General features: G+C 41.7%; 1 protein-coding gene across 2 annotated transcripts; it reads left to right on the top strand.

The window, feature by feature from the left end:
• The first annotated feature begins 16514 nt into the window (after positions 1 to 16514).
• On the top strand, positions 16515 to 53019 carry SNX10 (sorting nexin 10). 2 transcript variants are annotated; one of them, XM_061996506.1, is made up of 7 exons: positions 16515 to 16580; positions 33154 to 33209; positions 38605 to 38691; positions 41274 to 41374; positions 41904 to 42002; positions 49840 to 50055; positions 50503 to 53018. In XM_061996506.1, exons 2-7 carry the CDS (start codon positions 33186 to 33188, stop codon positions 50579 to 50581), a joined length of 606 nt encoding a protein of 201 aa, XP_061852490.1. In that variant the 5' UTR covers positions 16515 to 16580; positions 33154 to 33185; the 3' UTR covers positions 50582 to 53018. The 2 variants fall into 2 exon arrangements, with proteins under 2 accessions (XP_061852490.1, XP_061852491.1); XM_061996507.1 differs by lacking the exons at positions 16515 to 16580; positions 33154 to 33209; positions 38605 to 38691 and having other exon boundaries at positions 41287 to 41374; positions 41908 to 42002; positions 50503 to 53019.
• The last annotated feature ends 19070 nt before the right edge of the window (positions 53020 to 72089 follow it).

Below are 72089 nucleotides of genomic sequence, written 5' to 3'. Positions count from 1 at the left end.
CCAATCTTTGCCACCAGATTTCAGCACATGAGGGTAGGCTGCTCATGTGCTGTTAAGGTTTCCTTTTTGAAGAATCTCCAGTCTTTCTTGACTCCTTTACCCTTCAAGACTTTCTCCCAAGGAACTCTGTCAAGCAGGCTCCTAAGCAGGCCAAGCTCTCCCCTCTGAAGTCCAAGGTGGCAGACCTGCTGACCCCCTTCCTTCTCCAACAATCAAAAGCTATCATCCTGATCACTGTGCCCAAGGCATCTTCTAAACATCACATCACCCACAAGTCATTCTGTTCACAAACATGCCCAGTGGGGCACCTTCTCTAGTTGGCTCACTCACTGACTTGTCCAACATACAAATGCTCTGATATTCTTTCATTTTATCCAAGGACTACTTACAAAATTATCCAAAAAATAGTTCTAATTTCAAGATAGGATATGAGACTTTATACAGCATACTACCACAGGACTGTAAGTGGAGCATCATGGCCCATCCTGAGGAAAAATGAATTCTGTCTCTTTGGATGGAAGACGAGCAAATGTCCACTCTTTTCCAAACTTAAAAGTACTTCACATTCCAGAACTGAGGGTGTTTGTTTCCATGCCTAAAGGCACACGTCTGCTCCAGGAAATCATAATGAGAAGAAGATGAGGTTAGTTTGGGGGATTTTTTGTGTGTCTTAATCATCTGAAGATTTAATGATTTCAATGAGGAATGGCCTCATGCCTCTGCTGTGCACTGTGGCACTGAGACTCTACCTTTTTGTTTTCCATCACCACCTACATTTGGCTGAAGGTTTTTCTTGGTCCTGAGATCCAAAACTCGGTTTAAATTGTTAGAGCACTTATTTATTTGTATGAGGCTTTACAGACTGTAAGGTAACCTGAAAGAATTCCTCCAAGCAGGAAGAACTAATAGGGAACATTGTAAGATGGTATAAATGCCCTTATTGACATAGTGTGAACATACAGATTAATTTACAGGGATGCCCATCAGCTGTAGTTTGCTAGTTTTGGAAGCCCCTGAGTCTCCACATTGAAGGAGGAAAGGGACAGTGCTACTAGCTCTTGGGAAGAGCAACCAGCCTGTAGGAGGAGATGGCAGGACTTGCTCACATGCTGAGGGAACAGGTGATGGCCAACACTGGGTCCAGGAAGGAATTTTTCCACCAGGGCAGATTGGCACTGGTCCCTGGGGTTTGTTTGCCTTCCTCTGTAGCTCTGGGCACAACTATTGTCAGGTGTCCTCTCCCTCCCTCTTATGTGTTTTTGCTTGGTTACTGCTTGGTTCTCATGCCCCATGAAGATGGCCTCTTGAGCTCTACTGTGAGGGGAAGAAGGATTTTTTTTTTCCCCCAAAGTGGCCTAGCAAGTACTCCTGGGAATTTTTTGCCTTCCTCTGCAGCACTGAGCATGGCCCCTTGCCAGAGCTCGTTTGGGCCATCTTGGCTAGGGACACGCTGCTCGTGCTCCACGACAGTGGCCCACGTGCTCCGCATCCAAGGGAGGAAGCTTTCTGGCCTCCAAGGGTGGCCTCCAGGGGTGGCTCCTTGTCCTCTGTAGCACTGAGCGCAGCCCCTTCTCAGGGCTCCTCCAGGCCTGTTGGTGAGGTTCTGGCCAGTTGCTCGTGCGGCTCACAGACCCTGCTCTGGTCTCATGCCTCTGCTGTGTACTGTGGCACCGAGACTCTACCACTTTGTTTTCCACTGCTGCCGCCTTTCAGCTGAACGTTTTTCTTGGGCCCTGGCTCTCTCTTCCTCGGTTTTCCAGCTGCAGGGTTGTAGCAGGAGAGAGCTCTACTTCTCTCCTGCTCTGCTTGCCCTGGGGTTGTGGGATATGCAGAAGGGCTCTGATCTCTCTGCACCCTCAGGAGCTCTGACTGCACGTCAGACCAGCGTGAGGCTGTCACGAGAGCGCTGACTGGGCATTGCTGGCCCAGAAGCACTTGCGGGGGCATTTTTTGAAGGCAAAGCCTCACTGTACCACGCTGCCCCTCTTTTTGTGTGTGGTCGGTACTGATCCTCACTCTTCCAGTTCTCATTCTTCAGGAAAGGGGCTGATCAGCTGTTTACCTGTGCTATGTTCTTTTCTTTACTGGGCAGCAAGGTATGTTTTCTGGGTGTTTTTTGAAGCAAAACTGAAGCAAAGCATCATCCCATCATGCTGCTCCTGATTACTTATGTATAATGGCTTAATGCTGGTAAACTTAATTTCAGAAAGAGATATAGAAAAAAAAAGAAAACAAAAAACCCCAATAACAACAATAGTAATAATAGTATAATAAACAAGATATAAATAAAAACCAATGCAATTAAATGAAATGAAGTAACACAAAATAAACTACAAAATGATATAAAAATAAAATGAACTTAAATAAAAATGAAGACAAAATGTAGTTCTAAAATAACATTTAAAAATGAAATGAAATAAGAATAAAATAACAAAATAAAATTCAATTAAAGATAAAAAAAAAGAAATAAAATAAAAAAGCAGTAAAATGAAAATTAAACAGCTTAAAAAACCTGCAAAAAGGAAATAAATGTAAACTGAACAAAATAAAACAGAATGATAGAATATGTTAAAAATAACACAAAATATCATTATCATAAAATAAACCAAAATCACTTAAGATATAAAATGAAATTTAAAAATAAAAGATGAAATTAGAAATTAAATGCAGTGAAATGAAGTTACAAAAAACAATGAACAGAATAAAATTAAGGTCTAAAATAAAATATTGAAATTAAATAACGTTATAAGATGAAATATAAAATAAAAAGTTAAAAAGTATATATATAAATGAAATAAAATGAAATAAAATTTAAAAGACAATAGCAACAAAAAAGCAATGAAAGGAAATATAATGAGTTGGCATAAAGAAACCCTTACAAAAACTAAATAAAAATAGAATGAATGAAATTCATAAATATAACATAAAATGTATTGTAAAATAAGAAAGTAAACTAAAATGAAACAATAAAATAATAACAATATAGATAAATTATAAATAAAAAATTCTGTATTATTAAATACAAAGAAAAATAAATGAAATAACTTAAAATGCAATGACATGAAATAAAGTGAAAAAGCATTTTAAAGAATAATGAGAAAAAAATGAAGTGAATTAAAATGTAAAGTGAAATAATAAAAAATAAACCCTAAATATTATGAAATTAAATAAAGCCAGAAAAATAAATTAGAAGAAATTAATTAAGAGAAGGAAAGGAAAGGAAAGGAAAGGAAAGGAAAGGAAAGGAAAGGAAAGGAAAGGAAAGGAAAGGAAAGGAAAGGAAAGGAAAGGAAAGGAAAGGAAAGGAAAGGAAAGGAAAGGAAAGGAAAGGAAAACCCCAAAATGTTAAGAAAATAAAAAGCTAGAAAGGAGAAAAGTTTAGAAGACTAAGAAAAGAAAAGACAAAAGAAGAAAAGAAAATAGAAATCCAAAATAAATCTGAAATAAATCCTGTTTTGAATTGCAATCTTTCTGATTCATGTCTTTGAGAGTGTGTTGGGAGGTCACCTGGCTTTTCAGGCAAGTCCCAGTGTGTCAGTGTTGGACTCACAGGAAATGAGAACATACCAGGAGAGTTGTGCGATATTCTGCACACAGCTGTGTGTGACAGCTGTGACCCAGGTCTGGGGGGCTGTCCTGGGGAGCAGCTCTTGGCTGTGAGAGTCCCATTTCAATTTATTTGATTAATTGAAATAACCTGTAAAACTAGAAAGGAGAAAATTTTCACCAGGGCAAGGAAAGTAATTACAGAATCACACAGAATCACAGAATGGTAGGGGTTAGAAGGGACTCCCAGAGATCATCCAGTCCATCCCCCTGCTAAAGCAGGTGCCCCTCAATCAGGTCCAGTCAGGTTTGGAAACCTCCAGAGGAGACTCCACACCCCCTCTGGGCAGCCTGTGCCAGGGGTCCCTCACCCTCACAGTAAAGAAGTTTCTCATCGTGTTCCAGTGGATCTTCCTGTGTTCCAGCTTGTGCTCATCACTCCTTGTCCTATTTATAAGCATCGATAAGGTGCCCTTTTAGTCTTCTCCAGGCTAAACAGCCTCAGGTCTCACAGCCTTTCCTCATAACAGAGATGCTCAATATCTTGGTAACCCTCTGCCAGACTCTCTGGAAGTTCTCTGTCGCTCTTGAACTGGGGAGGTTACTGAAAAGAAACTCTCTGACACTCAATTTAGTGTTAGAAAGCAGGTTTTACTTTATCCACCATTCGATGCATGAGGGATTGCTCTTTCTAATACATGCACGCTGAGAAACGGAAGAATACTCCCTATATACTTTACAGAAAAACGAGCTATCTGCCTATCCATTATACACACAATACAAGATGATGTTCAACATCATTTGGGTGGAGAGTTGAGGAATGTATGTTTAGCATGTACTCCTTTTAGCTCATTATCATATTTAGAGATATTAAAGGGGTGTTAACAGTAATTGTTAATGAAGCAATTATTTCACTTTGGGCACTGTGGCCTTGCTGAAACTGTTTTGAAGTTGTTTGTCTGCTTGGTCCTCTGGTCTGTAGCCAGAACGTTACTGTTTTGCAGCCTCAAGGTGCCCTTATGGTTCCCTCTCTCAGCCATTTATCAGGCTGATTTCTAAGGCCTCTCAATTACAAGTGTCTGCACAACAGGTAAGTGGGCATTGGCACTTTTAATACTTTTAACCCTTTGCTTACAATTCTCTCACTATTTATCACTCAAAGTCCAAATCATGCTAATATGAAGTATATTATTAAATGAGGGGAGGAGTCTGTGAGAAGGAGTCTCTATAAGAATCCCTGGAAATATAGTAATCTAGTATCAGGGAGCCCAGACTGGACACAGGACTCCAGATGCAGCCTTACCAGGCCAGAGTAGAAGGGAAGGAGAACCTCTCTTGACCTGCTGGCCAGACTCTTCTTGATGCATCCCAGGATGCCATTGTCCTTCTTGGGCACATTGCTGGCTCATGTTCAGTTTATTATGAGCCAGCACTCCCAGGTCTCTCTGCAGAGCTGCTCTCCAGCAGGTCAATCCCCAGCCTGTACTGGTGCATGAGGTTGTTCCTCCCGAGGTGCAGGACTCTACACTCATCCTTGTAAATACAACACATAATTAAAATATATGCATGTAGCTGCTTTTATTTCAAATGCTGTGTCTAAATCTACAAACTCTAACCAAATTGCCATAAGCAACAGTGGTGATGATTCAGTAGATGGCACTCCAGGCTGCGAGCCATGCAACTGCCTGCACCCATGTAGTGGTTTCGTGTGGCCATGTTTTGGTATCGGGGGCTACAGGGGTGGCTTCTTTAAACAAAGAGCTGACAGAAGCTTCCTCTATATCTGATAGGGCCAATGCCAGTCACCTCTGAGATGAACCCACCACTGTCCAAGTCCAAACCAGTTAGCAATGGAGGTAACGCCTCTGTGATTACGTGTTTGAGAAGGGGAAGAAGGTGTTGTGCAGTTGCTAAACTGCAGCAGCAGAAGGCAGTGAGGCTGTGAGAACAACGTCTCTGCAGACACCAAGGTCAGAGGAGAAGGAGGGGAAGGAGGTGCCCAGGCTCTGGAAGAGAGATTCTCCTCTGAACTGTGATGAGGCAGCTCTCCCCCTGCAGTCCATGGAGGCCACAGGAGGACAGAGATCTACTCACAGCCTGTGGAGGACCCCACATCGGAGGAGGTGGATGCCTGAAGGAGGCTATGACTCTGTGGGAAGCCCACACTGGAGCAAGTTCCTGGCAGGACCTGGGAACCTATGCAGAGACAGGAGCCCACACCAGACCAGGTTTGCTGTCAGGACTTGTGATCCCATGGGGGACCCACATTGGAGCAGTCTGTACCTAAAGGACTGTTTTCTGTGTGGGTGACCCACATTGGGCAGTGTATGAAGAGCTGCACCCTGTGGCAAGGACCCACATCAGAAAAGCTTGTGGATGACTATCTGCCATGAAGAGGGACCCCACACTGTAGCAGTGGGAAGTGTTAGGAGTCCTTCCCCTGAGAAGAAGCAGTGGCAAAGTCCATCTGTAATGAACTGACCATAACCCCTATTCCGCATCCTCCTGCACCACTGGGCAGGGAGGAGAGACCCAGAAAGGAGTGGTAGTTGGAGGTGTTTTAAGATTTGTTTTTTATTTCTTATTTCCCTGCTCTATTTTGATTATTCATTAGCAAATCAAACCATTTCTCCCAAGTTGTGTCTGTTTTGCCTATGATGGTAATTGCTGAGTAACCTCCCTGTTCTTATCTCTCTCTCCTGTCCAGTTTATGAGTGGGAGTGATAGAATGACTTGGTGAGCACCTGGCACTCAGCCAGGGCTAAACCACCACAGCCCAGCTCTGTCAGACCTCAGCAGGTGGAGTGGATGTACCCATGTTGGCTGGGAAGCACTCACTAGGAGAAAGCAACGGGAAACAACAGGAGATCCCTGAGCATACCTAGTTGTGTGTTGTGTAAACGGCATCTTGGTCTTTCAGGGACTCGTTCATCCTTGTGTCATCATCCTCTTGGCTCTTCCAAGAGTTTCATGGCTAAAGATGCCCTGGGTTGCTGTGCTTTAACAGCAGATTGCCACAGTCTCTTCCTTCCTTTCTGGGATGTCAACGATACCTGGAGGGTGACGCTTGATTTTTCCCACATAACTGCAAAGAATTCATAGCTAGTGTGCTATGCTGTCATGGTACATCTTTGGACTGCCGCATAGAATGCTACCAGAATACTTAGGATTGGGGTCAAATTAACAATGTGACATTTTCCCATGTTCAGTGCTCTACAGCAAATTTGCTGCTAACACTCTAGGTGCCATTTTCAACGTACTGTGCACCATCTTCCTGAAAACCACTAATACTGAATAGTTCTTCAGGTGTATTGTCCCTCACTTTAAAGCATTGGAAGGTTCTACCAGCCTTGACACTGTGACATAATGTGGACAGCACTGGAGAGGAAGGATCATGAAAGCACCTGTCCTTGTATGGCCATCTCCTTGTGATGTTCCGCTTGGGATGACCTAGTCCCAATTATGGAAAATTGAGCAGTGGCCAAAGAATTTCAGAGGTGAATGGCAGCTTCCCTTGAGATGGTTCCAGGCATTGACATCTCTGGGAAATCTAACTGTGCTCGTTGCTTTCTAGTGACTAATCAATTTGCTGCTAGTAGATCAGCAGTCAGAGCTGTTGTTATGAAGATTAGTGCCTCTATTAAGAGGATGTTGTTTTCATTTAGAGGGAAGAAAGTAGGTCTAGAGAATAAAGATAGTAATGTAAGTCTTCAGTTTTAACAGCTTAAATATGGTTCAAGGTTTGAATAAAGAGACTTTGGTTTTCTTTATCCCACAGCAGACATGTAAGATCCATGCTGAAGTTTGCAAATGTATTCTTAGGATGAACAACTAAATTATGAAGGTTTAAAATTAAATTGAATAGATATGAAAGATAGCATTAATTAGACTATTAAAATCCCTTACCAAAAGTATTGTAAAGGGCTTTCTTAACCTGTCAATAGTTCTAATGAAAAGGAATGGCTTCTCAAGCTGATTTTGGGGTTGTCATGGTTACCCTCCTGCTTGTGATTTCATAGCTGCTAGTCACATTGATGGTGATGTGACGTCCTAAAGATCCAACTTACTGTTTGCTTCCTTGGCTCCAAATGGTTCTACTGAACATTTAGATAGGAGGCAGAAGCTGTTTAACTACATCCAGGACAGCTGTGGAGTAGCAGTAGTGAGCAGATGTGGATGACTGCAGACTAGCTGTACACGGTGATGTACACAGTTTGCTTGCTGTGCATATGTGCAAGAGCAACAGAAAAAACACTGCAAATGCTGACAAACATAGATTTTGGGAGCTTTCTCACCAGGTGGACATGTTGCCTCTGCAAAATGCAAATATTTCAAATTGGTTAAAAGATTACACATTGATAAATCCCTGTCTTTCCAGGAAAGTTATACTAAAACAGCCCTTGAAGCAGCACCTACTGAAATGTTCCTGTTCCTTTTGCAGTAACGCCAGTAAAAGCTAGACTAGGCTTACAAAGCTGACCTGCTGATGACAGTTACAAACTTAAGAGATACTCTCTGTTAGTGAATAACTAAAGGTCAATCAACTGAAAGCCTCCTGCTTTTCCTTATCATCCTCCATATACTTGCCATCTGAAGCTGCTCAATTACAGCTGCTACAGGCTACTCACTGCCCATGTCTTTATTGAATAAGCATAAAAATGGAGCCAACTTCATCTTTTTCTGTCTGATTCATTCATATCTCACTATTAAGACAACTCACCAGGCTCACACTTTGAATTTCCATGACTCTGTCCTGTACTTAGTGAGAAATGAATTCTGTACTTGCTGTGACTGATATGAGTGGAGATCAGCATATCAAGGCCTGGACTCTTGCAGATATGAAAGACGACATGCTCTGAAAAGGCAGCTGGGAGCTACAGGTAAGGGAGAATTGCTCATATAGTCCCTTGAAATCTCAATTCTAACTGTTCCCTAGATATTACATAACATATATCAAAGATAATCAGTATTACTGCACCAGCAAGCTCTACTACCATGCTCTCAATGCAAGGGGCAAAAGGCTTTTAAAAACTGTTTTCTTTTATGTAAGTAATAAAAAAGCTTTTGGATAAAATAAATCAATAAAATGTTGCAAAAAGACTTTTGGTTTCTTGCTTAACTGTGATAATGAAGTGAGGGAGTGCAGCACAGTACAGCATGGAGATCCTTCTTTGAAATCACAGCAAGTGCATTGTAAAGTCCACATCACAAACTGAGCTAAGACAGGGGGCATTACAAACCTCCTTAGGAATATTGCTATGCCAACAAACCCTAAGGTCAGATCAATGAGTTTTGTAAAAATGTAACTAAGAAAGTCTTACCGCTCTTTCCACTACAGAACTTACACTAGTGTCCAACACTGGTGATTATAAGGTACCAAAAAAATAAACTCAAATATTTTAGAATTTGGAGTCAGAAAGAGGAAATTGAACTACAGGCAGGAACCGAAGTATCATTTGAATGTCTGAAAGCATATCTGAGTAAGTAACACACACTTCAGAGAGTCTTTGAACTTAACTTTCTTGGCCACATAATATAATGAAGAAACCTCACATGAAGTCATTAAGGGCAGAGAAATCAATGATCTACACTTACCTCCATGGGAAAGAGCTCAGAACAGCTACTGCAGAGTACCTGTTCTGCAACGGTTCCCTGAGAGGACACTCTTTTGCAGTAAGTATGAATTTGCATTGTTAAGCTTAATACACATGAAAAGTGAACTATGTTAAAAGCACACAAAGGCATTCATCACGGAAAATGAGAGCATCTACTTGAGGAACTGGTACACCACAGCTGAGCTGCTGGGCTTTGAATTTCACACTTCAGATTGTGTGTAAGCTAACCACCTTATGTAGATTGATCCAAAGTGCACTACTCCTTCATTGCAAATATACAAAATGAAGGAAATAGATTGCATGGCTTCATGATGAGGTAATAGTCAGAAGATGCTTGTGGTGCTGAGCTATTGCTGCAACTCACACACGTAGGCTCACAAAGTCCAGGCTGCCAACTGCAAAGAAGCAACAATAGTCTAGCACTCCTCACACCCTACAATGTGTTTCTGTGGTCATAAATGGCCTTGCACATGTTTATGAGACAATTAAGAAGCTGTTTCAAATATACTAATGCATATGATGTAATTTGTATCGTAACCTCAAAATTATACGGACGTGACTGCATATTCCATGTAGACTTTAGAATGAGTCTGGAACAAATAGCACATTTTTTTTCTGTAATGCCCATCAGAGGATACACTCCTAAGAAGGAACAGAATACATGAGCAACAGGGAGGGCAAAGCCTGTCTGACTGTAGCTGTACCAGGCAGTAGGAGCTATCTGATCCATTTGACTTACCATTGAAAGACCTAAGCAAGACTCCCTGAAATACAGTGCCAAGAAGGAGTTCTGAAAAACACACAGCTTTACTAGCCCATCTCCTCTGTTTAACAAGCTATCTCCTTCAGTGGATTTCATACAAGTACTTTAAAAATTTATTCTCAGCAACGAGGTACCAATGTAATTAAAACTGACAGCATTGACATGTTAAATGCTTTACTAGAGGTTGTCTACTATTCTAACTATTCAGGTGTGTCTAAAATAATAAAGCCTGTCAGAAAGGTCATTAAATTGACATTAGGAGGGTATACAGATAAGCTTATGCCTATGCTAAGGAAGAGAGTGAATTGGAATGCTTGATCGCTTTAAACCAGTATATTAGTACTAGGGATTGTACCAGTGTAATTATTCTGGTAAAAGATTATAACAAGCACAAACCCTGCATGTAACTAGGGCAGAGGGCCAAAGGGGAGTAATGGCAGGAGAAGCCCTGCAAGGGACCAATCTTCCATCATTATTTGGCTTGGTGAGAGATGCCCACAGACTCTTACGGTGATAATGTCTAGCTTAAATCTTTCTTGTTTCCTGCTAAATGAGCCTGTATGATACAGCATTTACATGCATCAATAGCAGAGGCAGTGAAACTCGGCTGATACACAATAACTCGTTCAGCTGCCACATCTTTGGCACAGGTGTAAGCCCTGTCTCTTTGCTATCAAAATAATAGTGGGAAATGGTAATTTAGTGTGTAACTAGAGTAAGCTCAGGCTCTCCATCTGTTAGGAAAAGGGATCCCTCCCCTACTAACATAGCCTCGGTCAGTAAAGCCAGACCCTCTAAGTCCTGGTCTTTCCAAGCCTGCATCTCCTAATTGTCTTGGCTGGTCTTGATCTTCTGACTTCATTGGTAGTCACTCTGCTGCAGCTTCTTTCAAAATTTTAACCACCAACTTCTACCCTCTCATCTGTACTGATCTCAGATAAAAAGGATCAGTCTAAATGCTTTCCTAAAGGACTAATTCCTCCCAGCCTCTTTATCATCCCCTCCAGTTCCCATTGTTGATACTCTAACTTCCCTCTGCCCGAGTACAACAAAAAGTCACCTTAACAAGTCATTGCACAGACACTGTCCAGAGGTCAATGGCAGAAGTCACCTCACTGGGTCAGAGCCACCAGTCCCTTTGACTCGGAGTACTGTCAGCAGAGGAGGTAAGTTCCTGAGGCTTCAGGAGCTTGGTGAGAACTGTGGAGTAATCTGCCAAAGGAAACAGATGCTTCTTTGGAGATACAGATGTACAACCTGCATAAAGCAGGGCTTCCTCTAAAGTTTATAAAGAATGGCTCATCTTTTCTTCTGGTTTTTTTTTTCTCCAGATGTGGAATAAATGGCACATGAGAATTTATCGTGGGTTTCTTTCATCAAAAGAAAAAGGTATTTATTAACTGAGAACATCATGAGCCTTTTCTTATTCCACCTCTTTTAGTGAATGTAGCAGGACAATGGTGGGAAATAGACCATAGTCTACTTAGACAGTGCCTTTTGTATGATGTGCACATTTTCTGTGCTAACCAAATGCCAGCTTGCAGCCAAGCCTCTGCAACTCAAGAGAAAAAACCTAGTTTTATAGCCAGTTTGACCCAGATGTTTTCCACTTGAGGTATAGAATTTGCCCTTGTCTGCCTTTCCAGACACTGGAGGTACAGGTGTTTTCAGAGGACAAATTAAATCCAAGGCAATTTGAATTGTCTGAAGGAGGTATTTGTATCAACCTCAACTATAGAGAGCTGAGGGACAATTAAGTCCCCAGTGTAGGCGAGGAAAATAGGGCAACTAGCTCCTTGGCCTTTGTGCCTTGCATCCCAGTTCAAAGAGACAGAAATAGGAAGGGAAACTGAGAGATATAAAAATAATCATCCAGCTGGAATCCCCTGCAAGAACAATCTTGTTCTGGTCTAATATTTTGCAAGGAATAACCAGTAAGAAACTAGAGACAGAAAAACAGCATCCAAGGCTCTTCCAGACAATCAGTGCCTCACACTGTTGTTGTCTTCTCTGAAATAGTTGCACATATCAAGCCAAATTTGAGGGCTGTATATTTGGTAACTCCATCATTTGTCCTGGATACTGATTTTAATTGGTCAGTCTGGTGGATCCATGGAAATAAACATAGTGACGATATTATTTTATTAAACTTGACTTAAAGGAACAAAACTAAACAGAACAGAAATTGCCCAGAAATAAAGGGAGAAAAATTACAAAGACTTTGTAAGAACCCAAGTTTGATGGAAGAAAGGAAATAAAATCTGTATTTCTTTGCCTCTGTCAAATGTGTAAAGGAGGAGTCCCTTTAAAAATATTCCTGTATATTTCATCCTTGCTTATTTTTGCTGCACCATAGCATGCAAGGTTGGGCAGACAACTGTCTGCAACACTGAGTGTGTGGTGATTTATCATACCTCTTTCTGATGGTTTTCAGTTTTTAATAAGGCATTTAGCTTTTGCTGGAGTTGAAAAGATGACATAGGGATTTCATTAATAGTTCATTTCTTCTCAGTTGATCATTTTCTTCTTCTTTGTGCTAGAAACACCAAGGCTTTCCATTTTAACTTCTTTTCATATCACACATAATGCAGAAACCCAGGATTACTTAAAGGTAAAAAAGAAAATAACCAAACCAACCCTCCCCAAATAAACAATTGTTTTTCATATTACATGTAACTCCAAAGAATCCTCTCACTCCTACTGTCTGACCCACTTTTGTTTGGGCAGACTTTGTTTTTCTAAGCCAGGTACCTTTGAGGCTGCAAACTTAGCAGACACTATCGAATATGAGAGCACAGCAATTGCAAAATCAAGTTTAAAGCTACTACATTCATGACATGAAAATCCACAGTGTACTGCCAATTTGCCTGTTCTAACCAAAACTCCACCCTTAACCATACTCACTTAAACAGACAAGTCAAAGCCAAGAGTTTTCTTTTTTTCAGTAATTTTATATATCAGAATATGCATCCAGGGTGCTTGAAGGAAGGTTCTACTTGTATTTAATTATGTTCAATGGTACATTGTTACGCCTACTTGGAAAAGGGATAAAAATTATCAGCAGGACATCAGCAAAGAAGTTGCAAAGAAATGACTACTTGCCAAATAGAATGTGACAACATGTTTGAGGGACAATTGTTTTCCACTACAGAACATCAATTAGTAAAGGGAAATATTTGTAGAGTTCTTTCCTTTCTTCTTTGCACACTTTTCTTAATCCTTATGTGTTCTGCAACATGAAAACTCTAAACATCTTTCAGAACTGCATGATTTCCTCCCCTCTTTAGCTGCAGATAGGAAACTTAAAGAATTTCTTAAAGAAATTTCTTAACAAAATTATTAAAGAAGAAATGAAAGTCTTAAAAACTTTGATTTTTATTTTGCATCCACAATACACTATGTGTGTTTGTTATTTAATGCTAGTTGTCTAATTCAAAGAAGCATGTCTTGGAAATTCTACAAATCTAATTCTAAAAAGATTCTTAAGTCTTCCTTTGTATGTGAAATTTTTCATAATGTGATCAAGCAGTCAGATAGTTCTGGGGTATTTTCTGGACTCTTGCTCCCAGTCTAGTGAAACAGTTAAAGGGTTACAAACATGCAGTAACAGAACCAGCATTTCAATTACTGCAACTTGGGCTATGTCTATGTTAGCAAGCAGCGGGATGCAACAGGAAAAGTTCTGCAGTGCAAACCAGCTTGTGCAGAGTATCTGACATTCACCCTCTGTGAGCGCTGGAGGGTTTCTTCCAGGCTTTGGTTACATTCCAGGTGAAACCTTTCCCCTGTGTTTTCTAGGTCTCCTCCACAAAATAAATCGAAAAGCAGGAAGTGAGGGCCACCAGACATTTGCTTCAAAAAATACATACCTTGTTTGAAACAAAATGCTAATGCAGATGAACGCACTTAAGTTTGCCCTTCTGAGTAAATAGATGGCCACAACTGGCAGATTTAATCTGAAATGTCAAACTGGTAGCAGATTTAATCTGTTTCAGTGGATATTGAATAAAGTTCACCTTTTTTTTTTTTTGGCTGAAACATGGAGAAAACACCATATTCTTCAATAACTTCTTGAAACACAATTAGTTGATCACAGCATTGATAAGGAAGTTCTCAAAGAAGAGGAAGGAGTTCCCTCAGGCTGATGAGTCAGTCAGTGCCAACAGCAGTCTCCTGTTGTTCATACCTACTGCTGCACTCTGAGGAAGGCTCACAAAAAACTTGATGCAAATGTGTTCTTGGGCATCATATCAGGATACAGTACTGCTGATGTCAAAAAAGAGAGACAAAAATAACATGAGAACTTAACAGAAATGCACAGGAATTTCCTTTATGCAAATTCTCAACTGGCAACAAACCTAAATTGGCCACACCGATTTTAGAAAACCCCCTTACCTCTGATTTCTATCCCTTTCCCCAATATTTTAATCCCCCTTTTTCAATCCTTCTGTCTTTTTCCTCTCCTTATTTCCCTTCTGCTTCCTCAGCCTTTCCTGTTGTTTTCCCAGGATGGTATTTTTACGTATTTATTTATTTATTTATTTGGCACCTGCGATTATCCAGAATTTTGTTGTTGGACACATCTTTCACTTCAGAATCACAAAGTTTAGATATTGTGATGGTTGGTATCCAGTCCTTTTGATGCAAGCTTTCCTACAAAAATAGGAAGAAAAAAGAGTTCTGTAGGAGTACCATTGACGTGTTCATTCTGCTGCCCACTACAGTCATCTTGGTAAGGTTTGATGTCTTCTAATCTCCATTCTTTCCTGGAATATATCTGCACACCGTATGAAAGATGCTAATTCAGTGTGACACTGAAGTGAGATAAACAAAACAAAACAAAACAAACTGGAAAAGGAATTCAGGATTAAAATCCTACAAATAAGCAGTTTGGAAGTTTGAACAGACTTTATCCAAAAGGAAAAATTGTTTCCTGTCATTGTTTCCTTTTCCTTTAAGAACGTTTACCTGCACAGACTCTGTTTACTACATTTAACTATAATTATTATTTTTTTTCTGGAAAAAATGTGTGGCTTAGAGATAGTACTGTTTCACATATATGCAGAGATAATGAAGGTTGCTAAATCTCAGTGATAATAATTTTTATTATGTTAGTCAATTAAGATAAAATCTGATTTCTAAAAAGGAGTTTATACAAGCAATCCTGCAGAGAGCTATTTAACTGACAGACTTTCTTTTCCCTCTGGTGTTTTCCTATGCTGGCCTTCCTCTATGAATCATTTCCCAGACATGATGGTTTCTCAGAGCTGCTGCTCAGCACAGCATCTGACGGTAAGTGCAAAAAAAAAGGTGACGTCTAACCTCAGTGCTTTCACCATCCTACCACAAAAATTGTCTGTACAGGGCAAATGCCAGCAGCAGCTTTGAGTGCTGTGTGTGCTCACGCTGGGTCTCTGCTGAACTCCCATTACCAAAAGTGGCAAATATTTAGTGAAAAAGGCTGATGGGGACACCTCATGTAATATCCCCGTAATTCTCTATGCTCTGTTACTATGAATGAATAGCTGTGCATATTGATCTCTGCTCATCTCTGTAATGTTTTGCTTAAGGGCTCTTATCAGAGGAAAGTTTTGAGGCACTCAAATCCAGTTAACAATAATTTTATTTTAGAATTTTTGTTCTTGAACTTGCTTCATATTTTAATATGGGAAAAATAAGCCCACAGTTTACATAAAAAGACTAAGAAAATAGTCTAGGCTGTTTAGTATTATAAATGAAGTATGTATAATAGAATTAAAACTATTTCTCATTTTTTAAATAGAAGAAATAGGTCAGATTTTTTTGGTGATTCTTTATCATTACCTAGATAAGTAAAGATCATTCAAGCTCTTCAGAAGCAGAAATACTTATTGTTTCTTGTTGTAACAGAAAATGAACTATTTTTCTTCCACTCTTGTGGCATTTTTATTCATTCCCTTAAAAGAATTTCAGCACACAAGCACAGACTCAGCAGCAAGAGCCAAACATCCTCACAGGTAAATGGTTTTCTAGGGCTTGCTAAGCCCCTTTCCAGAAGCCAGATTCTAAATTCCAGCAATCTGACTTTCCAGAGATGTGGCAAAAAGTTACCAAAGTACTTCTAAGGTGGTCTCCAAGCACTGGTGCACGATGCTAATAACGTATTTCAAAGTTCTCTTGGAACTATCAAAGATGTGATTTAGGTAAAATGCACATACACACAAAAATAAACAAAATTTCTAGTATTTTTATTTCCTGCAAAATGGAGTAAAATGGAAAACAAACCTTCAGGAGAGATCATATTCATCCTTTAAAAATTAATTAATTCACTGGGTTTCTCAAGCTTATTTTCTTCGCGGGGGGGGAAGATTATTTTTGCCCCGTAGGTGAGATGGGGATGGGGATTGGGATGGGGATGTGGACGGAGCTGAGGATGGGGAAGGGGATGAGGATCAGGATGAGGATGAGGATGAGGAAGAGGATGAGGATGAGGAAGGGGATGAGGATGGGGAAGTGAAAGGCGGAGGCGAAAGGGAAGGGAGGGCTGGCACTGGCTCCCTCTCCCCACCCCCTAGGTGGGGCGGGGGTGAGGCACCGCCCCCTGCCGATGACACCCCGCCCCTGCCGATGACGTCCCGCCCCCCGCCGGTCCCCGGGCGGCGGCGGTAGCGGCGGTGGTGAGTGGGGTGCGTGCGGGTGGGTGTCGGTCTCTCCGGCTTCCTGAGGACCGGCGGCCCTGCCAGCGGCAGAGCCACCGGTGGGGGATGGCTCGGGCTGCGAGCCGGCGGGCGGCCGCGGCTGCACACGGCGGCGCGGTCAGGCGGGGGGAGGGCCGGCCTCCTCCGGTGCCGGCGAGGTGCTGCCGGGGGTCTTTAGCACAAGCCGGGGTTCAGGCGAAGGCTGGGAGAACCCAGGAGAGGCGGCCCTGTGCCCCGTGGCACAGCCGCGGGTGCGGCGCGGCGGGAGCCTTCCTCCCTGTCCGTTCCAAGTGTGCTTCTTCCCCTGGTCCCTGGTGTCGGACTCCGCTGTGATTTACCGCGGCGGGAATGACGCTCTCGCTAATGATTAACACCGGGCAGCACGAAACTTTGCTTTTGGTTAGATAAATTAATCTGGTTTTGAGACACTGCCTTTTGCTTTGCTAAAGCGAGTCCATCACCTGAGGCAACCGTGACCTTTGTATGGATGAGCAGAAGCTCTGCGTGCATGGATGTTATATTATTACCTATATACATCGTGCGTATTATTGTCTATAACAATACGTACATCCAGAACGTGTGTAACTTCGTGTATATAATGGCACAATTGTATGTTAAATACATCACATTTGCCCTATATTTTTTGTTAGTCACAAAGACTTCCTTATTATTGCTTCTAAATTCTGTATCTTACTTGAATTAAGAGGCCTGAGTGTTTCTTGGGTACATTTGAAGAAAGCCTCTGAAAATACAGCAGCAGTTAAACCCAGCTGATGTGTAGAGCCCCCATGATTGAGTTGCTGGGTGTGCACCCCTGTTTGCTTGTTGTCTCGCAGCTCACTCACTGTGATCACCCTGTAGAGATACACAGTCGCCACCGTCTCAGCGTGAGGGGCTGGGTGTTCCCACAGCCCATTGGAGATGTGGCAATTTTAGGTAAACATTGCCTAATTCTGCAAGTGGGGGTGGTGAAGAGGCAGAGACAGATGGAGGTGTGGAGCGAGGCCAGTGAGGATCAGAGCCTGCTACACTTTGAAGCTCCCACCAGGCATGTACCCACACCACCTGTTGCCCAAGGAAAACAGTGACTGGAGGTTTTGTTATCCATTCTGCTTCTCTTGCTGACAGGAGGTAGCCCAAGTGAAGAGGAGAGCCTTCCGATTTGTTCTACGGAAAACTGAAACCGAATTAAAAGTTACGCAAGGCAGAGCTTTCCTGAATTACACAAAATGGGACTTCCCTTAAAAGATGGAATTACCAATGTTTTCTTTGTGCAGAAGATGAAAATAATACTTGTGCCTACTTCAGCGTAGGGTATTATTTTTAAGGCTTGAATTGAAATCCAATAGTCTCTTGTTTATTGTGTGTATTTTATATTGAATCTAAGAAGTGTTTATCTTTTAATGAATTTCAATTTAAAGATCTTGCATTGATACACCATGCTTGGATTTATATAGATACATGTATTACCTTTATTATAGACAATTGTCATCACTATGGATTATATAGATTACTATGATTTTTAATTTTAAGTATTTTTAAAGGAAGAAAAATGTTTTAAAAACGTTCTTGCTAAGGTGCTAACAACATAATCTCTCCAATGCTGCCACATAGTTAGAAGACAGTAGCACATAAAAGCCTCATTCAAGTTATTTGCGGCCCATGGTAGGAGCAGTACAGGAAAAAAAGTCTTTGGTCACAGACAACTTATGAAATAGAAAACAAGATGCTATTTGTGAACATAGACAGAAGTACCTCTGAATGTTCATACAAGTGGAAAATGTTAATTATACTGGTATTGTGGTTGCTCTTTCATGTATGTCTCTACAGTTTAACTGCGGTTAACTGTTATCAACTGAGCTACTGGAATTAAGGATCTGTGCTTCTATACCATGGCAAAACAGCAGTGGTCAGCTTGCAGATGCTGTTTCCTAAAAATAGCTGATTTTGTGGTAGAATCTGCTGCAATAGTTTTTATATTTGAATATGAAAGTATTTTATTTGGTGGGTTTGTTTTGATTTTTGCTTTCCCTCCCACCCCTTTTTCTTTCAAGAAACATTTTTGGTGCAGTCAGTCAGGGATATCCCTGTGGAAAGCTGGAGTAGCATCACAGCTGCCGCGTTTCATGAAATATTGCCTAGGTCCTATTTCAACAGACTTTCAGTTTTCTATTTTTCCCTTGTTCTTGCAGGCAGCTCTGAGTAAACATTAGCCTTTTCTCTTCAAAGCCTCTCCTTTTCATCTTTTTATTTCAATTAGGAGTTGGTTTTAGCTGTGCTTTCCCCAGCCCCAGAGTACCCGCTTGAGCCCTCCCTGCACTTGCCGCACGGCCACGCCACGCTGGTGCTTGTGTCATCGAGGCAGCGCATGGGTGCTACGTGAGTGGTGCCTGGCTGTGCTGCAGGCCCGGAGCCTCCCAGGGCTTCCCTCCCCCAGCACGGTGCCATCGTACAGAGCACAAACCACCAGGGATTTGGGTCAGGTTGAGTAATTCTCAGGCACAGGAGGAGATGGAGCATTAAATCAAGCCAGCAGTGGTAAACATGTTGTGATACGGCTTCTGTGGATGAGCTGTCACCACCATCTAGCCAGAACTAGTGATGTGACTGGTGTAAGGCAGTAGTGCTGAACAGATGACGACTGGAACATAGTAAGGATGAAGGCTACATTCCTAAAAAAAATTACAGAGCTCATGCTGCTGCTGCTGCTGCTGCACATGAATCTCTTCCAAAATGGCTCAATAACCACCCACTGAGGGTCATGGCAGTCATCAGTTTGAAGCTTCCTGTTCCTGGTTAAGCAACCCTAGAGCACCACCCCTTGATGCTTCCCTCCATCCCCATTACTCTTGTGGCTGTGAAGGCCGATGGCATCCAGGGATGCATCAAGAAGAGTGTGGCCAGCAGGTCAATGGAGGTTATCCTTCTCATCTACTCTGGCCTGGTAAGATCATATGTGGAGTAATGTGTTTGGTTTTGGGCTCCCCAGTTCGAGAATGATAGAGAACTTCTGGAGAGAGTCCAGTGGAGGGCCACCAAAATGATGAGAAAAGGCTGTGGGACCCAGAGCTTAGAGAAAAGACTGAGAGGGCACCTTATCAATGCTTACAAATGCTTAAAGGGTGGGTGTTGAGAGGATGGGGTCAGTCTTTTTTCTGTAGTACCCAGTGATAGGACAAGAGGTAACAGGCACAAGCTGCAACAGAGGAAGTTCTATTTGAATATGAGGAAAACTTTCCTGTGAGAGTGAGGGAGCCCTGGCACAGGCTGCCCAGAAAGGGTGTGGAGTCTCCTTCTCTGGAAGTTTCCAAATACACCTGGACATGTTTCTGTGCAACCTGATTGAGGTGAACCTGCTTTAGCAAGAGGTTGAACTAGATGATTTCTAGAGGTCCCTTCCAACCCCTGCTGTTCTGTGATTCTGTGATCCCCTGGCTGTTTATTGCCACTGCCGTAGAACAGCATTGCCTTTGGCCTGACGACCTGTACCTGCTGGTACTAAATACATTTACTTCAGCATGGTCTTCCCCTCCACCTGCCCTTCTGTTGGTCCTTTGGTCCTATGGAGTGAAAGATACCATCAAAGATATGAAGAGAGAAGTTGGGCCCTTCTGACTGTGAAGGGTCTTATGGCTCCATTTTAGGCAAGTTTTGCTCAATACTTTTCCTCATTGCCATCATTTCAACCTTCTCTGCTTTTATCATACAGTTTTGTAATTTCTCCATATGAAAGAAAGAAACACTTCTCTGTCAGGTTGATTTTTTTTTTTTTTAAACAAACGCAAACCCAACAAATGATAAAAAAACCCCAGTAATAAATCTCACAGTAAAAAGATCGTGAACATTTGCTCAGCAGCATGGACTGCTGGAGCTGTTCCTTGCTTCCTGAGGGCAACTAGGATAGGACAGGTGACAAATTCAATGTATCATATCTCTGGTATGTATCATGTGGATCTTATTTCCGTGCATGTGGTATGTAGTATGCATAAGCTTTTGGCTTTTGTATGCAGAGAAGTAAAAGAGGTTCACCTAGGATATTGTGATTTTCTTTCTCTCTTTCTTTCTCTCTTTCTCTCTTTCTCTCTTTCGCTCTCTCTTTCTCCCTTTCTCCCTTTCTCCCTTTCTCCCTTTCTCCCTTTCTCCCTTTCTCCCTTTCTCCCTTTCTCCCTTTCTCCCTTTCTCCCTTTCTCCCTTTCTCCCTTTCTCCCTTCCTCCCTTCCTCCCTTCCTCCCTTCCTCCCTTCCTCCCTTCCTCCCTTCCTCCCTTCCTCCCTTTCTTTCCCTTTCCTGTTAAACATTTTGTGTCTTTTTATTATCTCAAAAAAACCTCAGCAACTTTTTTGTTCTTCTCATACTAAAAATAGAGGAAAGCACAGCTATCTGTTCTGTGGGAATTTGCTGACTTCTTGGCAGGGTAACTCTTGGGACAGAGAAGCAAATCACTCTACATGACTACAGGGAACTACATACACTAGTATTGTGCACCATATTTGACTCTGGATCTTTGTAGATTTCCTTGCTAAATCTCTACATGATTCTCAAGAGCAGAAACACTATTCATAAGCATTCTTATTCCTCAGCTTGGCTTAAAAAAACAAACAAAACCAAAAGAATCCTTGATTAATTAATATAGTTACACAATGTTCGTGGTTTGTTTGTATATAGATATTGAAGAATAGGGAAGCAAAATTAAAAAGCTGCTTGTGTCAGTTCAGTGACAGCTACAGGAGTGGTCACTCCATCACCAGAAACCAGACTGCTCTTATGATGTCCTTGTCAGCAGAAGTTTTAACTTAATCGCACCCTTCATTCACAGTGCTCTATTCTCTTAAAGTCATGCATCTGTGAGAGAGGAAGAACAAGTAGAAGGACTGCAAAGACAGCTTGAGGATGAAACTCCTTGCAACAGCCTTAGCACAGTCTGACCCTCATGGTGGAAGATGCTGCAGATGGAGCAGGGTCTCCTGAGCAATCTTTCCACACTGCACGGAGCACCAATGTGCTGCCCATGCAGTGCCCACCAGCTAGGGCATGGGTTGATTGCCTGGATGTGAGTGACGAGTGCCTTTCAAGGGCAAGGGGATCTAGATGCTGTCCAAGGGGACCCAAGACATCTATGTGAGGCTGGCATCCTGACACATGACCTACAGTTGATCATCATCTTCTTGGACAGCAGTTGAAGAGGAAGTAGGATGCCTTAGAATGTAGTCTAATAATGCAATCAGAAATGGTCCCCCATTTCCCACTGTGTTCCTCTAGTGGTCCTCTTTCAACTTGGAGAACTTAAAAATGGTATTTTTCTTCTTGAGATCTAATTAGTGATATGTATACACAGAAACTTTAAATACCCTCGGGGTTTCTGGTCCCAGAAACCAGTTTCCTTTTGGACTTTGCTGGGCTTATCCTCCACAGTGTGCACTCAAGGAGTCAGTAGCCCACACTGTCTGCCAGCCTCTCTGCTGGCCCTGTTCGCTCTCCCCTCTACACTCGCTCCTTCAGTACTTAGGGGACAGTCACATACATACATTTTACATTCTTGCTTGTTTCGTTCTGTTTTGCCAAAAGCCTGCTGTTAGAAAGGGCATGTCTTGGGATGGGTGCTGTATAGGTGTTGCTCAGGGTGTCTGCACACCAGCACTCCACCTTGTCTTGCTGGCATCTCATCAAGAGTTATTTCAAAGCATCTCCCAGTATGGCAGACTGATTCATCAAGAGACATGAACCTTGCAAAAACCTTCACAACTCAGTGTCACCCTGTGCACTCTGCCCAAAAGGAAGGACTTGATCGATTTGAAAGGAGTTTCTCTTAGCTCCAGCATCTTCGTGTGTCTGGGGTTACAGGTTGCTACAGAGTCCTTCAGCAGGATGCATACCAATGAGTTTCATTTGTTTGAGAACAAATAAACCACCAATGATTTTTTAATGGATCTTCTCTCCAGTAACTCTTGAGCCTAAAAATATAATACAATTTACTTTCCATGCTTTTTGTGGTATGAAGGAATTCCTTGGTATTTAAAAGATTGGTGGCTTGAGAAAATTAATTGTTCCTCTCCCTTTCTTCTCTAACAGAGTTGTCCTGGAGGATACACTCATTTATAGGTAACCTGCTTTTCAAAGGAAAATGGATGTTTTACTCCCATAGCAAAACATCTATTCTATTGCAGAGCTTACAATGAGTAATATACCCTGACCTTTGTGTGTGTGTTGCTAACACATCCTTCAAGTTCCTGCCTCTCCTTTCCCTCAGGGCAGCCCTAACTGCTCACCTACTTTGTTCCGTGTGTACAACAGTCACCAGGTTTTGACTTTTTGCCTTCTAATAGTCTTATTGTTTTAATTACATAATGATGATGTGGGGTTTTAAATTAGTCATAATTTTGGTACCAGTTTTAATGAGATCTTCAGCCGTCTTTCCAGAGGAGAAGGCTTTGTATGATTCTATGATTCCCAAGAGCAGTGTGCCTCTTCCCAAAAGAAAGTAATTTCTATCAATAAGGCGTAAAGAGGAAAGGTGGTAAGGGGAGCTTTCGGAAGTGGTTACAGGGAGAAGAGAAATAGCTGCGGGTCTTAGGTGCTGGAGAGCATTTTGATAATGCCCTATGATGTGCTGGGCATTCACGTGTATAAATAATTGCATTGGCATATTAGTGTCATTGCAATTGTGCTTGCTTTGAGAAGAGCTAAATGTAATAGCCTTGCCTCTCATAGCGTGGAGGAACTCAGCCCAAAGATACCTCGTGTGTCTTCAGAGGTGAAATAATGAGGCTGGTGTTTAGCAGTTGTGGCACTGGTCGGTCAACTACACAAGCATTTATGACCAGCTTGCATTCACTATGTCTGTCTGGTGGGGTATAGCCGTTTGGAGTTGAACCAACAGAGTCGTTGGGGTGACAGGAAGGCAAATCACTCATTCAAGATGAGATAAAACTCCCTGTTTCCCCCTCTCCAGTCAGATGAAGGTGAGTGTTGCAGTGAAGATGATGGGGAAGGCAGCCAGGTGGGTGGCTTAAACAGTCCCTGCACTTCCTAGACCATGAAACTGGGTTTGGGCAGTAAGGTCCAAGAAACTGGGAGCATTTATAGTCAAATATCCCTTTGGAGATTTATGAAGAACTGTTTTACACACATAAATACTTGTGCAGAAAAAAAAAAGCATTCCTAATCTACTTGTCTGCAAGGAAGCTTTCTGTCACAAGTAGATTTAGAAGGAAGACCTGTTTGAGCTCCTGGCCAGGAAAAGGATGTCTTACACTGGGTGTGTAGTCCAAGGCTAAATCTTAGAGTAGGGATGTAAGATCCCCTCCATACTCTTCAATACATGTACCAAACCTTGTAACTAATGCAAGATAACTGCAAAGAGTATTTGAAGTACTGTGGACAACCTTTAATAAAACATACAGGCAGGATTCACTGCACATACAGATTTTGCCTTCCTTTTTGTTATCACTTGTTTGAAATTAAACACAGGGTTAAAAAAAATATTAATATGCTGTACTACAGCATATGTGCATAAGCAAGGATTTTCTATCAAAAATGATTCTTCCATGTTCTCCAGGCTCTCCTGAGTCACAGATCTCTGTCCAAGGCAAGACATTAAATATATTTTATTAGAGAAACACATCTGCATGAAAAAGTATAGTTTTGAGATATACAGCCTCTAAAATATTTGCAAGTCTACTTGTAATGTCTCATACCATGCACCATCTCTGCTTACAGCACTGTTTTGCCTGTCCTTTCAGACTCCAACAGCAACAAGCATGAGCATGTTTCTGAGTGCTGCAGAATTATTTTGATCGCAGGATCACTAGAGCTTCCAGCATTCTAACCTTGGGTCGTAGTTGACTTGTTGTAAACATCTTAAGACTGTTGGCAGTGTGGAAAATGATAATTAGGTTCAGTGTATGTGATGCCCCTTTACTGGATTTCTAGCAAAGCTTAATTTTAAGAAGCACTATCTTTTCCCCATAAGCTCAGCTAAACTGTGTAACTTTCAAACCTTGCATAGTGCAGATGAAATTCTCGTCTTCATTAGTCAGTTAATAGCTATCTCTTACAGTTGCAAAAGTTGTGTTGTTTTTAGGCTTGATGACATCCATTCTCCTTCCTGTTCTCCTGCTAGGTTAATAAAACAGGCCCTGTCAAAGACACTACCATCCTTCTGGAGTGCTTTCCAGGAGTGTAAAGCACTTGTCCTTCTATGAAGTGCTGCTGGACTTGAAACTTGCTTATAAAGCCAAACATGTCAGTAATGGTTACTTCCATCTCCATCAGCCATAGTGACTCAGTTGCACCAGTTCTGCAGAAAAGTTACTGGCAGTAACTGAGCGGGCAGGATACCTGCAGGGAGGCTTTCCTCTCTGGGTTTACAGCTGCTGAAGGTGTGTGGGAACTGGGACCTTCAGCTTCTGCCTCATTCTGGGACATTAGTTTTGCTGAGTTTCCTGGGTTGTGGTTTTGTTCCAAGATGCCTGTGTAGCCCTGGGCCATCATCCCTGCAGCATTGTTGTGTTTCTGCAGAAATGGTAGAGCTGGAGAGGTTCTCTTGGTGGTTGGCAGGTCACACCAGCCACATGATACAGGTTTGTTATGGATTTGCCTGTAGGACCACAAAGTAGAATTTCAAATTTGTCCATAAATATTGTGTAGGTTTCAACTAGTTTAGCTGAAGGTGTAATTATATAAATTGACACTTGCTCTGTTTTAAGACTGGATTGTGATTTCTTTTCTTTTTTTTTGGCCTGAAATATATATACCCAAGTTGCACACCACAAAATTAAATCAGTTTCATCTTGGTAGGTTTTTATTTCCCATAGGCTTGCAATGCAGTCTGAACTGACCGGGTTTAAAATGAATTTAAATCTATAGCTTATGGTCATTTAGGCAACACCTGCTCTGTGGGTGGGAAGTCTTTCTCCTGCTGATGACAGAAAAAGTCCTTCAGGTCTACTTGAATATGTTATTGGAAGGATCTTATGTGTGTTTGGGCACTGTGAAAGCAAGCTGTGGGCCATATTTGTCCTGTAGGCACGGAGTTTTCTACTGGTGCTTCTCTTGTTGCTTGACCTGGAGCCAGCATTTGTTTTTGGAAGGCCAGTGACTCCTTTGACTTGGTTGTGATGGCAGAGCAGTCAAACCCAAGTGCTGTTTTTCTTTTTTTTCTTCTCTTCCTTCTGTTTTTGTGTGTTTCTCATGTTTCTTACTGTTCTCTTACAACTTCTGAAAGGCATTTTCTATACCAGAAATCTGCCTGCTGTGTGAAGAGCTGGCCGAGGGCTGGTGCCAATCTTAAGAAGACATGGTGTAGCAATGGGGTTCATAATTGCGGTGAAAGTAACAAAAATCACATCTTAAAATTTAGTGAGCACAAAAGAGAAGCAGAAAATCCAGGGTTATGTATAAATTGCTGATTTTCAGCCTGATTTTCTTATTGGTCAGTTGCATGAAAAGTTTGTCTTGCCAGATGCTGTTTGCTCCTCAGAACTGTCTGTTCTTAGTAACGTGTAACACCATATAGAAATGATTTACTTTCAAAATACTGTTTTCCTGCCACTTGCACAGGGCAGCTCAGAGAGGGAGCAAGGCCTGTTGAACAAGCAAGCTGCCCCGTTGAATTTACTGTTAATATGTCTTAAATGGTTAACTGTTGATAGATCCAACTCATAAACTAGTGCAATATATGGATGCAGCTACATTGACACGACACTGGTAAGACTGTGCAGTAATGGTGGGCCATCTGATGTGTTCTCAAGGGAAGAGATCCTGAACAGTGAATTGGCATTGTGTGAAAAGCTGGATGTCTGATCCAGCTGGACCGTTTTCATGAACGCTCATAGGCTTGGTCAACTTAAAAGACGCAAGAAACACAACAGTTGTAACAGAGTTGATCAAAATGCTTGATGAGCAGGCTGTGTTGAGCGCAGTATTTCCTGTCTTCCCCACTGTTTTGAGTTGCAATTGTAGTAACTGCTCAGTATTGACCTGTCTCAGGACTCTCTGTTCCTTAACTGCTCATTTTATTTTTAACTGTATCTGTGCTTGATTTTTCACAGCCACGTCCTCAGATGCACGTAATGAGACTGGGGCTTCTAATTCTGTGGTTACGGCCCAGACTATCACTTTCACTTCACTTTACTCTCTGGGCACAAACCCAAGCACTAGCACTTCCTAGATGAGATCAGGTGGCACGTCACAGAAATAGCTGTTTTGGTAGAACAAGAAAATCCACAACAAGAAGAAAGCCAAGCTAAAATATCTAGTGCTAAGTAACAGCAATTCAAGCAGCAGATAAAAATCATGTTATAAATTAAAAGTGTTTGAAATGAGCAAAAAATGAGAGTTTTCTGACATGTAAGATTCAAAATATTCCAGGGAGTGAATCAAGCTGGTCAGGTGATGTCAGCCTCTGCATTTGAGAGACTGGGAAAGAAATGTTGCAATGAGCCTGCATGGCATTGGCTGACTTTTGCTCTGCTTACTCATCAGGAAGGATACAGCTGACATCAGCCTTTCTTCCCCTATGATAAGGAAAAATTAGTTATTACATAGAGATACTTTGGGGAAGGTCAATCAAATTAAGTTGCCTTAAATATTAATGTAATGAAATATTTAATGCCTGTAAGAAACATGGAGTTTTGGAAGAAAAATAACATACATTTTCTGAATGTAAACCCTTCTTCAGAAGCAGCATTTAAGATTTTTCTTAGGATTTGAATTGCTGTTCTGAAATGCTGATACTTTAGTCTCTATTTGCCAATCCCTTCTGTTTTGCTTTGTAATCCAACTCATAAAAGCCACAGCTGTCTAACGTGCCATTTGTAAATGGCATTATATAAAAACATCTAGCGGTGGGTTATCCGTCTGTTGGGGATTTTTATATTGACAGTTCTCCTTACACTACAGTTGGTGTGTCTAATAAGATGTGTATATGGCTTGTGTGAGTATAACATGTACACATTCGTTTGTCATTTTTGTAACTGAACAGAACTTCGACTTGGAAACTACTTGGGTCCTATGTCAGCAAATGTTTTTTTCCCTGGAAATTACTTCCTTGCTTCCCTTTGTTTTCAAAGTTAGTTCTACTTCCAGGGCTATGCCCTGTTTATATAAGTACATGTATAAGTACATTGAAGAAGTCTAACGCTTATCCAATATTTTCCCTGTTGACTACGGTAGTCGTTATAGAACTCGCCAGATTGCCAAGGTTGTTACTGATTCAGAAATGGATTTCTCATACCTCAAGGGATCTCAGAAATTCTCTAGAGGAAGCATGCTTACTGAGACTTTACCTTGGAGGTCACTAATGTTTCCATGCAGAGACTGCCTCATCTCTTTGTTGGCCTTCTGAAAATGCCCTAGCAGCAAAACTGGCAATTATCTATGCTACAAAATCATTTCGTGTCATTTAAGCTACTTATTATGAACAATAGTATTTGCAAAGAGATAGCAAAGGCAGGGTCATGTGGCAAACCAGCTTGACAGGCTGCCTAAAGAACATGGGAGCCACTGCTACAGGGGAATTTTAGTGGTTCCCAAGTTGTCTGCAGAAGCTGTGGCAACCCTGACTGATAACTAATTACTGTCACAAGGCTGGCATGTACAGTTCTTTCAGTATCTTGATCCACAATTACTGTTCTCCAGCTGTTGCCTAAAAACAAAATCAGGAAAAACCCAAAGTAATTGTCACTCTGGGATCAGCAACCCACTGAAACTGCAGAATACACAGAGGAAGTTCTTTGCTTGAGCACGTGTCTGCAATTTGAGACTGAAAAAAAAGTGAAGAAACATCCAATGCGCTCTCTTACTGTGAATGGATTTCTTAGTACTTCTTCCTTGTTTATCTTTAGGCTTTCAGAGGTTTCAGAAAGGCTTGGTGTGTGAGTCATGCTGCTGTCCAGCAATTCAAAGCGTGGTGTAATACCACTGTAATCGGAATTCTGTGACCCACAGCTGACACTGCAATCCATGTCACATATATATTTTGGAGGGAAGAGGGAAATTATATATGTAATTTAAATATAAAATTTAAAATACAATTTAAGTAGATAATAAATAAATATATACAACACATTTAATTAACTCTGATTTTCATGTTACTCTGAAACAATGAAAATTTCTTTGGTGTGTTTTTTTGAATTAACTGAATTCATTGTCCTGATAACAGGTCTCAATAAAACAAGGGAATGGCTGTATGGGGAAAAATTATAACAGTGTTTAAAGAGGAGCTGTCTTAGACCTGATGGCCATATTAGCAACAGAATGGAGTGAAACCCTGGAGGAAAAGAGTAGTTAACAAATTATTGTGACAGCAACTCTGGAAATCCAAATTTCAAGTGTAGCAGGAAAGGCATGATTTTTGGCATTGTGGTTGAGGGGAAGGTCTCAGAATCCTGTGGTGATTTGGAAACCTCCTGTTCTTTTAAAGGCAACTAAGATGGTGTCCTCCTTTCCTGCTCAGCCACAAAGCAATTCAGCTGCCACTGTAATACATCACTGATGAAACAGATACCTTGAGCCTGGAAAGTGAGATGCATTTACTCAAGGGGTACTTTGCTTTGTTGACTTCAGTAAGAAATCTGCAGACAGCTGAGTGCTGTGCAGAGTTAAGATGAAAATGCTTATGTATTTCATATTTATCTCACTTCAAACAAGTGGACCCTTATGGTAATTTGCTGAGAAAAGTGAGGCAGGTAACCAGCAAGCTTGCCGAAAGAAGGAAGGATGCTCTGCAACCTGCCTGGTCTAGTTTCAGTCCTCACTGTCATGTTCATTGACAGCAAGGGACACATGGGCGTTCATTGCTTCTCTGATGCCTGCAGTTGGATTGACCCCAGTACTGAAGTGGATCAGGTGAAATAGAAGGCATCTGCTTATGCTGAGGCTGAGTTACTCTGGATTGAGTAAAGGTCCCTGCTTGGACAAGAGCATTGGAATGAGATTTTTCCCATCAACAAACATGGTAGTTCTGTAATAGCTGTGTACCCAATTTCTGAAAATGTCAGACAGTGTTGTGCTGTGGACAGTTTGGCATCACAAAATGTTACATTTTACATGTATAAGTGTATGCTGCCTATATATAGTTTTCACATTATTTTCTTCAAAACTAGGGGATAAGGGCTCAAAACTTTGGCTGTTTCTTATACTCTTGAGTTTTCACTACCAGTTGCCAGCTGCCTGCTGGACTAGATGGACCTTTATGTTGATACATACAGTATGGCTGTTCTTATGACTTTAGGCACTTTTGTTTCATAAATAAATTAACATTGCTTTCTGCTGCTTGTTTTCCTTTCTTTTGAAACCTATAATAACATTTCATCTAGGCTTCTAACCAACTGTGAATTTACTAAATGAGCCTTTAGCTCCTCCATTTCCTGCTTTCTTCCAATAACCCTGGCACAGGCATCTTTCAGGTCCTTCATGTAGGAGTTTCAGGAGATGATGCTCTTCCCCCAGTAGTGATATTCCCAGCTAGTGACTGGAATTTCAAAGTTAATCCAGAAGCTGAGGCTTCTGCAAATACAATCCATGCTTCACAAAATAAAGTTGCATTAGCCTATCCTGAACATTGCAAGGGCCACTGTCATAGACTTTCAAGTCATAGAATTTCAGTGCAGCTAAACACAGCTACTAGTGAGGCAGCAGATGGGCTTGCGTTTCTGTTGTTCTTATAGCAGGTTGTCATGGTTTTTGTCTATGATGCTGCTTGAGTTTTCTTCTGTCAGCTTGGGAATGTAGAGAAGTTGCTTCCTTCTTTAAGAGCAGTCTATCTACATGGCATTCCCCTAACAATTTTAAATAATCCATTTAAATTTATATTTAACAATAAATCCCCAACTTTAAATATGAAATAGTAATTAATAGTGTTCATCTGTTATTCTTAAGAGCAGCCCTGCAGTTTATCCAGTATCCCCAAGGAGAGCACTGAAGTACTTGGATTTGAGTTTTTTTTCCCCACCCGATTGTGGTTTTTTGTAAGCTACAAGATGTAGGGCAAGTTGTTCTACGCAATCATTTTGCTTTTGGGTGGTTGTTGCTGGCAGTTGTGGAGCCATTCCCTGGCGGTTTCGTTGGTTATGCAGTTAAGAACTGCCAAAAATACGCTCTGCAAGGAGCAGGTGTTAAACATTAAGTATATGAAACTAACAACAAAAAGTCTTCAGCCTGATAACAGATCAAAAGCAGAACGAAAACTTAGAGCAGTGTGTTGTGGGGATTTTTTGTTTTGTTTTGTTTGTTTTTTTTCCCTTGCCCACCAGCCACAGCAGAAAGCATTTTATCAAACCTACAGATCTACCACTACCTTTTTGGATCCTTTTTTTCCCAGCACTAGTTAATTTCTGTTAGAGGAAAGACAAGTAACCTTCTGTTTGTTGTCTGAAAACTGCTTCTCTCCATCACTGTTATTTTGGATAGGGTTTTTCTAAAAATAAAAATATGTCTTTGACCTGTTCTGCTTTACTGGCTTATATATGTGTTAAAGAAACCTCAAAATACATGTCCTGTGACCAGACAGAATACTGCCTTCAGTGTATTTGCAAGTGGCTGCAGTGTGACTAGAATGGTCTTGGACTTGACAGTCAGTGGAAAAAGTAATTTTGGTGGGTTTGTGTTTCCTTTACCTCCACCCCCCAAATTACTTGATTAAAAAAAATTATATATTTTAAATACTTCAGGAAGGTTTTTAGTGCTGAACTAACTATTCCTTTTAGTCATTAAATATGTAAATTTGTGAAGGCTGTTTGGAGATTAATCTGTTTTTTCTAACCTGCACCGGCACATAACTCAGCCATTACAGATACAGATGACAAAATGAAATGTCTTATTTCAGCCCTGTCATTCACTAGTAGTGTTGGGAATGAGTTATTTTGGGCATGCATAATTTCTTACTTAAATAAGAAACTGGAGAAAAAGACTCTATGGAATCTGGTAGAATAAAGGTATATAACTGAAAAAAAACCCCCATGAATTGCCATTTTTTTAACCCCCCCCCCCCCAACACTCAACCAGAGCAGAAAGAACCCCACAAACTATATAAGTTTATACAGCTGCACCCAATGTGAACAGACAGAACTGTCTTCTGACAGCCTGAGCCCTGCACAGTGTTTTTTGTTATATGCGCTTGTGTACTTCTGAGATGTAAAAGCTATTTATCTGCACCAAAAGGAGAGCTCCTAACGTACTTCTGTATTAACACCGGTTATAACTGATGAGCCAAATTCTTCCCCCCTCTGCCCCACCCCTATCGCCTTGCAGAACTGCTTGTGGGTTATTTTTATATTCCTCTGTGCTTTTATCAGCACTATGCTAACTACAGAAGTGAAATGGTGGCCTTATCTTTATGGAGATGGATGGGTTGTCCATGAGTCCCTATCTGGACATCTCAGCATTCCCTAGTCACATGTGAACATTCTGCAGGTGTTGCACAGCAGCTGCTGGAGATTGCCTAAGAAAACTGCAAATTCCCCTTTTCCAGTGTAAGGTACCTGCTCAGAGGGATGCACAGGAGGACTTTTCTCAGCTTCTTCTGCTCGAGTGGCATCCATCCTGAGCACAGTGCCAGTGGAGGGAGTTGCAGTCCTGGGGTGAAGAAGGGATCCAGCTTTGAGTTCCCCTGGTTTGGAAAGAGGAGGCTGACCTTTAACAGCTGAGGAGGCAGTAGGATGTTTTTGTACTTGGAGGTCAGTGTAGGTGTTAGCTGGCAGTGGCTGGATGGCATGTGGGAGAGGTAAAGTGGAACAGCAAATAGAAATCCTTTTCCCATGGCAAGTGTTTCCAGACAGGCTGTATGTAAGCAAGCTAGCAAGTGAATGAACCTGTCCTGCTCCTTCCCTATGGGTACCTGTCTGGAGCAAACCGATTGGTTTACAGAACTGGAGAGGTAGTTAAAAATTTGTTGGGATTTCCAGGGAAAAGAGTAGATTTAAAATATAAGTTAATGATGGGATTTTTAATTTTGGTCTAATTATACACTTCCCTGCATTAAGGTTTTAAAACAGGAGACTCCATGAAATGTATTCTGAGTTTTGGCCAGCCTGCAGCATCTAAAAAGTTTGCCTCACTGCTTATCTCTGTTTCAGAAAAACGGTTGAGAGGGGCTTTTGATTCTGCTGATTCTGATGTTTTAGCTTCATGCAGACCTGTGCTTGTGTGCCTGGGAGCAAGGTGCAGGCAGCTCTGCCTCAGCTGGGCTCCTGCGCTTGGGGATGCTGAATTCACGAGGCTCTTGGGAGGTGGGTGCGAGGATGAGCGCCAGGGCAGCTTGCAGAGGAACAAAGAAATGCACTGCCTTCTAGGGATGGACAAGCATTGTATGTCAGATGTATGACAAATATCTCCAGCTGGCCCAGTGCTTCTAAAATGGGATTTAAAAAAAAAAAAAGAATGCTTAGGCATAGTTAATGCAAACAAATTTTCTGGTAAATATGGAACTGAGTCTATCTCCCCATTCCTAAAGATCCAATACTATTAGATATACTACTAATATCTAGCAAAAGTGATAATGACCTTCAAATAAATGCGAAATGCCAACCTGACGTCTGTTTGGCTTTTTTTTTCAGGTTGATTATCATCTTAATACAAGCCAGTGAAGATGACACCAAAGCATGAAAAACAAGTAAGTCATGTCTAAGCCTTAATAAAAAGGATTCTAGTGTGATATCTGTGGATTGAATTTCATTAAAGTTCACATGGAACAGGAAAGATTGATTGTGTTCTTCATGCTTTTAATTACCAGGCTACAGAATATTCTGGAGTGATGCAATTTCAGGTCCTTCTGTTTAAGCTTTATGAAAGAGTCAGTATTCATTGTATCAGAGAGAAGGAGAGTAAGTGACTCTTAATAAGGGGCACAGACACTGAGACAGAAGACCTTGGATTTCAGTCTTTACCAGTCTTCAGGTACTTGGTAGGACATAATAGTTGAAGCTGAGTCTGAGTTCTGGTAATGCGATGTATAGACCACAAGAATCACACTTGCATGTTCTCTCTTGCTCAGTCTCAGTGAATGTTAAGAGTTTCAGACAAAATAATTTGTTCAGCTGTTAGTCTCTCTTCAGCTTTACTACTCAGCATGCACGGAGTGAAGATGCCAACATTCGCAGCATGAAAAGCCTCATATCCTTTGTAGTTGATACTTTTACTAATAGGCAACCTGATGGGAGACTCTTTTTCTTGGAAGCTTCATGGAAAATTACTCTTTGGGGGTTATTGACTAATCAGATGTGTAACAGTGACACCATGGAGCATGAGATTATCACCTGATACAGTCCTGAGTACAGAGATTTGAATTAAAATGCAGCTGGAATGACTGATGTGAATAATCATGCAATGCAAGATTATTTTAATCCTCCTTCTTGTGGTAGATTTTTTCCCTATGTTAAAAATAGATGTTTCTGTGTCAGATTTCCTATATTCCTAATAGGAAAATGCTAGAAACTTCTCGGAAACACAGTTTTTGTGGTCAAATTCTATATGATAGAGCTTTTGGCTTATCCTTGTCTCTGAGCAATCCATTGCAGTGCGCAGAAATATTTTCAACAGGAGAAGGGGAGGGGGAGGAAAAGACTTCTCGTGTTTGCTTCAGCTGCTTTTATGGTATATTCTTCCTTTTGAGGCAAATCCAAATGGGAATGCTTCAGTTTTCAGTGTTTGTGTCTCCATGACCTCAGTGTTGCTCTTTTCCTCTGCTGACAGGCCTCATGCTTTGCACAGGACTGTAACCATGAGGGAGCAGGTATAAACCAGGCTTAGGTGTCACTTTGGCCATTTTATCTTTTATGTGTGATCCTAACAACTTGGACTGCTCCAGGCCTTGAAGACAAGGTAGAAAAAGTCCACTAGTGCCATGCCCAGACTGGCTGTTTTACTGAGAAATTAAGAGGCATATACAGCAGAGAAGCTGCTGGGCAGCTTCTTGTTAATTAGTTATGAGCACTTTCTGTAGTACTTCGGACTACTTTTGGGCCAGATTTGAAATTCTTCATGAGGATGCTTGGGCTGTCGTGGCTGCCGGGATCCATGTGGAAACTATAGCACTATCAGTTTGGATAGAATATGTTTTGCTTATTATTTAGCAGTTACCAGGGAGAAGGAATATGTGGAGATGTCACTGTTTCCAGTAGCTTTCTGTTGAGTCTATATTGTTCCCAGTTCAGTAGGGCTCCATGACAGCAGTTACTTCTGATTTTGAGAAAATTGTTGGACTTAAGCATTATAGGACACATATTGTCCTTGAATGTATAACAGACATGAATGTAAACAAAGAAACCCCAAAACATAAAAAAACCCAAAAATACAAAACACCAGCTCTCCAAAACAGAATGTATATATAATGTGACATAATAGCTAGATCTGCAGTTCTGGGAAAACCAAGCAGAACTGAGTGGGGAAGAAGATACTTTAAAAGGGATTGCAGTTGACAAAAGTAGAAAGTCCCCCAAACCTTGTCTGTCTTTGAGCTCTGCTTCCCAGGTTGAACAGATGGACTGCAATGCAGTCTTGTGACAAAAGGTGAGGTTAGTCTTCCTGCGGGCTGTGGGAGGAGGAGGTCAGCCACCCCTCCCCTAGGTAAATAGCACAGTACTTGAGAATAGACACGCCTAAGAGTATTCTAATTTTTATAGGGAAAGGAGTAAATACAGAGGAGGAAGGCAATTAATACTAAAAATTTCTGTAATCCAGTGACTGTGACCAGTGAACACAGGATGGACTGTGTATAACAGCAATTTCCCAGAGGAATATTCCGCCACCTAAATCTGCTTGGCCTAAATGTGAATATTGGCCTTTACAGGCCTACTTCTGTTGGGACAGGGAGGCATAAGCACCTTCTCTGGCTGCACATCTGCATCTATACTGAGTGGTTTGATTAAATCAGCATTGTTGTCCCACAGGGGTCTTGTGTCCTAAAGAAGGTTTAAAGGTCAAAAGAGAATAGATGGTCTATATGTGCAATGCCACTGTTTCAGAGCAGCAGAAACTCTTAACGGTAATTGAGATTAACCCTTCCTGGATTCAGGATGTTTGTAGGGGAAGTAACCATAGATCTTGAGAAAAGCTGTACATTTTTGGTTTTGTTTTCTAGTTGCTTAATGTTTCTCTTGTTTCATTCTGAACTTAGCCTTGGTATTTTTGGTAAATAAAGAGGAAAAAAAAAAGAAACAGCTAATCTTCTGCAGAAATCCTGGGGTTTCAAGTCTGAACTGACACTGACAGTGTGAAGGCTGCAGTTTGCTGAGGTACTCTGCTGTACCACGGATCTCTTCTATTCTTATCTCAGCGATACACTGCCTAGACACCTGCCTGCCACAGCATGTACAGCAGGTCTCCTCTCTTCTATAGGTAGAGTCTGAAGGGTGCTTGATTTCCTCAGTGTTGAAACTCAGTGACTATTTCATTGGAAATTGAAAGTGTACAGAGGTTTTTTTTTCCGTAAATCGTGTGCTCCTGAATGGTTTGCAAAGTAACCTGTAGCTATCTCATAGCATATCTAACAGTAATTTTCAATCATAATACTTTGGTACAATAGAGGTTGAAGGAAGCATTTTACTTCTAAGATTGTTTTGATTCTGTACAAAGGAGAGGTTTATAGGAGGTTACTTGTAAATGAAGTAATTTGGTGCATCTGCAGAAGAGGAAGGGCAATGAGAGGCCGGTAAGGCAGTAGATGAGGGGAAGGGGATCTGAGGTTAGGTTGTGAGCAGGCTCACAGCAAAGGACTGAGGAGAGCAGTGTTTCATTTTAAGCTTTCTGTTATAACTCTTCTACATGCAGGGCTGATGCATTTAGTGCTCAGAAAAGAAGAGAATATTTAGCAGAAGTGGCTGTAGCTCTGGAGGAAGAGTGGGACACAGGGAAAGACAAAAACTTGGGAGAACATAAGACTATAGACCAGTGGGTCCAAAAGTATGCTGAATATGACAGTGAGGCAATAAACAATAAAAAACGTTTTCCTGTCCTTTGTTCAGCACTTTGCTTAGGATTTGCACACAAGGGGGAATAACTTCCATGTGTCTCCCACTAACATTTAGGTAAAAGTAAATAGATGATCCTCAGCTGGTAGAAGTGATTACAGTTCTGATCATTTGTACCTTTTGTGCTGTGTTGGCCTGGTATTAAAAAGCTGCAGTGGAGAATCACGTCTCCGATGCTCTTCAGCAAGGAAAGAAGCAGCAGAGGTGGTGAGAGCCTTTCAAGTGCGCTTTCTTTGTCAAGGTGCTCATGACATGCACCAAAAAGATATCTAGCAGTAATGGAGAAAACAGCCTCATGATTAGGAGCTGGGCTAAGAGATGGTCTCTATCCAGCCATCAGGCCTCAGGCTTCCCATCCCTGAAGCAATACCACCTGGAAGTCATTGAGGTAAATGATTTAACTGACCGTAAACACCTCTCTGCCATGTACAGAGTGCATTTACTGCTCAGGAAAAAGCATGTCTTTTCCTTTCAAGATTGTCATTGTTCTCCTGTTGGTCCGTTGAAGATTGCTGTTGGTGGCACACTCAACAGGGGGAGAAGACTTGGCTGAAGAGTAAGGGTTTTATTTCTCACATCTGTGGTTTGAGCATGGAGGAACACATTTTGAGAGCTTTCTAGTTCAAGATTTCTTGATTTATGCAAGGTCATACTAAAAGAGCATGCTCTTTATCAGAGACACTGTCATTCCTCCCATAGTCTATTCCTGTACCTGGAGATCTTGTACAGTGCCTTCCTCTCAGGGAGAATCTATCTACAGCTTAAAAGGTTGGTTTTGTTTAACTGAGTCATTGTTTAAGTGGTTGGCTAGCACTTTCAGTGAATAGCTTATTTAAGCAACTGAAGTAGGGAAGCCTTTTTGTTGCTTGGGAAATAGCAGCTAGTTAGGCACATTTTCAACCCTTGTATTTGAAACAAACCTTTTCCACCCCATTATGGACCTACAGATTTATGAGGGTTTTTTTGTGTGTGTGGGGTTTTTTTTTTTTTGTTATTGTGGGGTTGTGTTTTTTTTTTTTTTTTTTAAAACATGATCTAGGTGGACCTGCTTCTGCAAGGGAGTGGGACTAGATGATCTGTAAAGGTCCTTTCCAACCCCTACCATTCTATGATACAAGTTTTCACACAGTCATTACCTAAGGATACTTGGAAGCATGTAATTCCTATTAGTGATGCCCAGTCACATGACAGTAATGCCCATAGGCCTCTTGCACTCCTTTGGGATACCTTTGAATTATTAGATAAATATAGAAATGAAAAAGAAATAGATTATATTTGACTACTTCTGTGACAAATACTCTGTATGGTTGTCCCCCCAAAAAGAGGATTATGCTCATCAGTATGGCTGTATTTCTTCTTCCTTGGGCAGGTTGATGGGCAGACTGGGATATGGCAGTGCCCAAGTCCTGCATCCTCAAGTGTACTCTGTGGCTTAAGTTTCTGAGGTATCAGGAAGTATATGTGGCACATCATAGGAGGAGAATGGAGGGAGTCATCCTGCAGCGAGTCATTTGGACTGTAGAAAAAAGACACTCAATAAACACTTTTTGCTGTTTTATCTATGTTTTTAAAAATAATTTAGGAGCAAATAAAATGTTGTCTGTAAGTATGGGGTACATGAAGCAGATTTGTTGCACACTCTCTGTGAGTGTTGATTAAAAGGATTGGAAAAGCCTAAAATAGCTGCCTAGTTCTCTCTTAAATGTGTGACTTTGAATGTTATGTTTTTAGTTTGTAGCTGCTAGAATCACTACATCTCCTATGCATGAAACATGATTGACTTTTCACAGTATTACTTAATCTGAAATATCTCTTTTCAGCTGGCAATTTGGGAAGGAATTTCCCAGACATGTGGTGTAGTTCATATGATTCATTGCCTTTTGCTTCTCCTTTTATAGCGTTGCAAAATTCAATAAAACAGCAGTTCAGCTTTTAATCTGAGTGCAGTAGTTTGTGGAACAGCAGAGCAATCAAGAGAATCTTTCAGGCTGCCTTTTGTCTTACAAAATTAATTGCTTGATTTTTATTATGCGCTCACAGGAATTTGTAACTGTCTTGGTTCGAGACCCCAGGACACAGAAAGAAGACTCATGGCATTCTTACATAGACTATGAGATATTTATTCACGTAAGTATAAAAATATCTTTGAGCTCTTATTGCTGTTTCTGTCCAAGCCAAGATTCTCTTTCAGGTATTAATGGGTTTTCTTTACCCCACTTCTGGGAGGCTGGAGGATATTATTCTCCTTTTAATGTCTGAAATGCAGTGGAACAGGTAAGGTCGGTTGGCCAAATGCTATCTGGTGGGTCTGACAGAGCTGGGAGTTGAACCTGGTATTGTGTTGACATGATGTCTTGCAACAGAAACTATTCTTAGTTTTAGTTATCAACTGGAAGACTGTCATAGTCAGTGATGTCTCAAAATGTTGATGTTCAGGTATCTGTGGGAAAATGACTTTCTTTCCAAGTAGTTGTCTGGTTATTTGTACTTTAGATTACTTTTGGTTCTTCTTTTAGAGAAGTTATTTGATTGCTGCAATGGTGTTGTTTTCAGTGTACCCGAAAACATTGCGTGCTGGTTCAGTGTTGCTTGGATATCTCAAATAACTACATTTGGGGTTATGATTGTATTCTACCATATGTTAATAGGAGTGCACTTAAAATCACAGTTCTCCTGTGTCTTGAGTCTGTCTATATATCATTTTGTTTTGCTGATTATTCTTATTTGGTGGAAGGATTTATCCTAATTTCCCAAATCTAGATCCAGGGATTGTAACTGCAATGTAAATAAATAAATAATTTTTAAAAAATGAAATGTACCCTGCTATCAGGTGAAGAATTGGAGACCACAAAGTTACAAGGTTAATGCTTGGCATAACACCAAAAGCATTTCCTTCCTGTGTGGGAGAGTTCAGCATTCAGCCTGAGAGCAAGCAGTTGAATGATGTCTTATTAAATGTCCATTGTGCCACGTGTTTCTCTTCTGTGTGGCAAACAAAACTGTGAAACTTCTACATTTTGCAGTGTGGATTAATGACTGGTTCCAAAACAATTACATTATTGACTTCTGATTAATAGAAATTATATAGGTTTGGTGAGGCAGGTGCTGTATTACTGCTACACAAATATTGATGCTTCTGAATAGAAGTATATTACTGACTTTAACAGTGACTGCCAAGTTTGGGTGAAGTCCTTTAGACCCATTGTGTCATGGTTTAACTCCAGCTGGCAACTGAGCAAGATGCAACTGCTCACTCACTGGCCCCCCTTCTGCGTGATTAGAGAGATAAAAGTGAGAAAACTCATGGGCTGAAATAAGAACAGTTTAAAAGAATAATAATAATAATAAATTGCAATGAAAAGGAAAATAACAGAGAGAAATAAAATCCAAGAAAGAGATGCAAATAAAAATGGTTGCTCACCACTAACTGACTGATCCTCAGCCAGTCCCTGAGCAGCAGCTTCCCCACTAGCCTTCCCTGTAGTTTACTGCTGAGCATGATGCCATATGGTCTGGGTTATCTCTTGAGTCAGTTGTCCTGTTTGTGTCCCCTCCTACCTTCTCCTGCACTCCCAGCCCACTCACTGGTGGGGTGGGTTGAGGAGCAGAAGCGACCTTGACAGTATGTAAATGCTGCTCAGCAGTAACTAAAATATTTCTGTATTGTCAGCATCGTTTCCAGCACAAACACAAAACACAGTCCCATACTAGCTACTGTGAAGAAAATTAACTCTACCCCAGCCAAAACCAGCACACAGTGTTACATGATTAATCACTGGGCATCTCTAAGGTTGATATGCATGAGCTCAACTTCTGTGAGTACAATGCCAGGTCTCTAAGATCAGTCCTACTGACCTCGGTCCAGGCTTCCCAGTGGGTTCAAAATCTTGCATGTGCTGAGCTTTTAGACCAGCTGCGTTCCCCTTCTGCTCAGCTGCTAGAGCATTTGGCTTCTAAAACGGTGAGGTATCTGAGATACTCATCTGTTCCAGAAAGCTGGCATCTTTGGGCACTGCAGTCTGCATCATGTGGCTGTCCAAGAGTTGTGGCTACTGGCAGGCGATTGAGGATGGGTTAGACTGCAGGCAGATTTACGTCCTGTCTGCTAGGTGAGGTTTCATCGAAATATATGCTCCACAGGAAAATTTGGCAAAAGCATTTCATTTTCGTGAATTGTTTCTCTTTTGATGAATTGGCATTTTTCTAGTGGAATAATAGTGTTTGGTGGGAAAATTTCCAAATGCTGATGCTTGCAGAGAACAGTCACATTGGTTTCTTTGATTTGATTTAAGTAGGATTGCATGCTGGAAGAACTCCATGTAGCTAGCTGTTCGCAAGATTATAACTAGAACAGCTAAACATGATTTTTTATTCACTGCAAAGATTGGCATTATCTGTGGAAACTTTTTATGATGAAATCTTTTTTTCCTGTTACTGCAAGTTGTGCTATAATCCAGACCTCTTGCTTTTAAAAAGAAAAAAAGTGATGAAAAGTATTTCCTTAAAAAGCAGGAGAACCTTTCATCAAAGTTTGTGTCTGAGAGAGTGCACAGTCCTTAACCTAAACTGAATTAATATCAAGCTTTCCATTGGTGTCTCAGGGATTAACATCTCAGATGTGTTTTTAATACCATGCCTGTACTTTTTTTGCTTAAGCTGATTTATGAAGTAAAATGTTTTGTTTTGGTTTGTTTTTTGTTTCCCAACAGACAAACAGTATGTGCTTTACAAGGAAGACATCCTGTGTTAGAAGACGCTTTCGAGAATTTGTTTGGCTTCGGCAGAGGCTTCAGAGCAATGCAGCGCTTATGTGAGCAACTTTATATATGGCTATTTAATAGTCAGTCACCTAAGGGGAGGATTGTTTCATGTTCATTCTGGGAATAAAAGAGCTGGCAAGTGTCCACTGTTTCTTACTAGCTCAACTTTATTCTCTACAAGGGATTTTCTCTGCTTTAAACCCAGAAGGATGTGGTTTGTACTGATAAGCTTTGTTTGGTGAGCCCCACTATAATACATAGCACATTGGATCTGCATTTCCTTTTGCTGTGCACAGGTAGCAGAAATGCCAAGCTAGCATAGATGTACTCTTCTCTGCACTTTTAGGATGTGTTTAGGTTCTGCAAGAACCATGAGAGGCCCAGCCAGACATGGATGCAGGCTAAACTGGGGCTAAATCTCCCCGGTTTTTCAACCTTGTGTTCCCAAATTTGGTTTCATGAGCTCCGGGAACAGGACCTGTGATTTTTCATATGCTCAGGGTTGTCATTTGCTTATTATATTTTTTTCCTCTGCTGTTTCAGATTTCATTTTAACTGTGTATTTGCTTCTTTATAAAGACAGCTACCTGAACTGCCATCTAAGACTCCTTTTTTCAATATGAATAATCCTCATCACGTAGACCATCGCCGTCAGGGTCTGCAAGAATTTCTGGAAAAGTAAGTACAGTTTATCCTAGAAATGTTGGCATTTTTATGATGTCATCAATTTTCTGTTTTTAAATAGCTCATCTCTGGTACTTGAGAGCCACCGTGTGGTCATCTGTACATGCAGTGCATTTGGCTTTATTTTTGATTTGCACAGTCATATTTCATCCACGTGACTTCAGCTCTATTGGTTACAAGGAAACCAAAAAAACCCACCCAACAGCTGAGGCTTTTCCATTGTGTTCTATTGCATTGGTTATGGATTATAGTTTTGAATTTACATCACTTTGCAATTGTGTACTGAGGTTGTGAGATCTTTCTCTATGATGACTATTTCTAGCTTTCAAGAATGAGCTAGATATTCTCATAGAGGAATCAGACTTCTCTCCTGCTTTATGTTAATGGCAAATCAGTGTCTTTCTTTGTGGACAAAACCCTTGGGAGCCTGGGAAAATTCTGTAGCAAAGACCTTCTAACACAAATATTTCCTATAATGACAATTACTTTGTTTACCAGTCTCACTAACATAAACAAGCTCTAGCAGCTGGGACTGTTTTCAGTACAGCTGCAATGTGTATAAAATAATTCATCAGACTCAACTAGAGTCAGACCTGCATTGCAAGAGAGTACTTTTGAGTTTCAGTATTACATCCTTCAGTCCCACTGCTGTAACCACTTCGCCATCTACTGTGGCAGAGATCCTGTTGGTGTAATTTTCTGCTTTTTCTGCCATTTTCTGCATTTTCTGCCCTGGCACTACCAGTGTGAGAGCAGGTTGTTTACAGCCTCTGGGACAGGAATTGCAGACTGTCTTTAGCCATGATTTAGGGTAAGGGCATGGTAAAACACTGCAAGTGGAGACTATTCAGCTTTTTTCAGTATCAGTATTTCCGTGAATCAGAACCGCATAAGCAAAGGGAAAAGGAAATAATTTAAGCAGGCTTTAAGCCTTGTGGTCAGTGGGTAGAGAAGTATTGGACCAACTATTTTCCCAGTCAGTGTGTTGTATATAAGACTCCCTAACAGACAAGAAGTCATTGGTCCTAGGATACATTTGTTAGGCTTAACAGCTGAAGTCAGGGAGAGCTAACCACTGAAGGAATGATATTCTGTATGCAGTTTTATAGGATCTGTGATTCCGTGATCTGTGGCCAAAAGACAGCCAGTAAATACTGATTGAAGATGTGTGAGGCAGGGAAGGCAGAAAAGAATCAGAGTGGGTTTTTTTTTTCTGTGACTTAGGAAAGAAGGATGGTTAAATAAAGTGACTGTCCTTCTAGAAGGGATAACATTAATGGCCATATGAAGGGTGGTAGTTTCGAGCAGCTCTAGCTGAGCTGTGCAGCCCCATGGAGCAGCATGTATCTAAAATAATTCTCATTTTAAAATGGCAAAGAGGCCAATCTGGTAACAAGGTACAGTATTTCCACATCAACTGTTTACAACCACTGTCTGTGGTTCAGAAGGCAAAACAGGGACATAGCTTTTAGAGGATGAGTTGTGTTGTGATGAATTGTCTTGGCATCTTTTGCACTGTACCATTGCCCTCTGCTGGCTGACACCTCTGGGCTGCTGCTCCTGCTTATAGAAGGGGTCTTTTAGTGGCTCAGCTAGGCTGCTCTGGTGCTTTTTTCCTGTTCTTTTCTGAGTCTGAACTAAAGGTCATGATTTCTTTCTCTGACATTGAATTTGTAGGATTTATATGCACACACAGAGGACTTTACTAAAGCTCTAGATCTGAATGTTGCATGTTCTGTAGTGTGATGGTTCCAGGGTAGCAGGATCACCCTGGGATATTAGAAAAGGTGTGGGAAAGGAGCCAGGAAGTGCTTGCATGGGGTGATGTAAGCCAGGACTGCAAAGCTGAGTGCTCTGTTTGTCCCAGCAGTGACAGCCATTGCCATGCACAATCTCACAGTCCTGCTGGTGTTTCTTTGTGGCAGTGGGAAGAAAAAGATTCAAGCCCTTGCAGACCTGTCAAAAGGAGACATTCCCAGGGAACGTTTTTCAAATGCCTGCATGCGATGTAGGAACCTGAGTTCCTCTATGCACTCAATGGCTTCTGAGGTTAGCAGAGTCTAAGCCACCTCTGAAATGGAGTTTAGATCTTTCACAGTCTCAGTTTGTGCCTTGTGCCTATTGCTGTGTGAGTAGGTTGCCATCCTGTCTGCGTAGGATACCTGAGGAGTATGAATCGAGCAGCTGAAGGCTCTCTGGTACTCAGCTTCTGGCCCTGGGAGCACCTCCATATTGTCTCTGTATGGATGGCTGTGGAGCTCTTTCACATGTCGCTCTGGAACAAGTTAGCACAGAGCATGGTGTGTACTTAGAGCCTTTGTGAAGCCTCTGGGCTGAACACAGTAGTGTGAGAGCTAGGCCAAGAGCTGGAAACTAAAGCAAAGCACTAGAGTTTGGTACAGGTGTCCTGTTTTGATTTGAGTTTACTGCACAAATGCAGGGTAAGAACTGCTTGTCTTACAGGCTATTATCTCTGAGTGATGAAGAGCTGTTAAGCTCACTTCTTGTCTGGGCATAATTTAATATTTCAAGAGACCATTTGCATTAACGGAAGTCAGCTAGCCCCTTTTCAATTATGAATTACTCTGTGAGAATAAGAAAAATTATGTGTTTTTCCTGATAAGTATCCTCACCCTTTGAGGATATCTGCAAATTTGCAGAAAGAGCTTATTTTAAAATTAGGAGTCAAAATTAAAACATCATCTTATAATAGTGGGTTCTGTAAGATGCTCTTTGCTTTCATCCCTTTGCCACTGCACAGGTTCAACTTTGGGATTTAGGAGATCATTTGGGTTTGCATATTAGAAAACTAATTAACAAAACTGTTTCAAATGCAGTTGGGTTGAACCATTGCTTTTTTTTTTTAATTATTGAATACAATTGGATCCCAACAAATTAAAAACAGATTAGTCTTTCAGTTAGTGTTCAAGCATGCATTTTATGATGGGGTGGAAGGCATACTAGGAGGTTTGAGAAATGCGGGAGATGGCCATTCATGGTGCTACTGCTCTGGATGGCTGAGTGTTGGGCTCACAGACAGTCCCCCCAGACCTCGGCTGCCTGAAGGCAGAGCCATTCTCTGGAGGTGGCTGGGGTTTTGCCCATCTTTGCACCGTGACCTCTTCACCTTCCCCACCACAGTCCCACAAGCAGAAGTGAACACAGGACTGGAGGCCTCCCCTGGAGACGTCTTCACTGGGTACTCTTTCAGGGAGGTGGAAGGTAGGAGACTGTCTCCAAAGGGGCTGAATGCCAGCTTGACGGGGTCCAGGTGGGAGCATCACGGCTGTAGGTGGCTGGGATCTCCTCAGGCGGGTGGTGGCTGCCTCTTTCCAGTGCAGTTTTGCTAATATTTCCAGTCTGGTGAGTGAAATGAATAATGCCTAGCAGGCGTGTGTCACGTAATCCTTTCCTAAGCATATGCATTATCAGGCACCCAACAGTTGTTTCACAATTGCTTGCTCTCAGTAACATTTCCTCCATTATAAAAAGTGAAGGACAAAACACAGTCTGCTCTTTTTTAAGAGGAGAGTGGGGCTTTGTTTGCTGTGGGCTGGGGCAAGGGACTGGCTGGCTGGCTCGCTGCTCAATAGAGGGCACCACAGCACAGGCTGTCATCCCCTGCCTCTCCTGTTTTTTTTCCCTTGTGCTCATGATATCATGTAAATGGGCAGAATAAATTTGTCGAAAACAAAATCAGAGTGTTAACCTTCCACACACATGCAAGTGTGCATCTGTCATTGTATTAGGTTACAGTAGATACAGGAAATCTTTAGTTAGGATTAAGTTGTACTGTTCAGCCATATGTTGTTCTCCAGCAGAACAGTGTATAATATACCTAATAAAATCACGTTGAAGAAAACCAGATTTTGGACCTTGTCCAAATAAGACAAAACACATGTTTTGTCTTTTGTAGATGTTCTTGCCATAACACATGGAAGGAGAAATACTCCTCACATAGTATCTAGCGTTTCCTAAAAAATTACATTCTTTCTCCTGGTTGCGAAGTGCCGTTTTTCGTCCCTGCTTCTTTAAAGGTCTAGAGATCATGACTATGTACTGAAAGCTTACAAACAGAGATTCACATGACTGTGAATAAAAAATGATTTTATTATCTCTAATTCAAACGTAGAAGCCTTATCCTGCGGCTCCCTTAATCGCTATGAAGTCATTATGCATGTGAGCAGTCTGGCTGAGAGGAGTGAGATCTCTGACAAGTAATGACTACTGATGGGATCAAGCCTTGCAGGATTTAGCCTTTAGTTCTTACTCCAGGCACGCATAGAAAGCCTCCGTTGTTCTCTGAAACGTGCTCAGTCAGTCACAGGAGTTATCACCGTGAGCCGTGACTCCTGCATCGGCGCAGCGGCAGTGAGAGCCGCTTTACATGGCTGCAGCTGCGGCTTTGCGCTGACGCTGCCTGCAGCCAAGCTGCCAGAGGAGCACTGGGAGTGCTGGTCATGCTGAAACTGCGCACGCGCTCAGCATCTGCTGAGACGTCCGAGTGTCAGTATTGTGACACTCTTGCTTTCCCTCTCACCTTTTTAATTTGTGAGGAGATGTTTTGTAATTTTGGATTTTAAAGTCTTTGGAGCTAAATCTGTTTTTTTCAGATGCACAAGCATACTTTGAGTCCCCAGGATAGCGAAAGCCCTGGAGAAAAACTGCTGTGCTACCAACTTAATAATACCAGTAACATCTGGTGACAAATGTAGGGTTATTTCCTTGAAGGAATTTTCTGAATGGGAAAGCATAATGCTTATGGATAGCACCAAATTTCTTTTTCATTTTGCTTCTTTGTAAGGATGGCATTAAAAAGCAATCCAACCTGTTGGTTTAGATTGGAGGGGTGAGGGTTGAGCAGAAGTTATTTTTTAATTGAGAGGAAGAAGAAATGCTTCAAGGATATGACTGGGTGAAAGGTGTTCACATATTTGTTTTTGGGATAATTTTCAGTGGTTTGCAAAATGCATTGATTGAGCTCTTGGTCTCTTCCCCCTTTGCGAAAATACACATACACTCATACATGTATACACAAAAACATACACACACACACATATATATATGTGTGTGTGTTTAGCTTTATGAACATCTTTCCCTGTCTCGGCCTTGTTTTTTTTTTTTTCTCTTTTCACCTCCAGATGGCACTATGAAGCAGAAAAGAAAATTACTGTGAAATAATGAGTCCCATGTAAAGTAAAATTGGAAATTGAATTATAGCTGCAGAAAAAGGACAGTAGCCTTGAGGTCCTGATCAGTCTGTACTCTTATCACTTTTGTTTGCTGTTCCATGTGTTAGGTTACTGCTGAGTTAATAACAGGGCTTTAGCAGTTCAAGGCTTAGCAGAATTGTACTGGACATGAAATAAAGCTAAAATGAATTTGTGTCCAATATCATTGACATTAGTGCTCATTACTTCTCCAGTGTAATGCCTCAAACCATCTAAAATCAATTTTAAAGATTACTCATTATTTTATAAAGAAAATAAAATACATTTCAAACAGCAACAGAGCTGTAAGTGTAGTGTAATCGCATGAGCAGTTAGTTACTTGTGTTTTTGCTGGTTGGCAGGAAACTTTTGAAGGTATGGCACGAGGAAAATTCTGTGAAACTAAATGCCATCCACAGACTTTAACGTCTTGCCTTTTTGCTGGGTTACTTGACATTAGACACGCAAATGTTAGAGTTGCAGAAACGTGCATCCCCTCATTGTGCTTGTAAGCCTGCAAGAAACAGTAACTCCGGTTTCTCCACAGTGAACTCCAGTGTGGTTTTTTTCTTGTTTTCTTTTTCTTTTTTTTTTTTTAAAGAGGAAGAAAAGAGGAAGGAGAATATGTACTCCCTCAACTGCATAAACTATAAACGTGGATTTATTGGGTGGCCTGATCTTTTTTCTTTTACTTTTTGTTGCACTGTTTGTCTTTGTCTGGAATGTATGTTTATCAAGAGTCAAGGCTGAAATCCTCTTATACCAGCCTCTGAATGATAGTTTTTCAAACTGTATTTGTAAAGCTGTTGGTGTCAAGGTGTGTGGACCTGTAAATTTCATGTTTTGAGTAATTTGTAAGCAGCATTTGCTGGCTTTTACACTGCAAAGAAATGTTTTGTTTGTTTGTTTTTTTCCCCCCCTGTATATTAACACACTGTATGCATTGATTTTACAGATGTCTATTTGCCATGTTTATTTTTAAGTAAAACTGTGAGACTTCAGATGAGATTAAAAAGACTTTCTCTAGGTATGCACATATACTTACTTTGAACTTCAGAGAAATTTGGTCCTTCTGAGACCAAATTTCTAATACACCTGGTAGATTGTTAGGGTCATTGCAGACCTTTCCTCACTGGGAGGTATCAAAGTTTGAGTTGTTTTAGAGCATGTGTACTTAGGCAAATGAAATGTGGGTGTACACCAGTATCCTGCATTTTCAGTGATGTATCTCTTACTACTTATTTTGATTTGACAAACTTTATAGGCTTAGATGAAGCCAGAAATCCTTTAGTGTATTTATTAAATGTTGTTGTAGTGTTGGACACTTTAGAGTACAGTTTTCAGAATGTATTTGTGTTTTAAAACATTGGAGTCCAAATACACCATTCATCTTACTTGAGAGAAGGAATCAACCAGTTATACTTTTAGTCAGAGTAGCTATAGAATGCTATATTTCTTTCTGCTCTTACTAATTCTTACATTAATGTCATCTCTCATTTCCTGTTGCATAGCACTAACATTTTTTGGTAATGACTGTAATCTAACATGGGTAGAAATAGGTAAATATCGACTCTTAATAGTTTTGATTTATTTAAAGATATTTTGGCAATTTTCTGTGGAGCACTGTTTAGCATGATCATAGGTTCTGATGACTTAATTACATGAGTAAAATTACATGTACATATAAAAGAGTGTCTTGTTAATCTTTCTAGCATTTGTGTATTTCAGAATTTCTTCGTTAGAGAAACGTTGCAGCAAAGTTGCTTTTTTTTTTTTGTTCTTCTCAACATAGCGATGATGATCCTCAGGTCTTAGTCCTTGTAGAAGCATCTCTACTACTTTCTGTGTTACTGGAATGTATTGTGTTTTGTTTGTTCTCACTTGATAGAAGTAAATAATCTGCTAAATTTATTTGAAGGCTTAATTTAAAATACATACAAAACAGATTAAAAAAGACTTTTGAAACAAATGGCTGGAATGAAATGGTATTTAACATTCCCTGAAAACCATTTGCAAGTTAAATTTAAATCAGAGTTCTATAGTAGCATTTTCACTCTAACTTAAATGTTACATATATTTTGTAGAATGTAACCAATTTTGGCTAGTGTTAGTTCTGTTGTTTACAGGGATTTCAAAGTCCTGACACTGCATGTGTATGATATCCTCTGTACACACTTTTTGCCCCCCGCCTAAGAAACTGGTGAATTTTAATTTTTAGAAAAGCTCAGTCATTTAAAACAAAGAAACAAAAAGAGTTCTCAAATGGAGACCAAATTTTTGTAAGAGTATATGCCTCCAACTGCCTAAAAATCATTAATTGATCCATGTGGTAATAACAGATGGTTAAATGGAAGAAGTGTCCTTGAAGTTATTCTAATAGCAGATGTGCCTAATGATTAGCTTCATGTTTTTACTCACCTAAAACTCCAAATAATGCAATAAGAAAGTAACGTGCACCTAATCATTTTAATATGTTCATTACCTTCTGTCACTGATTTAGGATTCATCAGAAAACTTAAAAGCAAGACATCATCTAGAATTTGTTCTGGTGAAACACTTTAGAATAGAAGTGTATATGTGCAAATGTATAAAAATAGTTGTCTTTTTTTCTTTTTTTCCAGGATCCTTCAAGATGCATTGTTGCTTTCAGACAGTAGGCTTCACCTCTTCTTACAGACTCAGCTAAGCCCAGAGGATATGGAGGCTTGTGTGTCTGGACAGACCAAATACTCTGTTGCTGATGCAATTCATAAGTTTGCCTCTTTGAACAGACGTTTTCCTATAGAAGATGAAGAGAGAAAAAAAGGAGAAAGCGATGCGGGGCCTTACTCAGAGAGGTGATTTCTGCATTCCCTCATTTTGAGATTATATATACGTACGTGCGCACACACGTGCGCATGCTTCACTTTTTTGTTGATGTAATACTAAGATAATGAAAAAATTAATTGACTGAGATTTTATTGAGCTGTGACAGCTCATCATAGGAGTCTTCACACACACCTCCACACTGAATTAATGAATGCAGTAGAAATTCAATTATCTGCATTCTGATTATGTGAATTTCATTTAGTCAGACTTGAATTATTCGCGTTTAAATTATCTTGCTAAAAAAATATCCAACTGCACTCCAAATGGCTAATTAAAAGTCCAAATTTCCTGTCTCTCTTTGTGACTGGAGATAATTAAAGTTCTCCTCTGTTACTCAGGCTTTGAGTGTGTTGTGAAAACCAATTTCCTCCTTTTATTTTTTTTTTTCCCCTCCTTTCCTCTCCCCTTTTCTGCAGTTCATCCTCCGGGCTTGGACCTAGTGATGACAGCATTTCATGTGAATGTAAAGCAAGCCCTGCTTCTGAAGAATCATGAAAAATCATTCCTGTGTTACTATCTTAAGGACAGTACAAAGCAGTTTCTGCTCTGTTTGCTGGTTACGTGCACCATGTAAACACTGCTGGCTGGTAACACTTACCTAAAAGACAATACAACCATATGTCCTCACAACATTTTCAAAACAGACCCCGACCCTATCTCTCTGTTGATTTATTCATACTTTGATTTGAGTCTACGTGATACCTATTATGTTTAGGGTTTTGTGACTATTAAAATCTCAGTATCGAGTTAGTCATGCTCCACCGACATACATGGCAGTCAAAATACCAGCGAGTGCGTGTCTCAGATCTGGAAAATAAAGATAACTTAATTCCTCAGCTTAAAAGTTGGTATATCATATCAAGTATATTCAAAGCATCTTTTTGTAATTTGCATCAGAGAAGTTTCATCTTTGGAAGTCATTTGACATTGGTGATGAAATTACATACCCCACAAGGTATTAACTTTTTAAAGTAGCTCAGCAACATCAGCAAAACAACATTTGTACAAACTATATGCTGATGACAATTTGAGATATAAATATATCTTCCTCTGGTCTTCCTGTAATGTGTATGGAAAGCTTGGTTTTATCGTGCTGTAAGAACTGAAGGCCAAAATTTTTGAGCACAGTTGCTTACAGAATTATGTTAGAAAGTTAGAAATATTAATAAAAATGACATCATTTCTAGGCTTGCTGGAGATTCTCTGTTCCCAGGGAATTATAGATACTCGTTCCCAGTGAAAATCCTGGATGAGGTCCATTGAAACCAATGGTTGAATTTTGCGTTGACCTTGCTAGGGCCAGGATTTCCTCCAGCATGTTTCACTTCAGGCACTCAGATTTAAAGATGCTGGGAGAAATGTTTTAGTTTAGCAGTTTATTTGGGGAGTATCTCCCTCTCTGAGCAGATGCCAGTCACGGAGCTGTAACACGCTGTACTGATGTGGACCTTTCTACTCTTTAGGAGTATCAGGAGCAGCTGATTTCACTGTGGCTCTAGTTAACACACGGAATATTGAATTTTTCCACAAACAAAAGGCAGGCTTGAACACAACTTCGTAACCACCAACACTTACTTTGATTAAACGTCAGTTTTGCTCTTTATTGTTAACAGCAGCTGCATAGTGTCTTGTCCCAGATTCTGTCAAAGGAATGTGTTTCACTGTGGTGTTGTATTTATATTTGACATTTAACTGCTATTAAAAAGAGCTAGGGGCTCTGATCACCCTCCCAAAGCTCCCTTTAACTTCAGTGCTGTAGTTACTGGCCTAGACTTTTTTTTTCTTTTTTCCCTGTGGATACTTTGTAAGAAAGGGGATTTTGAACCTGTGAATTACAGAAACAATAGATTATTAAGTGGCCAGCTAATAAAGGGGAGCATAGGCATGTGTGGGCATGCTTTTTTTTTTTTTTTAAAGCATCCAGCTGGAGAATCTGTGTAATTTTAAAAACATGTTTAAACAGCCTGAGGATAACATCTCTTAGGTAACTGCTTTAGGCCAGTGTATTTTGTTGACGGTAGCACTTCTGTAAGATGAATATCCACGTTTCTTTTTGCTCGGTCATGTTGAATTGTACAAACTCATCTATTCACCTTCTCAGCTTGTGTGTGACTTAGCAGCAACATTTTAGCGTAAAAGTGGTAACATTTAATTAAAGCAACAGGTTATCACTAAAAGTAGCTTTAAAGATAGGTGTTATTGCCAGGCAGAGATCTTGACTGCTTGACCTTTTTTTTTTTTTTTAAAGATAGCACATTACGAGAAAAAATTATTTAGCATATTTAGTCAAAAGATGAAGGAAATATAAAAACAAAACCTGGAATAATATCTGAGAAAGATATTAATGTTTTTATTTAATGCACTGTCAAGGTAGTGGGTTGTTGCATTGTTTTAAAAGAGTGAGCTAAACTGCTGAAGCACTTTACAGTTCTGGCCTATCAACACATCCTTGATATCTGATGAGTATTACAGAAATAGAAGGTTTGGAAAGCCTTTGGTTTTAATTTTTTTTCCTTTTCAATTCTAGGAGCTTATCTATATGCCAGTGAGCGTTTTCCAGCTGAAGGTGTTTCCAAAATAAATAGTTGTTTTTCTAATAGTTCTGTTGGTTTTTTTGTCAGTTCAAAAATTCCTAAGACTACTATAACAGAATCCCATTTCCCAGCTTCTGACAGAAATTTGTTTAAATATTTATCTTTTGAATGTTGTTTGTGTAGCTAGTATGACTGGAATTCTTATTAAAGGGGAAGGGAAAGTATTCCATGCTCTAGTATGTTGTTGTCTTGTATCAGCTGTCTGTAACTGTGTATAAATGCTTTAAGACGTTTTGTTTAATTTGGAATATTAAATGTAACTGTTACTAATTTAAATGTAAACAAAGTATAATTTTAATGTATTTTGTTGCTTCAAAGATTTGGTGATTTGTCAACATTATGTCATATATTTTGATTAGTTGATCACTGGTATTTTGATTCTTTTTGGTTTTGACTAACACTGATACTTCCTGCTAGCTTTTTAAACAGGCTAGTATCTAGTTTATATAATCTAATTACTACTGCTAATTTATATCTAATTGCAGTAATTCTGCGCTCAAAAGCTTTGCTTTATCTTTTGCTTAGAATTTTAGATGATTTCTTAGAAGCTTTTAAGTAATGAAATAAAAGAAGTTACTTCTGTAACTTCTTTAAACAGAAGTCTTCTGTTTAAAGCTCTCAGTAAGGTTTCCTTTATTTCAATATCAATATCCTAATCACTTTGTGACTTACGGTGTGTAATTACTTGACCTTTTTTTGTCATATGTCTGTGCATATATATACACATACACAGTTGTGTTTGGGTTTATGGTTGTTAATGTTTTTGTAGAAAATGTAAAGAAGTGAAAAAAAGTCCAGTTGCACATGCTATCACATTCTATAATGTGTAACTTCAGAGTATTGTAAACCAGTATTAAGCAACCTGTTACAGTGTCATTGAAATATACTTTCAAGTAAGATGAGAAATGCTGTCTTTTGGAATGAAACCTTTCATTTAAATAGCAATGTATTTTGGTAAACATTGAGAACATTTGGAGTCTTACATGCCCCACTGTGTAACACTGCAACGTTCTGCAACTTTAGGGTTTTTTTGACATGTGCTATATTGAATAGTTTTTTTTTGCAGAGCACTATTTACATTACATCGGTATGCTCTGTTTTAAAATACTGACACAGCCAGAGTGGTCAGCACTGAGAATCACCCCTGCCCGTGTCTGTGCATCCTCCCTGCCTGGCAGGACAGGGCGCAGTGCAGGTGGCTGCCCACGGCCTTCACCCTTCCCCGCCAACTTTTACAAGTTGAAAAAGTGTACATCATTATTTCTAGGATCAGCTTTATTCCTTCCATGAAAGGTCTAATGCTTTTGGATAGGCGCAATTACTTTTCTTCGGCGCTGAAAATACTCTGCAATGTGTAAATCGCTTCTTTGCCTTCTGGAATAAAAACTCCGTGGGCAGTTAATTTAAGTGACCTTTTGAAACAGAAATCAAAAGTTCGCCTCGAGCCTTAACGCCCCTGATGTTTTAATTTGCGCATCGCCCCCCGCCCATCCCAGGCGTGTCTGTGTGTCCAGCTGCGAAGGCGGTCGGGCAGCGCTTCTCCGCGGGGCTCCAAGGGCGGCCGGGCAGCACCGGCGGGGCACGGCGGGACTCCGCTGCCCGGCGGCGGCTGCTCCCGCGGGGCAGCGCGCAGAGAAAAAGGGAGGAGTTGGGGGCAGCATCTTCGCCGCCGCGCCCCGTCTCGTCCCGTGCCGGCCGCGGCGCGGGGCGGAGCGGGCCGAGCGCCTTACCTGCGGCCGCCGTGCTCTCCGCCCCGCGCCGCCTCTCGCCGCTCCGCTCCGCTCCGATGGCGGCGGCGGTGCGCGCGCCGGCCGGCGGTACGTGCGCGCCCGCGTGCTTGTGCCCGCGCCCGCAGGAGACGTGGGGCAGTTGTCAGGGAGCGAAGGCACTCGGCCTTGATCCGGTAACTCGTGGCAACCGCAGCCCATGGCAACAGCGGGCGGGGGAGGTGTGAGGGAACGGGGGGGTGGCGGTGCCGCCCGCCCGCGCTTCCGCGGCGCCGCCGCCCCGGGCTCCCTCCCTACCGGCCCCTCTCCACCCGCGCTGACGCCGCCCCGCCGCGGCCGCGCCGCGCCGCCAGGGGGCGCTGTGGGTCAGCGAGAGGCGCGGCGCGCAGCGGGGCGGCGGCCGGGCCCGGCGGTGGCAGCGCGGGTCGCGGTCGCGGTGGCTGGAGAAGAGGGTTTGGGTTATTTCTCGTCTTTTCCTGATACGCGCCCCGCCGTATCCCAGAGCCACGGCCCCGTGGCCGCGCAGCGCCGCAACGAAGTGAAGCAGAGAGGCGTCAGTCGCGCTGGGGATGAGGCTGGGGGGCCGCACGTGCCGCCCCACGCGCCGGCACCCACCGCTCGGCAGCGCCGCGCTCTGCACAGTCCTGAAGAAATGCTCTGTATCAGTATTCTTTTTGTATAAAACATGTAAATGTTCGGTATTTGTTAAACAGAAGCAATGAGCGCCCGTCGCAAAGGCACGGCGCGCCGTTCCCCAGCCCCCGTGGCTGCACGCACATGGAGGCCTTGCGGCAGAACAGCGGGAGCCAAAAGGCCTCGTGTCACCCGGTTATGTAAGACACAATCTCGCCTGAAAATGCACAATGAATCGGGAAGGATTTATGTAATTAATTGACCAGTCTTAACCTGTTATCGTGATGTAAGGAATTTGGAACTCATTAATTTGGTCCCTGACAGATTTCATATTAGAGCTGGCAAATATGGATTGAGCCTCTTATTCTTGTAGCAGCTGGAATTTCCATGACAGTGAGGATTAGTGAAGAAGACCTATTGCTCCAGTCAAACTGCCTCTTTTGTAATCAGCAGCCCTGCTCTGCATTAAAGGGGTAATGGGAAAGAGGAAGAAAAAAAAAATACCAAAAGAGAAAAAAAAAAAATAAGAAAGAAGAGAGAAATGTATTCATGTGTGGAGCAGAGCACGGGAGAGAGAGGAGGGATGTATTCGGGATGTATTCTGAAGAGCAGAGGCACCAGAGTGGGGCTTTCCCAGCCCTCTGGCAGTGGAAATGCTACGAAGCTGCCTTTACAGGGGAAAAGGAAGGTTCCCAAAGGACAGGGAGCGTCTGTGTGAGGCTTGCAGCCTCTTGGCCAGACCTCCAAACCCAGTCTCCTGGGAACACCTAAGCACCTGGAACTGCCGCATCAGAGGTCCCAGGCACAAGCTCAGCACTGCAAAGGGCCAGAAGAATTTAGGGACTGGGTCTGATCCTGGGGAGCCAGGAGCTGCCTATCTTCCAGCTGGGATGGTGATGCCCTCCACAGCCAGGAAAAGGATACTGGAGGAGGGGTAAGAACCAGGTCTGGAGCCAAGGATAGGCCTCCATGCTACTGCAGCAAGGGTGACTGTGTACATGATAGGCCTCAGCTTCCCACATAGTATGATGATGAGAGTAAAAAAACTCCCTTTGCTGGTTCATGACAGCCTCTCAGGGTTTTTGCTGTGCCTGGGTGGGAAGGGCCCTTATACCATTGTCATTTCTAGGCATTGATGTAATAGTAATAACATTGGGTGCAGACTATATGGAAACAGTCTAGGAGCTTTTATTTTCTCTCCTGGCAACTTGTTAATGACTGTGCTGGTAATGAATACAGTTAGAAATTACTTTAAAATGTTTCCATGAGACTTCATCTTTCCCCCTGTGAAATGTTTACCTGCTCTTGTGACAAGTGCCATGCAAAGTGGATGGGTATTTTCCCCTTTCTCTGTTTCTTTGCTTTATGCTTTTTGGTAGTTGAACGTTTTCCTTCCGGGATTGCTTAGATGCACCATTTGCTGTTGTGAGTCATTTTTGTACAATACTAGAAGAATAAAAGCTGAAAACCAGGGGGAATTGAGAGTAAAACCACAATTGTTCACAAAGACTTTAATGACAATTGCAGATTAAAAATGAAATGCAGCAAGGCCTCTGTGTCTCAAATCCTCTGATCAACCTTGTCCGTATGCATACTGGCCTGATTTCCCATCATTGTGTCAGGGTGGCTATACGAATCCTGGTGCCAAAACACAAGCATTCAGTCCTAAGTTTGGGAATCTCCATGGGGCTGGAGACTTGCCCTTACCAAATTACAAACTCGTTGGAGAATGGCTTCTGTGTCCTTCTTGAAGTGCTAGATCTAACTCCATGGTCGCCTTTACTTTGTTGTTGTAGTTGCCACCTAATAATCTGGATAATGGCTTTAATATTCTTTATTTTAAACAAAAACCCCTCCCCGACCAAAACAAATAGCTTGCAGCTTGATTGTGCTCCTTCAAAAGACACATTTTGTCTTTCTGTCTCCCGATAAATTAAAAAATCTTCACACATGTAAACTAGCTCAGACTTCCCCCAAAGGCAGGGAATAATTTATCTTTTATGGTGGTACACAGACCTGACTCAACCCTTGTCTCACTGAGGCTATCTTGGCTTTTTTATTAACGATCAGGAGGGGCAAATCGTGCAGGTAGTGCTGCAGCTATAGGTTTTACTCAGATGTTCTTGTTAAAATATTGATCAGGCACAGCTAATTTCGATGTTCAATATACCAGCATAAGCCAGATCTTAGAATTATTTCAAGCAACAAACCAAAGCATTTTAAAGTTTAAGTGGATATTGTCATCCTTAGTATTTGCACTTTCTCTGATTCCTTCCCATGGATATAGGTTAAAATATTCCTGAGTTATTGAACTTTCCTGCGATACCCATGATTTTGGGATACTCACAAATTTAAAGTTGGTATTTACTAGTTGGAGTTGTTTTATTGCTTGTAGATAACAGACATCAGCTGAAATGGACATTTTTCTGGATTCTTACACTACTTATATTCTTTTTTGATGGTTAATCAGAAAGCAAAGCAAAAACGTGATATAGAAAACCAAATCCAGAAAAAACCTCTATGGTGAAACCTTCTGAGTGAAATGCTGTAGGTATTGTGTGAATTACAGCAATACAGGAGGCTTATTTTAATTTATGCACAAATAGTAAACACATTTCAAAGTAGTTGAGAAATATCAAGCACCGATTCAGCTGAAGGAGATGGAAAAAACTTTATGCTGCTTATACTAAAGGTGAAAATTTCTCTTCTGAATGGCGCACAGCTTAAAAATGGCATTCTTGTTTGAACCAATAAGTGGCCGTTCTTGGTGTGCTATGGTTAATCCTGAAAACAAAAATAATCTACTTTGAAGTGGGGAGCTTTTAAAACAGCTATTATCAAACAGAGTGAAAATGTATTTTTGTTTATGAAAGACAATTGGTGTTAGATGGTGTTATGGATTTATTTCCAAGCATTTTGTAAGTTTTCTGTGTGCTTGCATTTACATTAAGTCCTGAGTCCTCAGTGTGTGGTAATGATCAGTAATGGTGATGATAAAGTGGACTTCAAAGTCTATCCTTTCTTTGTCATATGTTTATGGTCTCAAAATGCCATATATTTCCAGTTTCTAAGACCTCTCATAGAGTCTTATTTCATCTTATTTACACAGGGAATTAAAACAGTTTTAAAAGAACAGTATCTCCTTGTGCCTCAGAAAAGGAGCACTTGTGATTTTTTAAAAGTCACACCTCTGAGTCAAGTGTCAGGAATCTTGATTCTATTTACCATGTAAGTAATACATTCTTAAAAAGATTTCTGCAAGGAAAAGACAGCCAGCAGCCATAGTTGCCCAAGCTCTCTCAAAAGCCTAATTTGGGTGAGGGTATTAAACACTTGGAAACAGAGCCCTGAGTTCCTCAGAACATCCCTCACTTGGGCCTGGATACCCTGAGGTGTTTTAGCAGGTCACTCCCCGATTTGCATTTTTGTGGATACATCACTATTTCTTGGGTTTTGACAAATTTTGGGTTTGTGGTTTTATCCCTGTGAAGCTACTGTGAGGCTAAGAACTGGGTAGGTATCCCAGGAGGGAGGCATCACTCTGTGCCTGTCACCCTGCTGTTGCAGTGTTTGCTGGTGGCCCCTGTCCAAGAGTAGATTCAGAGCCACGAGGACCCCTGGTCTGACATATTTTTTACCTTCCTTGGAGGCAACAGCTATCAGGTAGTGACATACAATTTGATCTGCACCCAGTACTCCTACCGTACAATTGAGGTTTAATTTAGCTGGTGGGAATTTCAAGCCCTCAGTGTGGGGCAGGAGTTGCCCCATGGAGTCTAGCATACCTGTGTTCCCGTTTGTGCCTGCACACCAGGTTTTGAATTATGAGACTGAGGTACCTAAGATGCGGGGAGAGTTGTTCTCAAAGACTAATGTTAGCCTAGGGAAGCTGGTTCCTAACTTAATTCAGTTGCTCTGACTCATCCCCTGAAGGAGCCCATCACTCCCCTGACAAGTGAGAGCCATGGGAGACCCAGTCCTCCTAAGACAGCAAAGTAACCCTGAGAATGTCCACCTTGGGATAGTAGTACTTAGCCCCAAGAAATAACTTTGTTGGCAGAGTAACCTGTATATAGTAGTAGACTGGCTTCTTCTTAAAAAGCAAAACCAGCTATGTATGTGAATCCTCTCTTTTATTACTCTTTTCTGCCCTATAAAAGACTCACCACTCTTGCTACTTCTAATGACCTGAGACACTGGGAGGGGAGGTGGGATATGACTGTCCATCCATCAAAATGCTGCCAACTCAGTCACGCAAAAAAGGAAGTCTTAAAGCAAGGTTGGCTCCTGGATGATTTGAATTCTGCTGGGAAGTCAAAGCTTCCCCTTGGCACCAGAGTCAGCATATCACTGGCTGGATATAGGAAGTTAATAATTTGTCTGTGTTTATGATAACGCTTTCCTGTCCAGAGCCTCAAAGCTCTTTGCAATGAGGGAACAATTCAGCCTTGCAATAAACAGGATCTACTATTTTACAGCTGGAGAAACTGAGGAATGATGAGGTGCTGCATAGGGATGTATGGGGCATCTGTTGCAGATGAGAGAGGAACAAAGGTCCTCCTGCTTGCTCCTGGGCTTCACTGCTTTACCTGCTGGGAGGGACAAAGAAGTACTGTGCTCCTTACCATAGTCTTGCCCCACCTATCAGTGAAAAGTATTCCTAAGAGGTGGAAGAGAGCCCCTGGTTTTTGATGTTCAACTTGAAACATCCAAAAGGGATTTGCTTTTTGCTTCCAAGTGCTGTGCACTCTGGCTCTTGGAAACCAAACTGCCTCCGGCATCTATGGCATCTGAAAATTTTGGGCTAATTATCCTTCAGGTTGCAGCATTTGGAACAGAGATTTATGTCTATTTTTGAGGAAAAAAAAAAAAAAGAGAGTTGCTCACTCCTCACGCTAATTAAAAACTGTGAGGTGAGAAGAGAGGCAATTAGGGCACCTTGTTTGAATTGGTTAAATACACAACACTGACAGGATTTTCTCTCAGAGACACTTGCAGAAGTGCTGCAGTCTTGTTGATATCAGATGGTGTTATCATTGTGGCTGAACTGAAGAAAGCAGGGCTGATGTTGACTAAAAACTATAGGAAAGATTGGTTTTGGTCAGATCTTTCAGTCTTTTCTCATCCAGCCATGCCAGTACTTATGAAAATACTTTGAGTTTGCTAGCATGAGTAAGGACTGTTGTGTGAACGAGTGCTGCAAACTTTGGCTTTAAACTTCCTGTACCAAAGTGGTGGTACCTGTTCTGATCCCAGCAGACTTCTTCACACCATGAGAATTTATTTTGCTGATGGGATGTCTAACCTGAACTTCTATACTACTGTAAAAATAAGTCTCAAAAATTGACTTCAAATGCAAGCGTTACAGGTAAATGCCATTTTCAAGACTTCAGCAACCCAATTAATTAAACCCAAGCAGAATATTTTAAGGTTTGTATTTTGTTTTCTGAGCAGGTCTTTTTCTCAGGGCAGTGACTGTCCTAGCTTATCCTTGATTCTGCATTGTTTGTGTGAAGCTTCAATGACTTCTGAGCAGGAGATGAAGAGTGTGCCAAGGACAAAGCATTGTGCTGTGCCTGGAGCTTTACGGGCTCTTCCCTCCTGCCCTGTTTCTTGCTAATCACAATGGCTTCCTACAACACATTTATCAGAGGAGGCCACTGCCTGTAAATAAGGGAGCCCTTGTCCTTTCCAAAAGCCAGAAGTACAATGTTATCTTTCCTCTTTCCTACAGAAGAGGGCCATTAGGAAATTCCTTGGTTTTGTTTGTCTCTCCTTGTTCCTGGATGATACTGGGGCCATTGTAAAAAGGCAAGGCTTACGTGTCCTTCTGAAGATGGCAGACTCATTGATGCATTGGATTGCACTGATGTGTTGCATCCTGTAAGGTGCAGAGGGATCTGGGCTTGGGAGTCCACAAAGCATTTCACTGTTCTGGGAACCCAGTACTTGGGATTTTTATGGGTGAAATGCCCAGAAGTATAGACTTGAATGTTCAGTTCAGTGAAAAACTCTTTGAGAAGTCAGTTCATGGCAGCAGTGGGGATGTGCTTGCACTCATTCATGACCATCACCCTTAGCACTCCCTGAAATTTCTTTAAGGACAGTGCCCCAGTTTGCACATGGGAATAACTCCGGAAGGAGACATCAAAGATTGGGCTTTCTAGTGTGAAATGCAGTTCCTGGAGAAGGATGGTTCTCTGTCTCTCTGTCTGCCATAGCTGAGAGGACCTTGGCCCAAACTCCCTTGCCAAAGCTGAGGGGGACTGCTTTGGCTGTGGGTGTCAGGAATGTCACCAGTGGGAGGGTCACCTGCTCTCACTCATCTCCTCTTTGTACCACTTTGATGTGGTTTTGCCCTCAGCTTTCCCCTCAGGAAACGGTGCTTTGAGGCTTGCTGAGAGACACCTGCCAAACTCTGCCACTTCAATGTTGCAATGCTGTGCGGTTCCCCTGATAGATCCAAGGAGTTCAAGCTCCCCTCTTGGTTAGACAGGTATTAAAAACATGCACATGCAGAAACTCTACAGGCAGATAAAGGATGTTACTTTTTGGAAGTTTCGGATTAACAACCACACTGTCCTTACAGGAGTCAAGCCCTGAGGTCAGGAGAACCATTTGTGTTAGCAAGAGAGGTGAGACCTCCCGAGATGTGCCAAAATGATCCTGAGATGAGATTGCTTCACTCGCCCCGGGAGGGCCTGCAGTGTCTCAGCCTGCAGTGTCTCGCGGGTTGGCTGCATAAATTACATGTTTTTCAGGGCAGGGACTTTGCCCCTTTATTTGTGTGGGAGTGGGAAGCACACCTTCGGGGCTCCCGACCACAAGGAATTAACAGTCTCTGTTCTGCTGGCTGCACTTGGCATCAGGAGCTGATTCTCCCTCCTGATTCATTTCTTGTTCCCAGATGCCAGCAGTGCAGTTTTACCCGAGTGTGTCAGCACCAGTGTTAGCCTCTTGCTCTTCCCTTGCTCATGATAAGGCAACTGTCGTCTCCTCTTAACAGCATACTTTAAGGCACCAAGGAAGAATATTAATAAGATTTCCAAAGGGCTTGCTGCCACTTTTGGTGGAAAGGTTTCCTACAAAGGATGTGCAGGGAAGACAGGCGGAGAAAATCCTCCCACTGAGAAGAGCCAGTCCCGTTCCATTGTCTCTGTGTCACCGTAACACTCCTGTGACTCTGACACACTGCTCCCTGCTGCTCTGGCTTGTGCTGCTCAATGTAATTTCCCTGGCTGAATGTCTTTATTTCAGATTTCCAATGAGGTATTAACTAGTTTCCCTGTTATCTGTTTGCAGTTTAAGGAATGGTGTCCCTTCTTGTTAAAGTCATTACATTAAAGAAAATAAACCACCTTATGTGCCATATTTCCACCTAGGTTAAGAGCTCAGGAGCACAGCAGCGTGTGTGACAAGAAAACCAGAAATGCACCTTGTCACTGAGCAATAAACACATTTAGCGTAGCAGACAAAAGGAAGGTAGACACAGAGAATCCCAATGCTAGGTGCTGTTTACTAGATGCATTTCTCCTGGGCAAGCTGGCAGAGTCTATGTTACTACAAAATTTCCAGGAGTGCCTTTGGAAAGCTGTGGGCAAACCTATTGTGGTTTTTTAGCCATGTCTTACTTGCAGCCATTGCTCCCAGACTGGCACTGGGTGATCCTGGAGGGTGGCCACCCTGGCCCTGCTCCTTGGGGAACTCCGTGCTCCCACCACCCCACACCAGGGGAGACCCTTCCTCCCCAGGGAGTGAGCAGCTCCCACGGAACACAGATCGGCCAGAGCCACTTTGTCAGGGCCTGCCTGGCACCAACAATCTGGAGACAGACTGCCTCTCTGCTCCTGAGTATGCCCCTTCAATGTGATCTGGACATCCTTGCTAAGTGTGGACAGAAACAGGGCTGCTTTCTAAATGAAGAGGTAAAGTGCAAGGGAAGAAAGCTTTTAAAGGAAAAAAACGTCCATAATGCTGATTTTCGGAGAGCTCCCATTAGATATTAGGCTACCCCAAGGCAATCCAGCAGCTGTCTTTGCAGGTCTTGACCTTTGTTATTTTTATCTTCTTTGGGTTCAGGGAGACAACTCTTAAATGGAATTAGGAGTCTGCAAGCTGGCTCTGTATTTGTATGCGGGTGCTTATCAGGCAACTGCACAGTTGACCAACAGATTGCCATATGTTTGATTGCTCATTCATGCATCATAGGTATTTATATAGTTGAATTAGCGTAATACTTTATATCAATTGCATCATCCAGACATAACTTTTAATATGGAGAAGCGATGTTGCTTGGTGTATTCAAATAATAAATCCCTAACTACCGTGTAAGGCATATTGAGTTTTTGTTGCATTTTGTTTTCAGATTGAAAACGGGAAGCTGATGTACATGAGTCTATTCTGAATCTTTGTCAACTTAGACAGCCCTGCTTATTGCTAGCACATTTCACAGAGATCTATTTCAAATCAACTCATAAATTATTAATAGTACATGTGTAGGTCAGAGAGACACTAACCCTGACAATCACACCCTAATATTCTCTCTTTAGCATCAGAAATAAGAAAGGAGATGTGAATAATCAATATTCAACGACCAAGGTACATCTCACGCAGATATGTTATATGCACTTAGAAAAGAAAAAAAAATCCCACATCTTTGCAAAACCTGTCAGGCTGGCATTAATCTTGCATGATGAATAATGTGGCAATCTATGAATTTTTAACACCTTTAAAATGATAGAATTGCAGGATGTGATATCCAAAAGTAAATTTGTTCAAATTGGAGAATATTTTTGATCAAATGGAGATATTGAATAATGTGTATAAAAATATTTAAACATCAATTTAGATTACACAGCAGGCAAGGCGGTTCTATGGGTTCATGACTGGGAGCAGCTTTCCGTCACAAATAATTCGCCTGAAGATTTAATTGTAACTCAAAGCTTAAGCAGTGGCTTTTCTGAGAAGGGACCTAACTCTGGAGGCCCTGAGCAGCCCCCTGGGCTGGCAGACAGCTCTTGGCCCCCAGCCCAGCTCCTGGGACAGAGGGTTGCCTTGCCCCAATCCTGAATTGCTGTGCAACACCCTGTATGGAAAACCTCACCAAAACCAGGGCAGGATGCTTGCAGAGAGGCTGTAGCACAGCAGCAGAAAAGGGCAGGAGTAGAATTTCACCTTTTATTTGCAGTGGGGCTGAATCCCAGAGGTGTTGCACATGCAGGGCTCTTGGGTAATCCTGGCACCACAAACACTCACCAGTGAGCAGGATCAAGCCCTTGAACAGCTGATAGTGTGTGACAGGAAGGGGTGGGTTTGGGCTTTTACTTTGGAAAACAATGAACTGCTAATGTATAGGAAATAATGGGATGGATGCTGTCCTACCTGAAGTCAGTACAATTTTGTTGTTTACATTAATGGGGGCAGGATCAGACTCTATGTTTGAAGTCACCTCTTGCTGCGATTGCCTGACAAACACCAAACCAAAGCGTTTCATTTAGAAACTGTCAAAAAGGAATTACTAATCCTTTATACATATTAAAATTGCTATGTGTGTTCCTGTAAAGGGACTAGAGAGCAGTTGGACATTTTAATTTTCACTCTATGCAAAATAAAAATGACACTCAAGAACTTTACCTTTTTTTTTTAAAAAAAATATCCTTCTAATGAAAGCATTTTATTCTGGTTTTATTGAACAGAAAATAAAATGTGTTTGTTTCCCCAGATTTGAGGAGAATTAACATGTATCTGATTGTTAATATTTGATCCTTCTTTAATTATTTATGGTATCAAGGAATGAATCTGTCAAGTAAATAATGAAATGCGTACATGCAGCATATGTAATTAGGTGAGGTGCATAAATCCAAAGTGTTCACTTTATAGTTGTCAGTGCAAAATTTATTAATAATGAGAAATGCTAAGTGAAGACAATCCCTAACAGTCTACTCATTAGTGTAGGTTAGAGCAGTTGCTGAAAAGGAAAGTTATTATTCCTCTCTTACTGTATTTCATCATGTAAGAATGTTAGTAAATTTCTAATTCATTTTCCTCATCTCTGCTTTAAATCTGTAATAAGAGCAATCTTTGAGTTGTGCTGGGAGGGTTCACTTTGTCATCATGCTGCAAACAGACAGCTATCAAAGTAGGGGTTTTCTGCAGCTTTGTGTGGTTTAAAGCTGGTGTTATACCCTGGCTTTCCTTAGAACACAGGAGTTCCTATAGATGTACTGGGCATGAATCGCTCTCTATTTATCTCCCAGTATTGTAGGACAGAGGGTGTTGAACGTATGCTTACACAAGAGAGCAAATGTGGCTGTATGTTTGTTGGGGGATAGGACACAGCCTGGAGGACACAGTGGGTGATACAGCATCCATTTGCTCGTGTTGCATGTGCCATCTCCTGTGCTAGAGTAGGTCACATTGCCACGGTCTTCACATGATGTGTGTCTTCCTGTAACATACACGAAGCAGAAAAGCTCACCATTTAGAGGTCCAAGTTCTTAACCAGGTGTCACCGTCATGGAACCATCTAATTTGAGTGGAGTGGTGCATCATAGCAGTTCCTGGGCCATAGGTGACCTGGCCACACCTGGTCCACAGAATTGCAAATCTTAATGTATTGCCAAGGGTGGGTGGCCTGAGGGAGGAGCTACATGGCTATGCCTGGACCCAAGCTAATTTGCTTTAACAGCGGGGCTACAGCTCATGTCATTTTTCCCACTCTTTCACCTTAGCTTGCCATCAGGTTGTTTCTTCTTTTTCAGATTAAAGAAAAAGTTGTTCTAGTTAATAAAAAACAAACCAAAATTAATCTGTGAGTTTATGCCTCTTGGGGTCTGAGAAAAATGTATGTGAGAGAAGAAACACCTGTTTGAGACAGAGAACTGTCATTGTGGGACCACAAAGAACATTTCTCGATCCCAAAAGATATTTTTCAGAGCTCCCTCTCTGAAAGAAAATTTGATTGCAAAATGTATATTTAAAACAATATTTCAATATAATTTTGAAGCTTATCATTAGCACAAGTACTTCACGGACTAATTCTCTATAACCAAGGATAGGCATTCACCCCAGCTCACTTTCACTGTTGAAAATTGGATATCTAGTTTGAATTAGTCATCTGGGCTCCCTCCACAGTCATTGATATTCATCCCAGCCTGAAACTGGTGCTTGAGGCTAAGCCTAAGATACAGGAGGTGAATCACCCTCTGGAGACCCTCGCTTTCTTCTCCAGCTGCAGAAGGCTCAGACTGGAAGCCTTAACTTCTAGGCTGCTAAATGAGATGAGCTGAATCCCACACCATGCATCCGCACTGGATCTGACTTCCACTGGGGAGCTTAGTGGGGAGGCCATCACACAATGGCCCTAAGATTGCTAAAGTTCTTGGCGACTGACCATGCAACCACAGAACAGTGCTTATGCTAGCTGTGCCTTGTGTTTTCAAAGCATTAAAATAAGGAGGACTGGATTTGCTGATCAGCAGAAGCCTACCTAAATCTGGGCTGGTCACTGAAAGCCCTCCAACCTGAAGTCACATATCTGTATCCCTCGCTTCTGCTGGCCTCAGCATCCATGCAGCTCAGCGGGCAGCTGCTTTGAGCTGATTTGGCTGAGGACTAGTCTTTGGGGGGTGTCAAGGGTAACTTTTCATTTTTAGAGATCTATCTGACCGTGCAGCCCCACAGCCCCATGCAGTGCCATGCTGGCACAAGGGAGAGGTTGCCAGTGTTGTGAGGTGGGAGGGTTGCTGCAGTGGGTAGTGGTGCAAAATTAAACGGATTGTGAAATTGAGCCCTGAGCAAAAGGATGCTGACAGCCATTCATTAAATTTTGCATCACGCTGTTAGATTTTAATCACAGCGTTTTGGATCAGAATCACAAATCCTCTTATCTGCTGTAAGAGCTTCTTTCAAGCTTAACGTTTTTATGCCCCATATAGGATGCAACAATATTCATCTCTGCTATTCAAGCTTAGAAATGCATTAAACTGCCCAACCAGAAAATCGGGAACAGGCATTTAGTGATGCAAAATGGTCATTCTGCAACCTAATGCCTAAGGGACAGATCAGTCATCACAGACTCCCACTTCTGCCTGAAAAGACCAATTAGGTGACTCTGCCTATTCAACTATCAATACGGGATTGCTCCCAACAGGATATTCCCCTGTGCTTTACCCACTCTAATTTTAAATTACTCAAGTGCCAAGACTTCTATCACTTCCCTGGGGTGACCATTATACAATTGAAGGCCGCACTGTGAGGAAATGTTTCCTGGTATTTTGTCACAATTTTCCTATGCTTAGACTCATCCCATTTTACCCTCTTCTTGAACAGATTTACCTTCTTTCATAGCCAGGTCCTTGCAAAGCATAATGTGAGCTAGCACACGTGTGTGTGTGTGTGTGTGTGTTTGTGTGTATATAATCATTACTGCTAGGCATTAAACACAGAAAGGAAAGTCAGTTATTTCAACCACTGGTATCATTATTTGGTGGTGTTCTGGTACTGAGGTGCCCTGATCATTCAACATAAAACAAAGCTTCTCCAAGAGGAACTGTTTTCTGTGCACATACTTTGGGGAAGGATGATAAAGGCAGAACAAAGGGAAGTCCAGGAGAAAAAACAATCAGCTTGAGGTGTTTTGTACTCACACAAGAGTCTCCTAATAGTGAATAGATAGGGTTAAACTCTTCACCAGAAGAGCTTAAAGCTTCTAGGTTTTGGTATGCCAGAGCACAGGGGGTTGTGGCTGGTTCAGACAAGAGGAAGCAGACCTGTGCCACAGCCTAGTGATCTCAGACACTCTCAGTGCCCTTGCTTCAGGAAATGAGGCTTGGGTGAATCTCGTATAGCAGGAAGAGACTTGGCTCCAAGCATCTTGGTCAAATGAATAGGAGGCCTTCTCCTCACCAGTCTTTTTTCTGTTCAATAAAGGGACAGTAAAATTACTTTGTTGCTCCTTTCCTCTGAATTAACACCATCCCAAATTTCATGTCAGATGCACACAGGATGAGCTTTCCCAAGGTCATTGCAGGGCCTTTCAGCCTGCTTTAGGTAGGATTTCATTTTGAATTTTTCCCCCACACAGTGAGTGTTGCATAGTCAAACCCTTCATCTGTTTTATCAGACAAGCAGAACTGGGAGTCTGATATCTTTAAAAAAAAAAAAAGTTACAGTTCTCTGATTAACTGAAGAGTAATAGCATGAAATTCTGGTCTCCAATAAGTAACATATTGATGCTTATGTCTAATTTAATCAGCATCAGGGGGGACGGGGGTGCCCATTCCTTCACCATCAGTTATGCAGCAGTTCAAGGTGATAAATCCTATCTGCGGAATGATATTCCGTCGACATTTCTATAATATTAATTAGATCACCGTGTCAGGCTGTAGGAAATTTGCTTAACATTCATTAGAAATTTCTTATAGATAGATAGGCATCCCTCCCTCCTTCTTCCCCTGCCCCCCTCTTCCTTTCTTTCTCCTGGGATTGACAGATGAGGTCAAGCTGGAGACAACTCTCCCCTCCCCCCCCTCCGCCTCCTTCACTGTGCCTGAAGAGCCAGGTCACTGGACTCCATAATGCATTGGGAGTGGGAGGGGAGGAATATACCTTGAAGAGATATCCTATTAAATTGGACAAAAGCTTGTCTGCCTCCAGGCTCCTTCACCAGGTCTCCTCAGCCTGCAGCCAGCACGCAGAATGCAGGCGCGTGTACGACGCAAAAGCCATTTGCATTACCCTGCAGTCATTTTTATATGTGGAGGTAATGAAGTTGTCAGCGGAGCCCTGAGTGTGGCAGAGCCTGATATTCAAATAGACCTGCCAACTCTCCCCCCTCCTTACCACCACCCTCTGCTCACCGCTCTCCCCCCATCCCCACAGCTGATCTACTGACTCCCTGGATTACTGCTTCGCTGCTTCCCCAGCTCCAGCTGTGCCTGCACTCTTACCCCTGTCAAGCACTTTTGTTTCCAAGCCAAGGAGCAGGCAGCAGGGGTGCCCGCTCTCGCTGACTGGCTCACACGTGCTGCCTGTGGTTGCTGGCTGCCTGTTAAGGGGTGGCAAGTGCCATGGCCAGGCACGCCACGGCTCTGCCTGCAAAGCTGCAGCAGTCCTGCTGCTGAATTCACAGGGAGAGCTCCTCAAAGTGCCTCGTTAATCCCACATTTAGCATCTAGGGCATTTTGTTGTGGGCAGACAGAAGAGAAAGACTTGAAATGTGGGTGGGTTTTCTGAGGAAGGTGGAGATGGAGACAGGCTGCCTGAGGAGGGTGTGGAGTCTCCTTCCCTGGAGGTTTCAAACCCCACCTGGATGTGTTCCTGTGTGACCTGACTGAAGTGAACCTGCTTTAGCAGGCGGGTTGGAGTGGAAGATCTCTAGAGGTCTCTTCCGACACTTGCCATTCTGTGGTTCTGTTTTGCGTGCCTACCGTGCCCTTTGGCTGAGGAGCGTCAGGGAGAGGGAAGCGGCCAGGTGCTAATCAGCCCCCATCTTTGTTGGCAAAGGACATGGTGGATATACGTTGTCCTCATAAAAGAAACCACAGGATCGTAAATAACAAGGCAGTCAAGAACTGGCCTTTGGTAATTTTAAAGTCAATTTTTGAAAAAAAAAAAAAAATCCTGTGGCAAAGCTGCCTGGTAAGCAAAAGGTCTGAAACAACCCCATTAGCCTTGGAAACTAGCTTTTGCTAAATATGGGGCTAGGCTGTCAGCTGGTGTTAATTGGCATAAATCCACTGCAGTCAATGGAATGACAGTGATTTATACCAGGATGAAGACTTGGGGGATGGATACTTCCAAGGAGAGCTGTCTTTTCTCTGCCTTCAGGAACTGGACCCACTTGTGGTTACAACCCTGCAGGAACAAATGATAGGTTTTAGGCTTGATGGGCAGGTGTCACTAGGCAGCTAGGCGTCTGCAGGTTGTCAAATATGTGCTGAGAAGCTGAAGACCACTAAAAACCATTCATTCATTCCCCTGGTAAATACTTAGCTGCCTCAGTAGTCTCATTTTTGGATCAGCAACTCATTCATTATTTGCAGAACAGGATACTTTCTGTGCTCTTATGAAAATGATCAATGATCCTTTAGCACAGAAGGCCCATGGGATTAATTTATTTTGTAAGCAGCATGTTAAAAAACTGGTTCAAGCATTTTTAAAAAAACCTGCAGGAGGGTCAAACCACACAGATTTCAGCAGCAGCTTTTTTGGCCTTTGTTCTTACAATGGGATTTTGAAAGGTCCCCCAGAACTCCAGCAAGCTGCGAATTTTCATGGCATGATACATCGTTCTGGCACCGGAATTCATATGTCTTCAGGAGCTCCTTTTTGAGCAAATTGAAGCTGATTTGAGAAAGTGAACTTTATGTTTACACTGCAACAGCTAGCCTACAAGTATTTCCAGGGCTACTCTACAGGGCTACTCTAAATGCACCAACCTGCAGATTAAAGGCTCCCTGAGTATAAATTGGCACGATGCACTGTAAATGATTCACAAATGGAGGAGTCCCTAAGTGTGCATTGACTCACTACACCATAACATCTCCTACAGAGATTTTACAGCATCATATGCCAATGATCCATGGATTAAGGACTCCCTAAGTGCACATTGACACGATAGACTGGAGCTGTTTTGGTCTATCGTGTCAATGATCCGGGGATAATGATAGTGTCTTGTGCAGATCCACTGAGACCAGAGTTGTTGTGGTTGCTAATGGAAGAGCCAAAGTTGTCCCACTTAAGTCATATTGACCTTTTTTTTTTGGGTGCTACAGGAACACAGACAATGTTCTCACTCTTCATACTAATTGAGGAATGTCTTCAGCCATGCAGTTCTGTACTCTGTGTGGCTTTTGCTTGTGTATATATATGCATTTTTTTTACTGTGGACAAGTGCACTTTTATACATTTTATATGCATATGTCTTTCTTCATACAGAGCAAGACTCTCACACAAGAATTTTGTCACTATCATTGAGGGTTCCAAGGCTCAAACTGAGGAAGAGTCATTCTAGATACAGATTGACTTCCTATGCAAAAGAACAAAGCTCTCCTAGTACAGAGAAGGATGGGGAGGAGGAATGAAGATCTAAAGCATAATTATGCCCACTTATTCTGTGACTAGCATCTCAAAAATGCCTCTCCAACAGTTGTAGACTTCCCTTTGAATGGATGGGGAAACTGGGATAATAAGTTTAAATTATTTGGTAAACCTGTGACCACAGTGCAACTGGGACCAAAACACAGTCCTTTCTAACATGCCTCAACCCCACATCTCCTCCCTGTAGCTGGTTCTACCTGATCCCATCCAGACAGCAGAACCCCCAGCTGTGCAGGTAAAATGAGTCTGATGTCTTCATCTTGGGAGTTTCCCTTCTGAGCCTGCTAAAGCAAATATTTCAAAGGAGATTTCTGACTTGGCTTTGGATTTTAAATCGTGATAATGTTTCTTGTCCAGAAGAAGGAATGCCACAGATGGCTGATAGAAAGAGGCCAGGACAAGCACCACATGCATGATGGGAGCATGAGGAGAAAAGCTAAAAGGAGCAAGATTGGAAAAGGTGAGCTGCCACAGAAACGGTGCATGCTGTTTCTATAGAAGAAAACATAGGCATATGGGAAGAGTAGCTTCAGCGAATTGTAAGAAAGACACTTTTTATGTCCCAGTGGAACATTATTTCTGGTTTATAGAACCTCTCTGCATTTTTCTCTGAGTTTCAGTAGGAGTTAAACTGATTCCTGTTGTGGGATGAAATTGTAAGGGGTACAGTACAAAATTAAATGGGCTGAAGTTAACACAGGACAGGATTATAAATGTCAACAAATGAGTCTGTACTTACAGTGACCAGATTCGTGCACTGTTTACACAGAATGTTGTGAGGGTGTGGTATGGAAGAAGAAGGAGAACTAAGCACAACTGATGTTTGTCCCCAGTAATAAGATTTGAAGGAACTACAAATTCACTGGATATCTATCCATCTAACCCTATAACTTTTGAATCAAGCTATTCGCTATTTCAGAGAGCCTGGCCATGGCTCCGCTGGAAGTC

Source organism: Colius striatus, chromosome 5 (genome assembly GCF_028858725.1).
Source record: "Colius striatus isolate bColStr4 chromosome 5, bColStr4.1.hap1, whole genome shotgun sequence".
NCBI classification, from domain to species: Eukaryota; Metazoa; Chordata; class Aves; order Coliiformes; family Coliidae; genus Colius; species Colius striatus.
The sequence above is the reverse complement of the archived record's forward strand: the minus strand, read 5'-3'. Positions and strand labels throughout refer to the sequence as shown.

What these genes read in the sequence shown, in the direction of transcription:
- SNX10 (XM_061996506.1), top strand. Translation starts at nt 33,186, where the DNA reads ATGACACCAAAGCATGAAAAACAA. An exon ending in CACCAAAGCATGAAAAACAA is followed by an intron (nt 33,210 to 38,604) that starts GTAAGTCATGTC and finishes ATGCGCTCACAG; the next exon opens with GAATTTGTAACTGTCTTGGT. An exon ending in CTGCAAGAATTTCTGGAAAA is followed by an intron (nt 42,003 to 49,839) that starts GTAAGTACAGTT and finishes CTTTTTTTCCAG; the next exon opens with GATCCTTCAAGATGCATTGT.